This window comes from Lampetra fluviatilis, chromosome 51 (genome assembly GCF_964198595.1).
Source record: "Lampetra fluviatilis chromosome 51, kcLamFluv1.1, whole genome shotgun sequence".
Classification (NCBI taxonomy): Eukaryota; Metazoa; Chordata; class Hyperoartia; order Petromyzontiformes; family Petromyzontidae; genus Lampetra; species Lampetra fluviatilis.
The window spans coordinates 5,432,537-5,504,063 of NC_136325.1; the positions used below are offsets into that span (position 1 = coordinate 5,432,537).

At 48.6% G+C, this 71,527-nt stretch overlaps 3 protein-coding genes across 5 annotated transcripts in view; all 3 read left to right on the plus strand.

The window, feature by feature from the left end:
• Positions 1 to 11,765: 11,765 nt before the first annotated feature.
• Positions 11,766 to 16,782, plus strand: LOC144948813 (E3 ubiquitin-protein ligase Siah2-like). Its single transcript, XM_078878464.1, has 4 exons — positions 11,766 to 11,780; positions 12,272 to 12,523; positions 15,577 to 15,728; positions 16,632 to 16,782. The coding sequence occupies exons 2-4, from the start codon at positions 12,296 to 12,298 to the stop codon at positions 16,780 to 16,782; spliced, it is 531 nt and encodes a 176-aa protein (XP_078734590.1). The 5' UTR covers positions 11,766 to 11,780; positions 12,272 to 12,295.
• A 3,233-nt stretch (positions 16,783 to 20,015) lies between these two features.
• On the plus strand, positions 20,016 to 54,503 carry LOC144948784 (cAMP-dependent protein kinase catalytic subunit PRKX-like). Of its 3 annotated transcripts, XM_078878437.1 has the most exons (8): positions 20,016 to 20,419; positions 25,274 to 25,445; positions 29,052 to 29,315; positions 31,426 to 31,545; positions 41,799 to 41,900; positions 48,956 to 49,013; positions 52,230 to 52,307; positions 53,828 to 54,503. In XM_078878437.1, exons 1-8 carry the CDS (start codon positions 20,266 to 20,268, stop codon positions 53,951 to 53,953), a joined length of 1,074 nt encoding a protein of 357 aa, XP_078734563.1. In that variant the 5' UTR covers positions 20,016 to 20,265; the 3' UTR covers positions 53,954 to 54,503. The 3 variants fall into 3 exon arrangements, with proteins under 3 accessions (XP_078734563.1, XP_078734561.1, XP_078734562.1); XM_078878435.1 differs by lacking the exons at positions 41,799 to 41,900; positions 52,230 to 52,307; positions 53,828 to 54,503 and having other exon boundaries at positions 48,956 to 49,316; XM_078878436.1 differs by lacking the exons at positions 31,426 to 31,545; positions 52,230 to 52,307; positions 53,828 to 54,503 and having other exon boundaries at positions 48,956 to 49,316.
• Positions 54,504 to 67,844: 13,341 nt separating this feature from the next.
• LOC144948814 (immunoglobulin superfamily member 10-like) overlaps positions 67,845 to 71,527 on the plus strand; it is a gene marked incomplete at its 5' end in the record, with an annotated part of 14,809 nt that continues 11,126 nt past the window's right edge. Inside the window, one exon of the mRNA XM_078878466.1 lies at positions 67,845 to 68,005. Coding sequence (XP_078734592.1) covers positions 67,845 to 68,005 — 161 coding nt within the window. The remainder of the gene's footprint in view (positions 68,006 to 71,527) is intronic.

Genomic DNA, 71,527 nt, shown 5'->3' on the forward strand with positions numbered 1-71,527 from the left:
CGATCGAAACGTCGTGGGTTTTTTTCTTTAATTTTTTTCTTTAATTTATTTTAACATTTTAATTTAATTTGTATTTTCTATCTACGTGACTTTACCGAAGGAACCAAGACTATGAACTCGGCATTGATACAATTATTGATCGGTGCTTCTTAATTTTCGACTGCAGCAGGAATCCGATGAGCTGTGACGCTCTTTTTATTGCACAGATGTCCGAGTAGGTTCACAGATGTCCAAGTAGTTTGCGTTTTGTTCGAAGTACGTTGTGCTTTTACTGGACATCCGTGAAAAAGAGCTTTATAGCTCATCGGATTCCTCCAGTATAAATACAGATTCGGATTGACGTTGTCCTTATATACAAAAAAAATGTACATCGTTATCCATGTATAAAAACCCCACTAAAACATAACAATTGCGAAACAAACTTAATTTGGAGCTTTCGTGACTGCAGGAATTACTCTTTGGTTCTTTCGGTAAAGTCACGTATAAAGATAAAATAATAAATTAAATACTAGAATACGACGTTTCGATTGCAACATATGCAATCATCATCAGGTATTAATGAAATAGAAACACAAATCTAGTATACTTAGAAATGTAATGTAATACAACAGAGAGTCGGATAACATAACAGTCAACACCCTACCTGGTTGATTACGTTCTTCCTGAGAATGCTAAATTTGAGAGAGAGATAAAGATATGTTTCTGGTTCTGTGTTTTAGCTCTCAAATTTAGCATTCTCAGGAAGAACGTAATCAACCAGGTAGGGTGTTGACTGTTATGTTATCCGACTCTCTGTTGTATTACATTCCATTTCTAAGTATACTAGATTTGTGTTTCTATTTCATTCATACCTGATGATGATTGCTTGTGTTGCAATCGAAACGTCGTATGCTAGTATTTAATTTATTATTTTATCTTTATACGTCACTTTACCGAAAGAACCAAAGAGTAATTGCGAGACAATTATGAAGACGATAGCGCTTTAACATGAAAGCCATTGCACGCGTCTCACCAGCCCGATCACGCTCCAACACTCATCCCTCTGCTCGATTTCGAGTCATCGCTTTCACAATGTTCAGCAGACGCTTGTTGAGAAAGGAAGTGAGTCCTAATAAAAAAACGTGTCTATAAACGGATCACCCCATCGCAACCTAATCCGGTCGGAGCGGTGGCGCAGTGATTGGCGCGCTGAGCTCTGAACTCGTCGACTTGATTTAAATCTTTGACTCCGGTTAACATCAGTGCCCCCCCCCCCCCCTAGTTCAACTTATAATGACCAGCGTGGTGAAGTATGGTCAACATCTTACACGACTAACACGGCATGGGAAGACCCCCCCCATCCAGCAGTGATTGACAGAAAAATAAATGAACGTTCTTGATACTGACACCATTGGGGAGAGATATGTGAATTCCCAAAGAATGAAACGCTACTAAAGTACATTAAATTAGCAGGTGCTCCGTGTATTATTACATCAATGTGGGGAGCGGTGGTGCTGCGGTTAGCGCCCCGCGCGCCGAATCCGGCCACCCGAGTTCGATTCCCGCTCGTGACCAACACCAAGTGGCGATTATCTGAACCGGTCCTGGGCCTCCCCATAGGTCGACTCAGCCTCAAATGAGCACCTGGTGCGGTGTGCAAACATCGCCGCTGGGGAGACAAAGGCGGCCGGACGTGGTGCTGGCCACCCACCCCTTCGTGTGTCGTTCTGGCCTTCATAGGTATTCGCTAACACCACTTGCCCCAGAGTATGTCAAGGCTATACGGGGACCCTTTGTATTGCAATTACATCAAAGGATTGCGAGATGTCGTGGTCGGATTTGGGAGGCCTTCATCCAGCAGTGGATTGCTCGTGACTCTGCGATGACTAATGCCTGCGTTATCTTATCACGTAAGCCATAGCTGATAACGATCGCAGTGCCCATTGAAGACGTAGTAGCACACGCTGCGTTAACTCACGCACGCGACAATGAGTCAGCTTTCCTCCATCCGTGTTGCTTACTCTGTCGGCACAAGCATGTCATGTGCTCAGACGCGTTAAAACACACATCGCATGCAACTGCACACACGCACGTGTAAGGAATGTGTGTGTGTGTAGGGGAGCGGTGGTGTAGCGCTATGAACCTGGCGACCCGGGTTCGATTCCCGTTCACGGCCAACACCAGTGACGATTATCTGAACCGGTCCCGGGCCTCCCCTAGGTCGACTCAGCCTCAAACGAGTACCTGGTGCGGTGTGTAAACATTGCCACTGGGGAGACAAAGGCGGTCGGGCGTGGTGCTGGCCACCCCACCCCCTCGTGTACCGTTCTGGCCTTCATAGGTGCTCGCTAACAGCACTTGCCCCTACAGTCTGTTAAGGCTATATGGGGGATATTTGTCTTTGTAGTGGCACGTGGAAGATTTTTATATCAGCCTCTTTGTGCCGCTAAAATCCATTAGCGGTGATAGGTAATTGCGGATTCATGAAATAGAAATTAACACTGGACTCTTTGATAGCTGCTGGCTTTTATGAACGTAGTAATTTAAACTTAACCCAGTGGAGTGGCGTGGTGAGTTGGCCCTGTAGATCAGTCGTATGCTGCTGTATACTGGGCCGTAAATGTAATATTGTTTTAAAAAATATATATATTAAGCATAGCATTAAAATGTTGAACCGCCACCTGTAAACATGTTCATGATGTAGATGGGGCCGTCCATAAACTATTTTTTATTTTACCAGGGAAGGCCCCCAAACTGAGCTAAATGACCTTTTTTCAGAAGCGACCTGGGCACACAAATGATAGTTCAACGAAGTGGCTCACGTGGTTATTTTTAGCAGCCGAATATTCTAGATTTGAAGCTTTCGTGACTGCAATGATTCATACTCTTAGGTTTTTTCTGTAAAGTCACGTAGGTAAAAAATAAAAATAATAATTAATGAAAATAACTCAATTAAATCACGACGTTTCGGAGGCAACACAAGCTTCCTTCATCAGGTGTAAAAAAGGCACAGCAAAATAACTCGCTCGCTACAGTTATTTTGCTGTGCCTTTTTTACACCTGATGAAGGAAGCTTGTGTTGCCTCCGAAACGTCGTGATTTAATTGAGTTATTTTCATTTATTATTATTATTTTATCATTATTTTTTCACCTACGTGACTTTACCGAAAAAACCTAAGAGTAGCAACTGAATACTCTAAACGCGTGCTTCGAAATGTGGAGGGAAACACCGGTGGACCCGACAAAAAAAATCCACGCGACCACAGGAAAGGAACACACGCAGATTCCAAATATACAGCAGGCGTCAGGGTCGGGATCGAATCCACACCAGGCGAGGCAGCTAACATCTCGCCACCGTGGCAGCCACCTTTGTCTCCCCTGACGCCTTCAAATTACACGGGAAACATTACATCCGACACGTGACGTCGAGGTGCAGACCCCCCCACCCCCCAAACCGCAGGGCTTCAAATCAAAACTTCACTCTGTGACTGTCATTCTGTTATTAACGCGCCACGGATTGGTTGAAGTGCGTCGCGTGACCGCGAGCAAAGCAGCCGGGTGAATGAGAAATGAGGGAGAGCCGCGCTCTCTCCACTGCTGCCCTGAGGCAGAGCCGTGCTCGGTCCGCTGCTGCCCTAAGGGGGACGGGTGAGTGACAGGCAGAGCCGTGCTCCGCCCACTGCTGCCCTGAGGGACTCCCGTGGTCTCAACTGCTGGCTTGAGGCAGAGCCGTACTCTGTCCATTACATTAGTACTGGGGGTTTTTTGGGGCTTAAATTCACTGCTGGATGAAGGCCCGTCCGCACGCTGTGGGAGTGGATCGTAAGGATTTGCTTGACCAGTCTGTTTGGGGTCGCCGCAGGCATTTAAGGCCACTATTATTAACGAATGTGTTGAGTGGATTTTCTTCTTCTTTGTGCTCTGCCATCGCAGGACCACGTGCGTGTGTGTGTGGCATTGACCGGTTTTTCTTGTTCGACTGGGTTTTATGTCCGCGCGTGTGTATGTGTGTGCAAGTGGGGAGGGGTGGGGGGGATACGCCCATGGGTATGACTTCAGCAGAGTTCGCTGACCATCGCATTCTTTTTCCAAATCTTCGGTCCCAGGAATTCAACTTCTAACGCCGAAACCTGCTCGATCCAGTTTCGGCAAATTCCGATCGGAAAAAGATACGCGCGCCAACCAAGCGAAGCTTGTGGATGTTTCAGCAACACTCGACGTGATGAATAACACTGGTCAACAAAAAAATTCTGGCCTGGACTTTTGCAGCTGTTTTAGACTAATTTCAGGGTGCTGATTCCAAATCTGATCTCAGATTTGCTCTATCACATCTCATTTTATGCTATCGGCATACCCCATGTTCATTGATTTTACCCGAAATTAACTCTGTCACTTATGATTGCAAGTTGTTGCGAGTCAGTGACTGCTTTAGTGTTAACATATGGTGCTGTATTTTTAGGATAGTGTGTTTATAATATCATTTTATATAGATATCCACATTTATTTAATATTTTTCTTCTGCAGTTTTTATTGAAAATGCAATATTTGATATCTCAAAACCTGATGTGATAGACAAAAACTTATGCCAGATTTGGAATCAGCACCCCAAAATCACCTTAAAACCGTTGGAATACCTTATGCCAGAAAAAGTGTGTTGACCAGTGTTATTTATGGAAACAGCGCCTCCTCCCAAACCTCGACCACCTGGAATGCTTAAACCGTGAGGTGTAGCCGGATTATTTACAATTCCACAGAAGCTGGTTTCGTGTGGTGTGAAATGTGCCCCCAGTTAATTGATGAGGTTGGTTCACTGATTGAAAAAGGCCCCCACCCCCACAACTGCCGACCCATGTCTAATGTAAGGGGCCCTCGCTTGTGTCACGTGTATGGCTTCAAGTTCAATCGATCCGATAATAATCGATATTATTTTTTCCCGGTCTTGCTTTGTTCCGTTATGTACTGCTCGGTTTTGTCTCATTTGCAATTTTGTCTCCGCTAGATTCGTGTATCGTGATCAATTAATCTCTGCATCACGCCATGTAATTGTGCTATTGGGTGGTCTAATTTACAAAAACATCCGAAAACACACAGAGACAAAGATCCCCCGTGTTGATTTGAATAGACTGTTGGGGCAGGTGCTCATTCTGGAAAATTGCTCGATGAAGCCGGATGTAATTACCAGCGAAACGTCGAACTACTCAAATTGTAAATGATGTTGATTCACTCTTCAACACACCAGTGGGCTAAGGTAGTGCATTTTTTGTTCTTTGAAAAGTGACGCATTTTTTTACTGTTTGGCCGTGTCGGGTGGTGGAGGGTTACGACACATTTATAAATAACGCGATCTAACCCAAAAACCTTTATTATGAATAATATTGGTCGCGAAAGCCTACGTGTTAAACTGGGGCAAGTGCTGTTAGCGAGCACCTAAGGGGCCGTCCATAAATGACGTCACGCACCTTGGGGGGGGGGGGTCAGACATTTGTGACGATGCGTGACGAGGGGGGGGGTTGAGAAATGTGACGTCACATCAAAATGCGCAACTTTAAATAAATATAGACAACACGTTCTACTTAATTAAATAGACGTTTTAATAAATGTTTTCTCCTACAACATCAGAGTGCAGCGCCACATTAAATACGCACTACAATAGCAATAGTTTAAAGCGATTTAAAGCATGTTTAATCTTTTGGGGGGGGGGCGGGCAGAGCTTTGTGACGTCATATTTGAGGGGGGGGGGTCTGACTTTTTGTGACGCCGTGTGACGAGGGGGGGGGGGTCAAAAATCGTCCAAAATCGCGTGACGTCATTTATGGACGGCCCCTAAGACACGGCACACGAAGGGGTGGTGTATCCAGAAATTCATGCCCGGCCGCCTTTGTCTCCCCAGTGCTGATGTTTACACACCGCACCAGGTACACACCATTCAAGACTGAGTCGACCCAGCGGAGACCCAGGAATAATCCTGATGTCAGTTGCCAACTAATGTACACACAAACACGTACACACACGCAAACACACACACACAATGGCATGAAGGCAGATACTAGAAAAAGCACACACCGACATGCCTATACATACCATGACGGACACAATCATGAACTGAAAAATCATACACATGTAAGCAGCAATAACATCAACCGCCGTTCACCACAAGTGGCGGTGACGTCACGACGGCGCTTGTGCCAGGCTAGGTGCACTTTGACGCCACGTGCAGTATCGAAGGGCCACGAAACAGACCCGGGTAGCCGTGGGTTGACTGAGATGACTGGCAGATGTGCTTCCCACTGTGCTTCCCCACTGTGCCCAGCTGCGTCTTATCCGCCCGGCGCTCTGCTCGTTGTTGTGAGCGTCGCTCCTCTAACCTCCGTTGTTGCTGGAGCTCGTCTGCTGGTCGCCGTTCCTAACTCTTGTCTTGGTTCCCAGCTGGTGCTGGTCGGTGTGTGTGTGGGTTGAACCCACGGCGCTCTCACTGGCGCTGACACACTTGCTCATGGGGGGCTGGTCAGGCTCTTTCCCCAGCCCCGTGCTCTCTCCTTGATCGTGAAGCTGCCAGCTTCACACGGACACCCGCCCTTACTTCAGGGCTGCGTTGGCTCAGGCTCTTTCCACTGCTCCGTTCTCTCTGGCGATGCACGATGGCTCTCGTCGCTCATCCGCTGCTGCTGCTCCTCTGCGATGCTCGCTTGGTCGATGCTTGCCGCTTTCCGCCCTTTCTCCAGGTTGATTGCTTGTCGTCGCTCGTCAATCTTTCTCAGCTGCCAGTTTTGCACTGGCGTTCAGTGTTGCCTCTTCCACCCTTCCATCAGGGCTTCGCCTTGTCGTTGCTCAACTTTCGTGCTCTCCGCCCTTCTTCCAAGAGGGCTCTTGCTGTGAGCCGCTCGTCGCTGGCTGGATCACTCACTCTCAAAACTTGTAAATTGTATTAGCACACCTCTTACACAACTCTGATAGCGTAGTACAATACAACTTATTGCAATTCTCGATTCCGCAAAGTGACTCAAAACATCAAGATAAATGTAGAATAAAACTTTCAGCGATACTCTGTCGGTTCATGCCGAACTCGGCTCTTAACAACACATCGTCCCTTCTCTCTGCGAGACACGACACCCATGGTTGATCTAGAGGCCATGCCCCGGAGCCTACCCCTTTGCAAGACTGAATTGCATGATCTGTGTCCGTGCTTAAATGTGAAATTTTCTCCCCTCTTTGCGCGTCTCTTGCGAAAAAAAAACAGATGCCCTCTGTCTCGTTTTTTCCCGTGGCCGCAGCGGCCCCCCCTCCCCCCCTCCTTTTTGACATTTGACTGGCTAAGTTTTTGTTTGCACCCCCCCCCCCTTCTTCATAGTGTTTGTTATCTTGAGGCCAGACACCCTCCATACGTATTTTATGGCTACCATGTGTTTGTGTCAAATTGTTGGAAGACAAAGGTGGCCGGGGAGGCTCTGATTTCATGGAATACATATTATCTAGTCTTCTGTGTTTTACCTATTTTCTTATATCTCTTATGAGTTACCCCCTGTCAAATATCTCGTGGTTATTATTTGATTTATGTTTAACCAAGATTCGTAATGCCCCTTGTTGTTACCACCATTATTCCGAGGGTTTGCCAAGCTTTGTTGTTAGTCTGTGTCACCAGGGATCGGAGTGTTTTATTCTAGAGTTCTATTTTGATTTCCCGAGATTGGAGATGTAACGAAGTTTCCACTTAAGCTTTCTTGACTGCCGGAATTCATATTCCTTGGTTCTCTTGGTAAAGTCACATAGATAGAAAGATGCAATACAAAATAAAATAAGTAATACTGCAGTCAAAAATCTCGACTTATTCTCATAGCTAAGCTTCAAATTTTACCGTATTTAAAAAAAAATATCAGTTATAATGTCCGTTGGTCCCTGTGTTTTATGGCTCTGAAAATTTGTTTGTCAACTGTCCTAAACGTCCGTTGGGGTCATGTCATATGGTCCTTTGACAATCTGGAGATTTTGCAGGTTGTCGTGAACCTTCCTTTTCCCCGGAGTTTATTATGTAATGGCCTTTTACGACCTCCAGATGCTTGGTGCTTGCGGGAGGTAGCGGGGTTTGAGGGTGTTTTTTTATTGATTATTATTATTATTTAAAAAAATTTACAGAATTATTTTTAATATAAATTTTTGGAAAAAGCCCTATTTATATACAACAACACAGACAGACACACGTACATACATACAGACACACGTACATACAGACACACGTACATACAGACACACATACAGACACACGCATGCTCGTTCTCGTCGCTGATTGGCCACACAGTCGCCTTTATTAAGAGACCTCCCGCATCCCACCGGGCGCGCACCTGTGAGTGACGTCAGCAATGCCAGGTGAGAGGCTGTGGCGGCAGCAGCGGCTGCGGCAGTGGCAGCAGCGGCGGCAGCGACAGCAGGAACAGCAGCAGCAGGAACAGCAGCAGCAGGAGCAGCAGCAGCAGCAGCAGGAGCAGCAGCAGCAGGAGCAGCAGCAGCAGGAGCAGCAGCAACAGCAGGAGCAGCAGGAACAGCAGGAGCAGCAGCAGCAGGAACAGCAGCAGCAGGAACAGCAGCAGCAGGAACAGCAGCAGCAGGAACAGCAGCAGCAGGAACAGCAGCAGCAGGAACAGCAGCAGCAGGAACAGCAGCAGCAGGAACAGCAGCAGCAGGAACAGCAGCAGCAGGAACAGCAGCAGCAGGAACAGCAGCAGCAGGAACAGCAGCAGCAGGAACAGCAGCAGCAGGAACAGCAGCAGCAGGAACAGCAGCAGCAGGAACAGCAGCAGCAGGAACAGCAGCAGCAGGAACAGCAGCAGCAGGAACAGCAGCAGCAGGAACAGCAGCAGCAGGAACAGCAGCAGCAGGAACAGCAGCAGCAGGAACAGCAGCAGCAGGAACAGCAGCAGCAGGAACAGCAGCAGCAGGAACAGCAGCAGCAGGAACAGCAGCAGCAGGAACAGCAGCAGCAGGAACAGCAGCAGCAGGAACAGCGTGGTGGTGGCAGCAGCTTGCTGATGGTGGCAGCAGCAGCGCGGGAAATTCAATCTAAGCATTGCCTTATGATGCGCCACAACCACCACCACAACAGCAACAACCACCACACAGCAGCAGCAACAACAACAACAGCCGCCGCCGTCGTCGCAACCTGCCTCAGCGGACCCAATTTCTCGTGCAAGGTGATGTTTCTTGCTGTTTCGCTGGCTGCCTCGCCCTGCCCCAGTTTGTGTCAATATAATTGTTAAATAAGTGTAGCCCTTTCGCCAGAAGAGGGCAGTACTCTACAATATTTCAATGCATTGGTGATAATGCATTGGCAGTGTTGTACCCAAGCACGTATTGATAAACCGTCAATAACGCCACCTTGAAATGACAACATTAATTTGGCGACGGTTCGGGCAATGGCCCTCCTTTACAGCACATAAGCCATGCAGAGAGGTAGTGGACTTTATCATTTGGATTGGCCAAAATATCTTCGTTCTGGATTATCATGAAAGTCTTGAGGACAAGGCAGGCTTATCTTGAATAAATAAATAAATATTCTTGAAACGGCTCGTGGAAAGGAGTTGAAACTAGGGGTCGGCACGGTTTGAACCGACTCAAACTGGTTTCAAATTGAGCAATCCAAACCAAACCAGCGACGACTGAACCAAACCAAACCAAAACCAAACCAAACTAAGCTAAACCAAACCTCTTAAGTTGGCTTGAACCAAACTAGTTTGAGCCGGTTCCACCCTGTCCGAGCCAAACCGAGTCGGTTTTCGTAGCCCCAAACCAAACCGAACCAGTTCAAACAGAGCCAAACCAAACCGATTTGGTTCGGTTCAAACCGCGGTTTGGTGGTTTGAGCCAAACCGTGCCGACCCCTAGTTGAAACGCCGTCAAACGTATTTTGTACTGACCAGTTTGTTTCCAAGACGATGCATATATTACACTGGTCAACACACTTTTTCTGGCATAAGGTATTCCAACGGTTTTAAGGTAATTTTGGGGTGCTGATTCCAAATCTGGCATCAGTTTTTGTCTATCACATCAGGTTTTTGAGATATCAAATATTGCATTTTCAATAAAAACTGCAGAAGAAAAATATTAAATAAATGTGGATATCTACATAAAATTATATTATAAACACACTATCCTAAAAATACAGCACCATATTTTAACACTAAAGCAGTCTCTGACTCGCAACAACTTGCAATCATAAGTGACAGAGTTAATTTCGGGTAAAATCAATGAAAATGGGGTATGCCGATAGCATAAAAATGAGATGTGATAGAGCAAATCTGAGATCAGATTTGGAATCAGCACCCTGAAATTAGTCTAAAACAGCTGCAAAAGCCCAGGCCAGAAAAACATGTTTTATTTTTTGACCAGTGTTATCAGAGCATGTTTGTATGTTCACCGCAAGTACGTGTGGTTAACGCAAGACTTGATTCCTTGCAAAGGGTTTCTATTTGGTGTTTGAACATATTAACCTGTTTTATTGCCAAAAAGGGTAACGTCTAATCAAACTAGTGTTGGCGGATTTCTCGTACAATGCTCATAACTGCTCATTACCTGCAAAATAAGTATACAATACAGGAACACAATCTTGTATAACCTAATGGTATCCGTATATTTTAGACACCGTGTACTGTTTGAATTGCAAGTTATGCACTAATGATATCCACCATGGCAATAACATCAATAAACTAAACTATATTTTTAGTTTGGCAGGTAAAGCCCAATTGAGCTATTTAGCTCTTTTTCACAAACGACATGTCCATCACAAATGACAGCTCAACGAAAGTGGTTTGTCACGTGGAAATTTACACAGGTAGGAACAACAGGTTCCACACTGCCTACCATGGATTGTTTGTCTGTTGTGCATCGGAATGCAGCCCACCCATGCCCCCCCCCACCGACCGCCGAGCAACGCCGCGATTGGTTGAGGATGTTGGGGGGAAAGGTGTAAACACGCCCACTCATGCATTCACACCCCCCCACCGACCGCCGAGCAACGCCACGATTGGTTGAGGATGTCGGGGAGGGTGGGGGGGAAGGTAAACACGCCCAATCATCCAACTGCCCCACTCCCCAAACGCCGAGCGGGGCCGCCATTGGTAGAGGTGGGTTGTAAACACGCCCACTCATGCAATCCCCTCCCCACCGACCGCCGAGCAACGCCGCGATTGGTTGAGGATGTTGGGGGGAAAGGTGTAAACACGCCCACTCATGCATTCACACCCCCCACCCAACGACCGCCGAGCAACGCCACGATTGGTTGAGGATGTCGGGGAGGGTGGGGGGAAGGTAAACACGCCCAATCATCCAACTGCCCCACTCCCCAAACGCCGAGCGGGGCCGCCATTGGTAGAGGTGGGTTGTAAACACGCCCACTCATGCAATCCCCTCCCCACCGAACACCGAGCAACGCCGCGATTGGTTGACGATGTCGGAGAGGGTGGGGGGGGAAGGGTAAACACGCCCACTCATGCAATCCCCCCCCCACCGACCGCCGAGCAACGCCACGATTGGTTGACGATGTCGGGGAGGGTGGGGGGGAAGGGTAAACACGCCCACTCATTCAACTGCCCCCCCCCCCCCCCCGAACGCCGCGCTGTCCAACCAAGTTCCTACCTGCCCACTCCGCAGGAACGTGTTAGCAGCCAAATACCCTCCACACATGTCGATTCTAAATGTGGCGTGAAAAACCGGAGGACTCGGAGAAAAATACAGAAAAACGGGGAGAACATGCAAACTCCAAATATATACAGCCGTTAGGGTAGGGATCGAACCCAAGACCTCCTGCAAACCAGGTGAGGTAGTTAACATCTGGCCACCTATGTGCCTATGTATTTTAACATTGCAGCATCATGAGATGACCAAGGCTTGAAGAGGACACCAAACAGTGGATTGACCATGGCTGATGATTATGATGATGACGTGCAAATGTGGTGCATTGGTAAACGTGCATGTGTACTCAGGGTTATGTTTTTTGTTTGCATTACGACTGCAGGTATTGTGGTCTATGCAAACATGACTCCTTGTAAAAAACAGGTGTCAGTTTTGTTGCCAGATAAAAGGGTAACAAAACAATTATCACAGCTTACTTTTATTTGTGTTTTTATTTGGAAGTGATTTGTTTACCTTGCCTATACTCTGCACTCGCTTGTATTTGTATGATTTGTTATAACGCTCTGACCCCGTGGCCCTACTTGAAATCTGAAAAAGAGCTTTGAATGCTCATTGGATTCCTCTTCCAGTAGAAATACACATTCTGATCATGACGCTGCTTTTCCCTGGGCAGTTTTCCAGAACGGCTCGCCCTCCGATGTGCGCCATGTGCTACGGGAGGCCCCACGATGATCGGTGCATCTTCAGGCCCTACAAGTGCCCGTGCTATGGCCCCACCGCCTGCACCTGGCAGGGCTCCCTGCGTGGTGTGCTTCCACACCTGGCGCAGGCTCATCCCAGAGTGCCCAAGCTGTGCGGCACAGACGTCCTCTTCCAGGCGACCAACCTCGAGAAACCGCCGCCCACATTCTGGCTCATGGTCCAGGTATTGGCCCGACGGATGGTCCGCGGGTCCGCGGGTGTACGTACGTGTGTATATTCTTGGTTCTTTGGGTAAAGTCACGTAGAAGGGAAATAATAAAAGAATATTAATATAATACAATAAAAATTATCACGACGTTTCGACTGCAACACAAGCAATCATCATCCGGTGTGAAATCCACACATTCTGATTCTGATCTGTGGATTTCGCACCTGATGATGATTGCCTGTGTTGCAGTTACGACCAAAAAATAACAAAAAAATTTAATCTGGTCACGAACGCAAACTCGGGTGACGATCAAACACGGCCGCAGCCGATTTCCCCTTCCGCGCCATTTTTTTTGTAAGCGCCAAATTATATATATAACTTTTGTTATATAAAATTCCTAGTAAGATATTGATTTTGTGAGTGTAGTCATACCCCTCCCCCCTCATTCAAGCCGTAATTTAGAGATCGAAAGCGCCGAGTACATAAATTGCTAGCATAAGAACCCGTTCATCTCTTCTCACATCATTCATACAATGATGCGGTGAAGTAAACGTTGATACGATATTACGGTGAATGCTTCCAAAAACAATACTGTACCCAAATATTACTGTTAACTTACTTTCAATAGAAACATGAATTGCTCATGCGAATATTCTCTCTCTCAGAATCGACCGACTGATGTAGCAGACGAAGCAATCATCTTGTTGAACGATTCTAAACCTTGACGCGGCAATGTTAGTTTTCTCTGTTCAAGGTTTTCTTAGTGTTATTCAATGTTTTTACATTTAGTTTACTATTACACTGTGAATTTTATGGCATAATTAACAATTTTTGTGCTTAAAACCCTTTAAAAAACAATATTTATTTACAGTTCGTAAGTCTGGAATGGATTAATCGTATTTACATACAATCCAATGGGGAAATTAGGTTCGAGTCACGACCAAATCGGGTTGCGACCAAAGTTATGGAACGAATTATGGTCGTGACCAGAGGTTCTACTGTATGTTGAACTTTAATAGTGTAGTTTAGTTAATAGTGTAGTTTTACGAGAAGCAGTCCTGTTGAATATTATATAAATGTTTAACAGGCTGATAATTATCTGAACATCGCAACAGTTCCAACAAGAGTTTGGCATCTTAAGCAAATGCTACTGGGAATTATTAGTCCAGCCACAAGGCCCATATCCCGATTTGCTTCATTTCTTACGTATTTATGTATGTATATTGAACTTCTTTCGCACCGTACATAGCCTACAGTCCTAATCGGAGGTGCGGCGGGAAGGACCACAATATAATCACAAAGCTAAATTTCGATTTAAATAAATATGCTAAATTCCTCTTGATATGCACATTCTTTTGTTAAGGCGCTCTTCTTCCACCTCCAACCCAGCTTATATATAAGCTCCTAGCTTAGCAGTGTCTCATTCTTCACCTGAAGACGGCTGCTTGCGTTGTAGCCGGAACGTCGTGAGAATTATTTTGTTATGTTTTATTTTTATTATTTTATTACTTCCCTTCTACGTGACTTTACCGAAAGAACCAAGAAGATGAATCACAAAGCTGTTGAAGAAATGTATTTTCAATCTGGATTTACAAGTGCACAGCTCCAGTGGTTTCCTAATATCGCTGTGCTTTGGTCATCTAGCCATCTTCGGAACAGACGAATGAAATTTACTTGTTTTCAACATTTTTTTTGTGTTATTATCCTACTTGTACATAAGAAATCAAGTGTTCTCTGTATTGTCGGATGAGCACATTCATGATGCTATAGAAAAACTATTACATTTCCGAAAAACGGTCAAGTTACTCCGAGTTTCACGGACACATTTTGATTCCAGTAAACTGAAATTTTATCCCACTTATTGGACACCCAGCAAGTCTAAAATCCAGCTCCAGTATATTGTGGCTTCGTCCCCATTTTTAGTTTATGTGAGCCACCACATTGTATTCTAGCCAATCGATTATTCTCCAAATGCTACTGTTAAATAATCTACGTGTGTTGGGTTCCATACCCTTATAATTGGAAAGCAACTTTAAATCAATGCATACATTTAGATTTAAAGCTTTCGTGACTGCAGGGATTCATCTTCTTGGTTATTTCGGTAAAGTCACGTAGAAGGGAAATAATAAAATAATAAAATAAAACATTATAAGATAATTCTCACGACGTTTCGGCCACAACGCCAGCAGCCGTCCTCAGGTGAAGAACAGGTCTGTCGGGGTCTTCACCTGAGGACGGCTGCTTGCATTGTGGCCGAAACGTCGTGAGAATTATTTTATTTGTGTTATTTTATTATTTCCCTTCTACGTGACTTTACCGAAATAACCAAGAAAATGCACACATTGTAGCACACGCTGCCATTAGTGGCCGAAACAAAGGCAGACATTTTTTTAGTCAAAATGCGACATTTGTTTTAGATTATATTCGTCTGCTATACATTTCCACGTGATGAGCTACTTTCAGAGGTGGGACAAAGTCATTGTTATGCAAGTCCAAGTCGAGTCGCAAGTCATCAAATTCATGACTCGAGTCTGACTCGAGTCCAAGTCACATGACTCGAGTCCACACCTCTGGCTACTTTGTTGAGCTGACATTTGTGGCCAGGTCGTGGCCGAAAAAGAGCTACGTAGCTCGGTGGGCTTTTCCTGGTAAAATAAAAACAATTACGTTTTATTTTTCAAGTGATTTGATTACCTCTCCTCGACTTTTAACTCCTGTTTTTGTATTGTTTGTTATTTGTCGTTGTAACGTCTGACCCTGTGCCTCTTCTTCTGGACATCTGTGGTGTCCAGAAGGGGCATTGCATTCGTCCAGTATAAATACATATTCTGATTCTGATATTGAAAACCCAGTACTGTAAATGAAATCCAGATGTATTGTGCCTTCTTCCCCACCCAAGCACACATCTTGGTAAGGCTACTTAAAAATCAATGCATAAATTGTAACACACAAAGCCAGACGTTTTTGGGTCAAAGCAAAAAAAAAAATATTCTCCTGCCTCATTGAAAACCCAGTACTGAAACTGAAATACAAGATGCTTTTGTGCCCCCCCCCCCTCTTGGTTCGAGGTGTGCCTGGGCCACCAATTCATCCTGGCCCTCGAGAAACGCACTGTGTCGCAGGAGGTTCGATTTGCGACCTCCCTGCTGCTTGTGGGGCCTGACCACCTGGCTCCATCCTTCACGTACCGTGTGGAGCTTGGCAGCTCGCATCACCGCAGGTGGGCATCGATTTAAGCTGCCGGTTGGCAGTAAACCTACGTTTTTAACTTTTGTAGTGCTTTGCACCTTGGGTTGAGCGCATGAACGCTTTGGTGGCTTTGTCCATCGGTCTGTAAAGGTTGGGGAGCCGGGGAATAGCAAAAACTCTTGTTATTGAGACCTTTTTTTTCCACGAATACTTCCCCCATTATTTAAAAAAAAAACAATCTAATATTATTTTCAAAGCACTTTGCACATTAATGTAAAACGTCACCCCCCCCTAACTTTAAGAGTCCCTAATGTAACCAGAGTGGTTGTGTTGCGAATGAATGGTGAATATATTCGCACTACAGTATAATTTGTGGGTGTTAAACCTTGTCAATGTTGCCGGGTCACTGTTGGTTTAGGATAGATGGGCCAGTACGTTAGGTCATGCCCTTCGTCAAATGCAGGTTAGTCAGCCACGTGATTCGATTTACAGAGCCACGTGGCCACTAGACAATATTCCCTTGGGATCTTGAAGAGAGGGAGGCCTGTATCGGGAACCAATCGTGACGCCAACACATCGATATTACAGGTCCGTTGGCGTATCTATGTGCTTGGGAGCCTTTCGAATAAACCGGACCTCGTCACCCCCGTAGAAGGTTCTTGTGTGCACGTGGCCGTGTTTGGGAGAGAAAGCGAGTCGTGTCGCAGCCAACGAAAGGGAGGATCAGGCAGTGTAACCAAGGAAAACAACGCAGGAGTGCTCCAAAAACTTTGATTTTATCATTTATTGATGACTGACTTCCCTGTGTCCTCGAAACACGATCATGGCCAGCAAACATCGAGGCACAGTGGGCACGGGTCACAACTAACAACGTGGAGTCCCAACCGGTTGACCTCGTGCTCGCTCGCCCGCCCACCGTTTCCCGTCGCCACAGGATGAGCTACGAGGCGACGCCACGGCCTCTGAGGGACGGCATCGCGAGGGTCATCGCCGACAAAGATGGCCTCTTCTTCAGCAAGGAGGTCGCCCGGCTGTTTGCCGAGAATAAGACCCTGGCCATCGCATCCTCCATTGCCCGGTGCTAACGGTTGGGGGGGGGGGGGGGGAGTGCGCGAGGTGCAATGGTGGTGGGTGGTGTTTGTGGTGGGTGCCGAAGTCAACTCTCCTCGATAACTCAACACCGCCCACCTCGTCTTGCGCCTTGCCGGTCTCCTTCATAAGTGCTCGCTTAACAGCGTTTGCCCCCCCCCCAGCACCGCCTCCCAAAAGCCTGAAGAGGTTGCGGTGCGGGTGAGCGTTCTTTTTGTCTTTATTAGTGTGGGCAGACGGGCTGAATTGTATTTGTTTTTGTTGGCTACGTTGGGGGGGGGGGGGCGCAAGGGAGCCGTGCGAAGGAACGGTGAATGTTGGAAGGGGCACGATACAATGCCGTGGTTGCTATTATCCATCACGTTAGTGCTTTTGCAAAAACTTTTCCCGAAGTAAACGACAGCATGATGTGGTTATACGTGTATTTATTTATTTATTGCGTAACTGTTAGAGTGCATTACTGGCGTCTCATAGGTTGTCAACATCCAGCGATTTGGAAATACTTCGCGGCGAGGGTTACGTTGTGCAAACTGCAGCCGAAGGCATAATTTTTAAGCAGATCTCAATTCATACTGGGAGTTGAACGGAGAGCAAACTTGCACTCGTGAATTTGTGAAGCAAAATGTGCGAAGCTAACCGGCAAGTTGTCGTCACGACGAAATTTATATCGTGCGGACCCTAACGTGCAAAAATGTATGTCGTGCAACCCTTGAGTGCCCATTTCACTTATGAACGGTTACAGCTCGCGGAAGCTGATTTCTGTATCGTGCCTGGCCACGGTGAGTAGCACACATTCGGCACATGTGCTACCCACCCCCCCCATCCCCACTCCCATACCACTGTGCTTTTTGGACCTGGCTTGATTGTTGTTTGTTTCCTGCCTGCAGTTGTTTTGCAAACTTAAAGAAAACAGAGAAGGGGGTGGGGGGAAAATGTACTTAAGAATTACCACTTTTCTGTACAATGCCGTCTTGTGGAGATGCCCCCTCCTCTCTGCCACGTATTGTTTCGGCAGCCTCCTGTAACCAAAAGAAAAAGTCCTTGGCAGCAACAAAGAAAAGGTTAAAATGCTCGCACCGAATGCAGAGTGTACCGTGTGTACTGAGTGGTATCGTTCAAATGAAAACTGACAGTAGCCCGAGACGGCTGTGAATTGGGGTAAGAGGAGCAGGGCTGTTATAACCAAACCAGTGCAATATGTTGTGAGCACCATCCTCGTTTAATTTATTTAATGGGTGCATTACTAGACGACGGTGTTCCGTTTTGAGATTTGCTTTTGGTGACGTGACGTATATTTATTGATGGCTAAATGCACTTTTTTGCACGCTTCTGTTTTGGTGTGGAGAGACACAGAAGAGGAAATAGCAGTGTATATTTTCTCAATTTGCTGCACTTTGTTGATGCCAATTTGCGTCTCGCTTGAATGTAATTGTTTGGGTGGAATCAACTTGGGCATCACCTTTATGATACTATCAAAAGTAATGACAGGCTTTTTTTTTTACTAATGGTAGTGACCCAAAGCTAAATTATTATTCTTATTAGCTCACATTTTTGTACTTTTTTACGACTGACTCAACATTTATCTCGTATTTAATTTTAAGAACACGTTATTCCATCGTACAGAATCGTGGACAAAAATGAATTGTCACCAAAATAACAATGATGATGATGTTGGAACGAAGTGGTGCAGTTTATTCCGCGCGTTGTTTTCGGAAGCCTGGTCGAGTTTGACTCTCAGCTAGCAAATGACATCGGTTGGGATTGATCTGAAATATCTCCCCTCTCTACTTCACCAATCCTCAATTACCAGCGTTGTGTAATATTATGGGGGGGGAAAAAAAAGAACTCTCCACGACTTAGGTCTTCGTCGATATGGTTTTTGTTTTGGGGGGTATACCGCGTCGTACACTTCTTCACGATGTCTGACGTTTCGTGGAGGAAAAATTGCAGCGTGCAGAACAACGTGCGCCCCCCCCACCCACCAATACGCAGTAATAACCCTCATGCCTCACACGGCATGGGGAGGCCTTGATCCAGAAGTGGATTAACAAAGGGCTGAATAGAATTGTTGTTATTTGCCCTCCCTGGTGAGGTTGAAAATCTGACAAATGTAACTCTGGAAGAGAGAGCATTTTTGTGATTTTTTTATAAGGCTCTGAGATTTATTTTCTCGAAGGGTAAAGTTGCAATAATCCCACCTCTGCATTATAATTAGATAGTTTCTTTCTAAAGTCTTAAGCACCGTTACGGGTTAATGGGTTTGTTTTGTTTCACGTGAACTGAACACCCATCCTCTTGTCCCACCGTACATTCTTGCGTTGCATTAAAACCTGAGATGTTCCACCGGATGTCGCGATTCAATTCCCTTTGTCTCAATCTGCTGTTTGAAACTCGCACAATATTTATCTCTAGATCGACCAACGGCTCCCGTAAATCACTTGAATTACATTTAAAAGCTGTTTAAACTATTTGTTAACCATTTTTATTTTACCAGGTAACACTATGTGTGCATGCTTTCAATATCGGTAGAAATGTTTTTTTTTTAATACGACTTAAATATTTTTTTTATATTATAAATAATCAATTAATCTGTGAGAGACAGATAATGCGTCGACGCTTTCAAACTTGGCTGGACCGCGCTATTAAAGGACCCCTTTAAAGAATTAATGAATGAAAGCACATGGAGACGTTCATGCCGAGCCTTTTTATATAGGCCGCGTGTGATCTCCCGGTGACCTTTTAAGGGAGGCAGTGGGTGGCCTCCGATTGACGAGGCTTGTTTTTTCGCGGTATTCCATAGAAAGGGGGGCTTCAGGTGGGCCAATAAAAGGCCACAACACAACGTTGCGGTCTATGACCTCAGCCCGCTTTATTTATTTTGCTTCTCTTCCCCGCTCTCTTGCCTTTCCCCCCTTTGCTCTCTCGCTCTCTCACGTTGATCATTAGCAATAAAACCGTTACTAACAACAGTCCTGACGGCGGCGGTGTGTGTGTCTGTGTAGGAGTGACTGACGCCAAGGTTACAGCACACTGACGATGCTCGCGCTTGCTTTAGAGAAGTGTGTCACACAGACTTAGAATGTGTGCATGCCGTTGCAACGACGAAGCAATTCGACTGAGTTGTTGTTTGTTGTGGCGCTTGTAATAATCTCATTGATCGCAATTTTTAGTCACTCTCTCACGTGAGCAATAAGCCTCAACTATGAACATCCAGGCAGGGCAGGTGGATATGCGACCGCAGTAGCGGGCCTCCACTCCGACTGTCGGCGTAAAAGGTCGAGTGGCACACTCGCGGCATAGCCGGGTGCCGTGCAGCTGAATGAATTGGGGAGCGGATTTGCTCCATAATTGTGAAGCTTCGCCATTGAGAGCGACCAGGAGGGCAAAGCGTTTGATCGGGGGCGGGTTCCGTGGGCAACGACGCTGTGGGGGGCGGACTTCACGACTGGTGCGGTTCGAGCCGAAAGGAGACGCGCACGATGGCGGAGACTGTGGTGGACAAGACGGGAGGAGCGGGCGAGACGGACGAGAACGTGGCAGGAGGGACGACATCGGAGCAACGCGCTGACAGCCCCGGGGCGAGCGAAGATGCCGCGTACAGCTTGGAGCAGATCGAGATGCTCACCGTCGTTGGTAAGTGTCCCGTCGTGACGTTGTTTCTTTCGAGGGCGACCCTGGGTTAGGGCACATTGTGTGGCGGTGGTGGTGATGCGCTGGCAGTGGTACACAGGCAAAATGAAAAAAAAGCTCAATTCACTCGTCACCAATAGTGTGTGGCCTTAAAATAAGCACATGTAATTGGGGACGTTTCAGGCAATGGTCCTTCTTCATAGCGCGTTTTTTTACGTTAACGAGGGTGAGTTTGTTGGGTGACAATCACTTTAGGCGTGGCGGTCCATCCATCCAAGCATTATCCAAGCTGAAAGCTGCTTAGCTTCCAAGATTTGATGAGATGAGGCGCATATATTCTTTGTGATCCGGTAATAGAATGGGCTCATATTTGGAAATACGTATTATTATAATAACCTATTTTATAAATCGCCTTTTCATATTGAAGTATCTCAGCACGCTGGACGTAAAAATACAACTACACTCATAATTATAGATACAATCTAAGTCAGGGGTCGGCAACCTACGGCTCCGGAGCCGCATGCGGCTCTTTACGGACTGCTTCTTGACGATATGTACGTGAGTACAGTATGTACTCAGATGCATTGCGGCTCTTGAAATACTGAATTTTGTACCGAATTGGAAAGAAATGGCTCTTCTTGTTATTTTGGTTGCCGACCCCTGATCTAAGTGAAATAGCTGATGCTGGTAGGAACCTCATAGTTACACCAGCCCAGAAGGGATTAGTGTGTCCGTCCATCCATCGTGTATCCAAAAATGGAGGCGTGGGGCTGGGTGGAGAGGGGAGGGTGGGGAGGGGCTGGGTGGAGAGGGGAGGGTGGGGAGGGGCTGGGTGGAGAGGGGAGGGTGGGGCTGGGTGTGGAGGGGCTGGTCACCCCGTGGTGCCCTTATAAAACTCAATGTTTAACCTACTCACGCCGGCTTGTGCCCGCCCTCACAGTCGGGCATACAGTATTTGCGGAATACACCACGCCGCCGTTGACCGAGCAACCCAACGTTCCTACCAGCTCCCTCCGCAGGAATGTGTTAATAACAATATAAATGGCGACTCGAAATTCCATTAACATGAAGAACTATGATAAAAGAGATACTAATAATTGCAGAGTAATTTAATCGGGCAACAGAAGAGTGTTTTTTTTAAAGCTCAGGTTACAGGGAAGTAAGTACAAATTGGTGAGTTTTAAGATAGTCATTTAAAAAGTGACACCGACTCGGAACCCCGAAGGGACCGAGGAAGAACATTCTACAATCGCGGAGCTTGGCTGCAGGAAGATCCGTCTGCCGTAGAACGACATCATCACAGTCTTTGTAATGATGAGGAAGATTTCGCAGTGGTATATAAAACGTGCCGAAGTTGTTATGAACTCTTAATATTTTTTTAGTTTAGGCCACATCTACATATCGTCCACTAGGAGTCCCTGGCATCACATCACTGGACTGGGCATCTTTGCTCTCTGTGTGTTTATGTATATTGAACTTTTTTTGCACCGTACATAGCCAGCCGCCCTAATCCGGGGTGTTTATTGTGGTACATTAATTTGCATTGTCGATCCCCATTGCTCTGAACAGCTTTTTGTAACTTTTTTTAGTGACTGCTATTTTACGCGACTTCCCACCATCAAAACACCAGATTCATTGACGAAACAGATGAATTAAAGACAGTTTTTGAGTGGACGTCGGCCCACATAGCCACAGAGTCAATTTGCCGCTTCTTCTCCCAGCAAGTGCAGGGCATCCTGTCCGCCCGGCACGGCCTGCAAGTTATTTGTTCACGGGATCCGTGGTTGACATCGGGGAGGGGTCGTGCAGCAAAAAAATCTGTTGTCCTCTGCAGTGGCTGCTGGTCGTGAGGCCCCTGTCCCACTCATGAAGCTGAAGAAATAACCCTCAACATATGAATCTGCTCATTGTGTGTGTGCGTATGTGCATGCTGTGTATGTGGGGAGCGGTAGTGTCGCGGTTAGCGCGCTACGCCACGAATCCAACGACCCAAGTTCGATTCCCGCTCACGGACAACACCGGTGACGATTATTTGAGCCGGTCCTGGGCCTCCCCTAGGTCGACTCGGCCTCATGAGGAGCTGGTACTGTGTGTAAACATCGCTACTGGGCAGACAAAGGCGGCCGGGCGTGGTGTTGGCTATCCACCCCCTCGTGTGCCGTGCCGGCCTTCATAGCTGTTCGCTAACAGTCTGGTAAACCTCTAAGGGGGATCTTTGTATGTTGAACTTTTTTCCCACCCCACGTAGACAACCGTGCTGATCGGATATGTGGAGGAAGGAAAGATCAGTAACCACATCCAACCAACATAATTAACCCACTGATTGTACTATACTTCCATACTCCCCCCCCCCCCCATGTCTTTGCTTCGCACTTTAACCAACCGGTTTCTGACCAGCCTGGCGAAGTATGGTCAAATAGTCGATGGTTTTTTTCTGACCTGGCCCTCCCTGGGAATCTGTGAAAACGAGCATAGCTCCTCGGATTTTTCCCAGGATAAATAAAAAAATCCGATTCTGATATTTCAACACGTGCCATCAGTATATTACAAATGTAAGAATATTTTGCTCAAATTAAAGTTATATTTTGATTTAAGGCTTTCGTGACTGCAGGAATTCATATTCTTGGTTCTTTTGGTGAAGTCACGTAGAAGGGAAATAATAAAATAATAAAAATACAACAATAAAATTCTCACGACGTTTCGATTGCAACACAAGCAATCGTCATCAGGTGTGAAAACCACAGCAAGAAATTTTGAAAAAAAGTGCCGGTTTTTTATAGCTGGGATGATTCTTTGGTTAAGTCGATTAATCGACTAAACATTTTAATCGATTATTTAATCGTAGTCTTGGTTGTCACCAACACTGTTAAAATCGGGCATCGTACTCTTTAAAGTTTTCGACCGCAGTGGCATGAACTTAATAGATTATGTCAAGTGAAAAGGGACCATTTGCCTGACACTTTGCCTATTGTATAGTTTTACTTGCAAGGCTTCAGTATTATTGAACTTGTGGAATGCTTTGATGTTGTTTGCCGGCCGACTCGCCCATTAAAAAGCGCTTCTTGGCACAATGGGCTTAACTGGGGAGACAAACTCTGATTCTGATTGACGAATATGTTGACCTTTGCTTCATCATCTGTGCTTGTGCACCGCTCCCAATGCAGCAGCAGCAGCGGCAGCAGCATCACCAAATACTCGCAGAAATGTTTCTGCGAGAAAATTGTAGCAACAATTTTTTGCACGATTTTCTGCAAGGAGAGTGATAGGAACAGCGATCGTAAGACTGCATGATACCAGAGTAGACGAAACGCATGTCCCAGCCTGCCTACCCAGATTCCCTGACCCTCGGCTATGATTCACACATTTCCTTAATGGACAGTTTGTGATTTGAATGCACCCTACGTGTATGCTTTAAGTGTGCATGTTTTTATGGCCTCTGCTGAGCCGGCCTTGTGCTTTCTGGTTGGAGGGCAGACGTCAGCGGTAGGTCGTGTTTGTTCTGTAGCAGCACGTCTGTCACTCGCCAAACCGCTTGGAATGCACGCCCAGATCTCGTCTAATTCTAAAAGCTAAGCAAGTTCGTGCCTGGATAGTATTTTGTGCCCGGATGTCCACGTGTCCCTGTCGACGTCATCATCATCGTCATCACATTATTTATAATGGACCTCCCATGCAGTAATCAAGGCACCCTACGGCATTCTAACCACAGAGGGGCCATTACAGAGGCAGCCAGCTGTCCCTGTGCCTTACAACATGAATGCAACGCCATTCAGCACATGGCTGCTTTCAGTAATTAACTATTTCCTTGCTTATAGCGCGAGGGAAAAGCAACAGCTTTTCGTTGAATTATAGGTTTTTTCGACCAATCCAAAGGGGTAGTTGTAGATGTTGTGCGCATCGCAGCGACAACGCCAGAATGTGCATGGATCGCGCATTCGCCGGTGTTGTGTTGTTTGATGGCTTGGGTTTTACCGCACTCGCAGGGTCAGCGATTCTTTGACGTGTGCATGTTTAACTTGTTTCGCACCACATGTAGCCAACCGTGCTAATCGGATGTGTGGGGAAGGACAACAAACTAAAGACCAAAAGCAGTTCTAGAGAAATGAGTTTTCAATCTAGATTTAAAGGTGCATAGCTCCAGTGGAGGAAGAGCATTCCAGACGGCCGCAGAAGCGAATCTGAAAGCGTGCGATGCGGCGACCCCCTTTGGTTGATGGCCAGCCGAAATCCACCTCGAGCATGACCAGAGTTCGAGTGATGGTTTATGCTCCTTGACGAGATCAGCAAGGCAGTGAAGATTCTCATTTGATCTTCCATTTGTGGAAGGTGGACGGGCGCGCGTCTCCCACACTGTGTTCGAGCGCGGCGTAGAGAGGTCCACGGTTGTCCTGGGGCAAGAAGCAACGGAGCTTCCACAGCGGGTGGCTCAATGACATTCTTGTTTATTGCCACGTCCATAGAAAATGTTTCCTGGATTTCGGCCGATGGCGTGGGGGTTTTCTCGACGTCTTGTTGTAACGTCAGAGTGCTGTTGTCCATAGTCTTGTAGTAGTCCCCGGGTCGTGATGCCATCGCGTCAGATGTTGGCTCGGGCGGTGTTCAACTGCACGGGAAGCCACGGGAGTGGAGTGCCGCTGACAATGCGAAGTGCGGTGTCTATTTCGGACGTTAATTACGAGTAATGTAAGTAATGCTATCGCATTCGCCAAATTTGGACCATGTACGTATGTGCGTTGAACTTCTTTCGCACCGTACCGAGCCGACCGTGCAAATCGGAGGTGCGGACGACGATACCCACGACGCCCCCGGGTGACGCGGTGTCGCCGTGTGTGTGTGTGCACCCGTGTCACCCCGCAGGAACGGGCACGTTTGGCCGCGTGCTGCTCGTGCGCCACAGGCGCAGCGCGGCGTTCTACGCGCTCAAGGTGATGAGCATCGCGGACGTGCTGCGGCTCAAGCAGGAGCGGCACGTGCAGAGCGAGAAGGACATCCTCCGCGACGTGCAGCCCCACCCGTTCATCATCCAGCTGTGAGCCACTCGCAAGCACCGACGCGTCAGCTCTGTCCGTCAGCCTGTCGGCGTACGTCCATCTGTCGTTTGTCATATCCGCCTGTCCCGTCCTTCTGTCTGTCGGTTCGTATGTCATGTGTCCGTGTGTCTCCTGCCCTTCCTTCTGTCCATCCGTCTGTACCGGGAGGGCACGGTAACTCTCGAAAGGAATATCGAACGCGAACTAACCCACAAGCACAAAGATGGGTTGCTATCAGAGGTCGCAACCGGGTACCCGTACCCTACCCAATACCCGGCTACCCGTACCCGGCCAGGTACGGGTACCCGTTTGCGACCCTGGTGCGGCCGGGTACGGGTAGGCCGTGAGTCACTGGTGAGTAACCGTTTGTCACTCATTTCGGGTAGATTATGGGTAGGGAACGGCTATCCTTACCCGGCCGGGTACGGGTACCCATTTGCGACCCTGGTGCGGCCGGGTACGGGTACGGGTAAGGAATCAAAACCCGTTTGCGACCTCTGGTTGCTATCGAGGGCTAAGCTATCAAAACTCTCGTTGAATAGGCGGGCACCTTGGCCCATCGCGACGATATCGCGTGCCGTGCGCACGTCACCCGAGGGGGGGGTGAATCATTTACACCCCAGACCGACGTGCTGGTCGGCTGCTTGGTGATTCGTTGTTCTTTAACACGGGCGTTGGGGCGGTCGCACTGGGACGCTATGGTGTACCCGGTGTTCAGGGTTTTATTCGACGCCGCGGTGGCGAGATGTTAACTGCCTCGTCTGGTATGTCGGAGGTCGTGGACCCGATCCCGATTTTGATGGCCTGCTGTATATTTTGAGTTTGCGTGTTTTCCCCATGGTCACGTGGATCTTTCTCCGGGTCCGTCCGGTTTTTCCCCTCCACGTTTAGAATCGGAACGCGTTTAGAGTGCTGCTAGGCTGCTATACATTTCCACGTGACAAGCTACTTCGTTGAGCTATCATTTGTGGCCCGTGTTGCTTCTGAATAAAAGAGGTACTCTCCACCTGAGGACGGCTGCTTGCGTTGTGGCCGAAACGTCGTAAGAATTATTTTATTATGTTTTATTTTTATAATTTTATTATTTCCATTCTACGTGACTTTACCGAAAGAACCAAGAAGATAAAGTGGGCCTTGCAGAAAAAAAACGCCATTTTTTCAAATTTTCTTGCTGTGGATTTCACACCTGATGATGATTGCTTGTGTTGCAGTCGAAACGTCGTGAGATTTTAATTGTTTTTTATTTTTATTCTTGTATTATTTCCCTTCTACGTGACTTTACCGAAAGAACCAAGAATATGAATCCCTGCAGTCACGAAAGCTTTAAATAAAAAATAAAAACTGCTGTAGTTTAGATTAGATTCCCAGGCATGGCTCACACCAGTGATGAGTGATACCTCTACCGGTCCGGGCAACAATACCTTCTTTATCAACCCGAGTTGAACGACAATGGTGAAGTATGGTCAACAAAAATCCCCACGAGCAGCCCTGCCATATGAGGATGCCTTCATCTGGCAGTAGATTGACAAAAGGGTTGACGTTTTTTTTATGTTCACTTTGAGAAATGCTCTTAAAGTTGCTCCTTTCGGGATAAGCGTATTCAGGCAGTGTGCCTGCCTGAAGAAGCCCCCGATTAGCACGGTTGGCTACGTACGGTGCGAAAGAAGTTCAACACATTCGTAGCACGGTGGGCTACATGCGGTGCGAAATAAGTTCAACATGCATACAGGAGAAAGGAGCAGAGCTCGCCACGGCTATCCCGAAGGAGCAGCTTTCATGAGAATGTCTCATCCATCGAGTTGTGAAAACCCACATCGGCGTACTTGAAATTTAACTTGAAATTTCAAGAAACATTGGTCAACATTCTACCAAAGTCCGAGGTTAATGCTAATGCCAGGGCAATGCTTAGTGGTAAAGCTACCAAACATGCTGGTTTGACCAGGACAACCCTAATAGCTACAGAAACGTCTGCGGTCGTGTCTCAAAGCTTGAGAGAGAGAAAAAAAGAAATGTTTTTTCCCAGATTAACATTTCCCGTACTCGCGCTCAAGGGGTGGGTGGCAGAGGTCGCAAATGGGTTTTGATTCCTTACCCGTACCTGGCCGCACCAGAGTCGCAAACGAGTACCCGTACCCTACCCGATACCCGATACCCGGCTACCCGTACCCGGCCGGGTATCGGGTAGGGTACGGGTAATGGGTACCCGATTGCGACCTCTGGGATGAAGCCATGTTGCAGGCGCAGTTGGGTTGATTCTAGCAACTTGAATTGTGAGAAGAGACAAGACGTTGGGAAATGAGTGACAAACGGTTACTCACCAGTGACTCACGGCCTACCCGTACCCGTACCCGGCCGCACCAGGGGTCACAATCGGGTACCCGTACCCGGCCGGGTATCGGGTAGGGTACGGGTATCGGGTACCCGATTGCGACATCTGGTGGGTGGGGCTGGTGGAGTTTGTGGAGCCTTGAAAAGTGGTCAGGGCCAATGTCAGAACGGAGGCAGGAGGCCACTGTGTGAGCGGGGCTAGTGATTGAGTGGGCGTGGCTATGTACAACTGGGCTTGGCTGATGGGGAACCATGTGTCCCGGTGGAGCCTCCCCCAGAAATGTGGTCGTTTTATATTACGAATAAATCTCTATTGTACGGTATGATGGCAAACATCCCCCCGCTAAGCCTTTACGAGACTGTTGTGGCAAGTGCTGTTAGCAAGCACCTTTGCAGGCTGGCACGGCACGCCAAGAGGTCCTCGGCCTCCTTTGTCTCCCTTTGCACTTCCTCAACAGATGGCACATCAGCCACGGCACTGACAGCCCGCAGCTACTTCCTCCAATAAAGATCAGATGAAGATCACCCGTGTAGCCTGAACAGACTGTAGGGACAAGTGCTGTTAGCGAGCACATATAAAGGCCGGTACGGCACACGAGGGGGTGGGTGGGCAACACCACGCCCGGCCGCCTTTGTCTCCCCAGTGGAAATGTTTACACCGCACCAGGTACTCATTTGAGGCTGAGTCGACCTAGGGGAGGCCCAGGACCGGTTCAGATAATCGTCACTGGGGTTGGTCGTGAGCGGGAATCGAACTCGGGACGCCGGGTTCATAGCGCAGCGTAGCGCTAACCGCTACACTACCGCTCCCCACTAATACACACACACACACAGACAAAGATCCCCTGTATAGAATTGGAATCAGAATCTTTATTTAGACTGGAGGAATCCGTTGAGCTATGAAACTCTTTTTCACAGATGTCCAGTCAGGGGCAGGTCAGACAAAAAAGTAATCTAACAAAGTGCACTATCAATCCACTGTTCGTAGAGGGCCTTCGCACACTACACGTGGTCCATGAGGACCATTTGACCATAATTCGCCAGGCTGATCAGACAACCGATTGGTTAAAGTGCTTTTTGTGTTTTAAATCTCGATTGAAAACGAATTTCTTCAGAACTCATTTTTGGCGTGTGCTTAGTGTCCGTCGTCCTTCTCCCGCACCTCCGACGATTAGCGCAGCCGGCTACGTACGGTGCCAAAGAAGTCCAACGTACCGCTGGTGCGAGAGCACCGTTAACCGAGCGGTTTTCCGCGTCGGCTCCCCCGGCGGCCGCAGGTTCTGGACGCACCACGACGAGCGTTTCCTCTACATGCTCATGGAGTTCGTGTCGGGCGGGGAGCTCTTCTCCTACCTGCGCACGGACGGGCGCTTCGCGGCGTCGCGCGCCGTTTTCTTCGCCGCCGAGATCACGTGCGCGCTCGCCTACCTGCACTCGCGCGCCGTCGTCTACCGCGACCTCAAGCCCGAGAACGTGCTGCTCGACCGCGACGGGCACGTCAAGCTCACCGACTTCGGCTTTGCCAAGATCCTCCAGGACAGGCGGGTGGCGTGGCGTGGCGTGGCGGCGACGGGTTCGCGTGCGCGCGTGGACCGGGGGTTGGGGGGTGGGTGGGCAAAGCTGATTCATTGAATACTCCTTCATTTTACGTGGCTCGTAAATGCATTTCACGTAACTTCATTTTCACGCAACTTTGTTCCATAGGGCCCGCGACTTTGTTTCATGCAACTTCGTTTCAGTCGGCCTATGAATTAATTTCATACTCCTTCATTTTATACGGATCGTGAATTAATTTCATACGACTTAATTTTCATGCAACTTCGTTCCATATGGATCATTAATTAATTGCATGCAACTCCATTTCATACAACCCACGACTTCATCTCGTGCAACTTCGTTTCATACAACCAACGACTTCGTATCATGCAACTTCATGTCATGCTTCTGTTGCCCCGTGGATAAGCCAGATCCTCAAGCGTAGCGAGTGGATAGCCGCAACCCGGTCACCAACGACTGCACAAAAAATAAAGGTCACGTGCAAAAATGTGGCTTTGTCGCACAATTTTGCTTAAAGCGAGCTCTGAGAATCAAAAACCATTGGTTTGCCCAGCGTTGGCAAAGCATGGTCAAATAATCCCCATGCACCGCACGTTAATGACAAGGGCTACATCCTACCAGGGTTGTACGTGTACGCAGGCCGATAGAATGTCAGCGTATCTCAATTAACTTTCTAGTTGACAGTGATAGCATAATAGGGCCTTTGTAAAGTTGACAGAATTAGAGAATGTTGACACTTCCAGTTGACATCTACACTTAGACATCATTATTGTTTGCAGTGCGCTTGTCACGAACACACAGAATGCTAGTAGGTCAAACTTATCAGGCGTGTGCATGTCAATCCGCTGCTGGATGAGGGCAACCCTACGCCATTATGAGGTTATCTGACATTGGTGAGTAAGGTTTCTTGAAGCCAGCCGTGGCGAGGGGGGGGCATAGATATTGTATCGTAGTACTGTACAACAGCGTACTGCCCGCTTCTGACCACAGCATGAATCGTAATCAGAATGTCTATTGATACTAGAAGAATCCGATGAGCTATAAAGCTCTTTTCAAGAGCACCTGTTTCTATTTATGGAAGTCACCCATCCTGGTACTAACCAGGATCAACTCTACTTGGCTTGCAAGATCTCAGAAATATTTTGTTGCTCTTCTTCGATTGCACATTCCGGCCTTGCGATGCCCTGTAACTGCCACCACTGCTGATGGCCTTGGGCTGTTGTCATCCTTTCAACGTAGACTAATTAGCTCAATGGCGCCTTACATTGAAATAAAGTCTTAAGTCGTAGATTGGGTATTTTACAGGTTAAATATAGGCTGAAACATTGTACATGTTCACAAGTCTGCGACTGGATTCTCAGAATTATGCAGTGAACCCTCGGTTTATTTTGTATTACCGACTGGCATTTTTCAAAGGAAATGCAACTTAATACACTAATTTGACAATATGCATTTGCTATCAATTTGGCAGTTTGTTGAATGCCATGGTTACACAAGCGGTGAATGTCTGTTTATTTTGCCGATGGGAAATGTCGCATGATGATGAAGGCTGTGTCAGCCAAAAGGTTACGTTAAAAAAAATAAAATGTTAACCCTTCTGTACGGAATTTGTTTGATCCATTGAAGCAGCAACGCATGCAGGGCCGGCCACTTCCGATTTGCACGGTTGGCTACGAAAGAAGTTCAACATACTCACGGAAAAAAAAATCGTAGATATTCTAGGTATGTTCAGGCCAGACCTACCAGACCTGAATGCCTAAATGACACAATGCGTAGATTCACGAATAAGAAATTGGTTATAATTTGCTCAGGAGACAGGCATGGTATCGTGTGCGAGACAACTCATTGCGCCTAATTTAGGCGAGTTGAGTTCAACGTTACTTTTAGGTTAACGGAGCAAAAGTAAACTGTTGGAATGAGACATCAAATAAACGAGGCACGCTACAAACAATATTAAAACAATGATAACAGTAAGGCTGGGAACATGTGTGCAAACTCATGGATTTATGTAACGATTTCCAACGTGCCCATTCAATTTAGCAGCATCTCATCTCCCTTCATCTGCCACCCCCCGCCACCCTGCGTGCCATACAGGACCTGGACGATGTGTGGTACCCCGGAGTACCTGGCGCCCGAGATCATTCAGAGCAAGGGCTACGGGAAGGGTGTGGACTGGTGGGCGCTGGGAGTGCTCATCTTCGAGATGCTGTGCGGGTGAGGGACCACCCCCCCTCCCCTCCCGACGGTGACATCCGTGCCCTGTTAATCGATTGTATAGAACAAGTCTCCGTGCTCTCAACTGGCTACCCATCGCCAGTAGGGTCACATACAAGACCGCCTGCCTCTGCCACAATGCCTTCATATCCGCCTGCCCCGCCGTACCTCTCTTCATTATTGACAACTTGCAGCTCAGCACATGGCAGATGCCTGCGCAGCGCGACTCACGACCTCCTCTTGATACCAAGATCCAGGATGGTCATCGTGTCTATGCGCCGCTTCTCGGTGGCAGCCCCAACAGTCTGGAACGCCATCACCCCTCTGCACATTCGCAGCATCACCTCAATCGCCTCCTTCAAGAGAGACCTAAAAACTCACCTCTACAATCATGCTTTTGAGCGACTCTGAGCTTGGCTCCGTGCCTCCTGAGTTGCGGCCACTACGTCTGCAAATTTGCGCGCATTACAAATTGAACTATTATTATTATTACTATGATAGTGATAATAAAAATGATCAGTTTAACACGGAGGCTTTCGCGACCAATATTGTTCATAATAAAGGTTTTTGGGTGAGAAAGCGTTATTTATAAATGTGTCGCAACCCTCCACCACCCGACCTGGAGAAAAATTCACAGAGACGCATAGAGTCACGTAGAGTTGCATTAAGATACATGGAGTACACTGAGTTACATAAGGCCCACTGAGCTAAGGAGGTATTTTTTATAAATAAACAGCCCAAGACTGTCGGCAGTGGCTGCCATGCGCTATATTGGAGCTCGGACTGACTTCAGGTCCTGAATAAGCTCCCTGCACGTGGAGCGAAACGTCGAGCAACACGCCACGTGGAACGACTCCCAGACCACGCATGGGAGAGCGGTCACACACGGGGTCGTCTCGGGTCAGGTGCACGGCATCCGTTACTCATCGCGCTAATGGCACTGTCGTAAATGGACACGCGCGCATCTGTGTTCGTTGCGGCGTGCATTTAAGAGGTCACTTTCTGCTGTGGCTTGGTCCAATCGAGAGCTACGAAGAGCCCCGCATCCCGCAGAGTGACCGCAGTCAGCTATCATATCATGTTTCGTATACCCTAATCTTGATTCGAAGCTTTCGTGACTGCAGGAATCCATACTCTTTGGTTCTTTCGGTAAAGTCACGTGGGTATAAAATAAAATCAATCGCGACGTTTCGGGCGCAACACAAGCGTCCGTCATCAGGTGGGAAAGCATGGTCTGCTGCTGAGGCAGGCTGTTTTAAAAGGTTTGAAATGGGTGTAACCCAAGGGTCGTAAAGAAGTGGCCGGGGCTAGTGATGTTAATGTGAGAAATTAGCATGTAACTGTAAGATAGTATACCCTACTTTAATGTATTATCTTTGTTGTGATTCTGCTGGTTTACCCAAGAAATCCTAATTGGGTCTCAAGACTCCTTTGCAGGAGGGTCCTGCGAAGCTGTCGCAGTCGGACGATGATCGCTATGTTTCCCAATCAAGTGGGGGACCCACGGTGGCGAGATGTTAACTACCTCGCCTGGTATACGGGAGGTCGTGGGTTCGATCCCGACCATGACGCCTGCTGTATATTTGGACGTGTGCGTGTCTGTCTCTCTCTCACCGTAAGTCGCGTAGATTTTTCTCCGGTGGCCTCTAGTCTGTCCCCCCACAATTGGAATCAACATCACGCGTTCAGAGTTTCGCCGCTGTAACATTTCCACGTGATGATAAGCCACTTCATTGAGCGATAATTTGTGATCGCCAGGTCGCTTCTGAAAAAGAGCCACATATCTCAGTGGGCCCTTGCCTGGTAAGAAAAAATAGTTTAGTTTAGACGTAAACTTTCGTGACTGCAGAAATTCATATTCTTGGTCCTTTCGGTAAAGTCACGTCGATAGAAAACAAAACTCTAAACTAAAAGCAAAAAACCCACGTCGTTTCCATCGCAACACAAGCGGTCGTCTTCAGACGATCGAAACGTCGTGGGTTTTTTGCTTTTAATTTTGATTTTTGTTTTCGATCTACGTGACTTGACCGGAAGAACCAAGAATATAAAAATTGTTTAGTGTTTTCGTTTCAGAGTGCAGCCCTTGGTGACCGGGTTGGGGCCACAGTTTCACGACATTTGAAAAACCTCGTTTCAGCACAGGTTGAAAGGTTACATTGTTTTGAGGTTTAAATATTTGCTCGCGGCACTTTCAAATAGTCGCGCGTGTGCTTTAGCCAAGGCCCATGTCCCCTGCGCGTGGCTGCACCGGTGGGTGCCGTGTGACTCACCGCCAGAATGCAAGCGACAGTCGTAAGAAAACAGTTGACCTCCTAATGTTGACTCGGCGGTACACCGGTGCAGCATAACACAGCGGTCCTCGTAAAACAGTCTGAAATACAAATTTGAATCGGCAAATATGTTTATTATTCTTCGATTGACTCTATCACTAAGTTTGACGTGATTGGAGGGTTTAATCAGTCGAGGGTGGCTTGCTAAAAAAGGTCGATATTGAACGTTGATTTGGGTCCAAGTCAAAGGGCACGAGTCAAATCTGCTTTTGGAACATGGAGCCAGCCAATCGCCATCCGGCTGGCTGCTATACAGCAACGGACGGTGAAGCTTCGTGTTTAGCTGCTCATAACATTCCGACTGCTTAGACATCACGAGAACTGACTGACGCACCGCCACCATGCTGCGAGATTTTCTGACCGGGTTTGCGAATAGCGGGAAAATAAATAATGATTGCGATATCTTTTTTTTTATACCGCGTACAGGTTGTACCGCCAATACGTTCACGCGTATAAAAAAAAAAATCTGCCTGCGCTGAAGCACGAGATAATTAAATGTTTATTTGATGGCACCGTTTAATCGCCGCAAAAGGCTTGTAAACTGTGGGCGATGTCCACAAAGATCCCCCGTGTAATAGACTTCTTGGGGCAAGTTCCAATTTGCGAGCACCGATGAAGGCTCATGAGTGGGGGCGGTTTGGTCAGCAGCACGGCCCGGCCAAATTTTGTCTCCCCAGTCAGAGGAGGCAGCTGCAGCTCCCACGTCATTCTCTGTCGCGGCTAAGTGTCCTTATATCAGGAGGAGCCGGGTAGTTTCTCGGTTGAACAAGTCGGTGCTTGACTTCCATCTAGATTTGAAGCTTTCGTGACTGCAGGAATCCATACTCTTTGGTTCTTTCGGTAAAGTCACGTAGGTAGAAAATAAAATAAATCACGACGTTTCGGGTGCATCACAAGCGCCACTTCCGCTTTGGATTGCACCACTCTTCGATTTCACATTAACATGCTAATCCCTCACATTAACATAGCCACTTCCGTGCCCTTGTCGACGAGGCCGCTCTCCTCCTATCTTACAGTTGCATGCTAATTTCTCACATTAACATCACGAGCCCAGGCCACTTCTTTATGACCCTTGGGCTACACCCATTTCAAACCTTTTTAAAACAGTCTGCCTCATCAGCAGACCATGCTTTCCCACCTGATGACGGACGCTTGTGTTGCGCCCGAAACGTCGTGATTTATTTTATTTTATACTTTACTTCCATCACGGACATTGCAGGATGACCACGTATCCCTCCGTCCATTGGCTCCCCGTGTCTTTCTTGGCTGAAAAAAGTGTTGGAGGCATGCGCCTGGAAAGGATTCCGAGACTTTAGGCGGCTGGGATAATGTGATAAAAGTGAATGCAGACTCCGAGATTTCATTCTCCCACGTGTTTTTTAACCCCAAACGACCGCTGTGCTTTTCAGCATTGATTATTCCGGGCGCGTGAGCAGAGATGATTTTTATAATTGCCTCTCGGACCACGGCCAAGTAATATTAATAATAATAAATAAATACATTTTTACCGTCATCTGTAACGCGCTGCGTAGTTTTCATTCGCTCACAGTGACGGAGAGCGAATGATTCAGAGATGTGGGAAACCGCACACAGGCGGAAACGGTGCTAACAATTGCCCAAGCTCTGTGATCCTCTATTAGGATGTTTGGCCAACTCCATTGATTAATTTTATACATGTGGGTGCATGCCAGGGTACCCGGATGAAAACACACGTGTGAGGGTGAGGAGGGGGGAGGGGAGATTAACACTCGATCCCTGCACAGATGGAAATTAATTGACTGCAGTGTGCGTCAAAGTAATTGTACAAATGAGGCTGTGCCACCGAATCGGCGGCCGTGGAGTGTTGTACAAGATTTTCTCCGGCACGTGTCGTTGACGAGGTTACCGCAAGAAGCGACCGTGTCCGTCCAGTTGCTCCGTCGAGCTGGATTGGCTTCGGGTTGCCGAACGAATGCGTTGCGAGGTCGCAACTCAATTGCACACAAAGCGGCTGCCACAAATTAACCCGAATACTTCGCCGATCCCGTCAAGGAGCGAACCACCACTTGGCGAACTCCGGTCATCCTCGCAGTGGCTTTTCGCTAACCGTCGAATAAAGACGGTCACCACATCGCGTGCTCTCAGATGCGCTTCTGCGGCCGTCTGGAACGCTCGTCCTTCCGATATTAGGAACTCGCTGAAAGCTGCGCACTTTTTTAAACAAATTTTTATTTCGAATTCCTTTTTAGTGTTTAGTTTGTGGTCCTTCCTCCGCACCTCCGATTCACGTGGTTGGCTACGTACGGTGCAAAAGAGGTTCGACATCATACACACATACACGAGGTTCCAGCCCAACCGCCGTAAACGTCCGCAGCTCTCGGGAAGCTCGTCGCTGAGAGGCGAGCGTTGTTCGGGAGAGCGGTTTTTCACTTTCTTGGCACGCGTTCGAGGGGACGGGTCGACAAATTCCCTCGCTGCGTGTGAGCGAGGGCGCCCCGCGATGTTTGGGCACCTTGTGACGATGGGAGCTGGGGGGGGGGGGGGCACGTTGGAGGGTTCTGGCCCCATTTGGTAGAACTCGGCAGTGAACTTTTTGGGGGGCGGAGGAGGGCGACCACCCCCTTCCGACAAAGGAAATTTTCGTCGGGATGACAGCGGCAGAGATACAGAGCAACAACTGCAATTTCACGTTCGGGTGGTCAATCCAGGCAACCGCGCTGAGAGTAGCGGAGGACATCGGGGTGTAAAGATCGAGATGTAACGCGGTGAAAAGAGACCCAGACGAGGTGGAGGATGAGAGAGTCTGATTGGCTGTTGTGCGTTACGTTTCTCGTTGTGTTGATTAGATTCGAGTCCCAGCCGATATTCGATGCACCCGTCGATTATTTATTTATTTTGTCGTGAAACCCCAGGAGCCCTTGGCTCTGCTTGGGACCCAATGCATTCGCTCAGTTTTCTCAGTTCGCTCGGTTTTTTTTATCCCTGGGTCCGCGGCCGTTGCTGGGTGAGTGCGCGTGAATATTCCGCGGCGATTAAGTGGCACTACGCTGCCAGATTTCGCAATGTTTGCCGCCCTCGCTAGGAAGGCAAAAAAAATATCTCGCGCAGGGAGATGAAGAGGTTCAAGTTCATTTATTAGGTATAGCCCTGTGAGCCATTCGGCTCTTGAATCGGGTGCAACCGCAACAAACAGAAAACACAAACATGAACAAGAAAACATCTTAAAGTGACTATGTGCAAACAGAAAATCCAAGAAAAGGCAGCAAAATATTGCAGAAAAAGCACCGTACACCAACACTGTGTGCAAAAATCCCAGTGGGATGCAAGTCAAACAACAACAAGCGCAAGACAACTTAGATTAAGGCCATCAGTCTAACTCTGTACTACAACAAACAAACATGGCCAAACCAAAAAACTTTTTGCGTCCGTGTGAGCACCATCCATCGCCAGTTCGACGCGACATTGTACACGGCAACGCACTCACTTTCAGATGCGCTTCTGCGGCCGTCTGGAACGCTCTTCCTTCCGATATTAGGAAGCCGCTGGAGCTATGCGCTTTCAAATCTAGATTAAAAACGCATCTTTTTTTTTTTAGAACTGCTTTCGTGTTTAGTTTGTTACCCTTCCCCCGCACCTCCGATTAGCGTGCTTGGCTTCCTGCGGTGCGAAAAAATCTCAACATACATGCATACATACGTGACTTTGAGCGTCGTGAAATACATAAATTGCGTGGACGGTTTGGCACTGCCTGAGCGAAACTAGACACCAGGCGCAGCACTTTCTTCCGTGTGCGATGAGAAAGTCGCCACCAGACTGGTGCGGGCGGGTCATCGCAGAGAGACTGGAAAACGAGCAGCGAGGGTAATACCAAAGAGCCCGTGCACAATCGCGCGACTGTGCACGGCCTCTCGGAACGTGCCCATGTATACAGGGTGTGGACCAAACAGCGCCCGACCAAATAAACACAGCGCAGGGTCAACATCCCGCACCTGCGAACGCATCGGGACCCACTGCCCGCTTAACCCACATGCCCCGCGGCCTGTCTGTCTGTCTGGGGAGCTGGTTCGTGCAGCGGTTAGGCGAGCGGCACTGCCCACCGTCCTCCGTTCGACCGCCGCTCACGGCCAATGATCGTTGGCCAATGATCGTTTTGGCGAATATCTGAACCGCTATTGGGCCATCCCTATGTCAGCTCAGCCTGACGTGAGTGTTTCCTGGTGCCGTGTGCAAACATCTCCGCACTGGAGGGGAAAACAAAGGTGGCCGGGCACGGTCCTGACGACGCTGCACCCTCACGTTCAGTGTCGGCCTTCACAGGTGCTCCCTAGCAGTTGTGGTGGCTGATGCGTGGGTCTTTGTCTTTGGGGAGCGGTAGCGAACGCCGGTGGCCCGAGATTGATTCCCGCTCACGGCCAACACCAGTGACGATTATCTGAACCGGTCATGGGCCTCACCTAGGTCGACTCGGCCTCAAATGAGTACCTGGTGCGGTGTGTAAACATCGCCACTGGGGAGACAAAGGCGGCCGGGCGTGGTGCTGGCCACCCACCCCCAATCTTCATAGGCGTTACTCGCGAACAGCACTTGCCCCAACACTCTGTTACAGGCTATACGGGGAATATTTGTCTTTGTGTGGGGGCGATGGGCACCACAGGTTGTTAGAATCAATCGGAATCTGTATTTAGACTGGATTCCATGAATCCGATGAGCTATGAAGCACTTTTTTTCAGACGTCCGGTGACGCAGGCAACCCCAAAGCGTCGCGACCTGACCGGCTCCTCCGCCTGCTATCCCCCAAATCCCCAATGGCTAGACAACCTCCCCCCCCCACCCCCCCCCCCCCGATCCCCCCCCCCCCCCCCGCTGCTCGAAAGCTTTTCATGCCATCGTTTGAAGTCTCGCCCAGCCGTCACCTGACAACCAGCTGGCCGCCCGTGCGTTCCTACAAAAAATCTATATTCCCGGGGTCAGAGCGGGCGGTTTTTGCTCATCCCGAAAAAAAATTCGAATCCAACAACAAAGTTAGTCGCTTAATACCGCCGCTTGTGCGTCGACCCAAACGACTGGCCTGAAGGTAATTAAAAAACATACGTGTGGTTATATGACATTTTGAGCTTAATGGGGTCTTCTTCATCGCAGCGATGGCCTTTGCAGTTGCGGGGTTGAATGAAGCGCTTTTTAAATGTAATGTTTCGCACCTCCGATCAGCACGGTTTGGCTACGTACGGTGCAAAAAAGAGTTCAACATACATATGTTGCACACTCGAAATGAAGAACGTGGGCAGGTGCTCCAAATCGAGGGCAAGCACATTTATTTATTGTGGTTCATATTAATCTTGTGAAGAACAGCACCGTCACTCTGTAAAATGCAACAACACGTGTGTTACACGCAGCGATTCTTCCGAGACGCCATTAACCATGTGGCTGGTTTGATCCATTCCTAATGTGCCACACATGCACGCAAACAATGAACCAGAGTGACAGGTTGACCAATTGGTAACCGTTGAGAGCCCGTGTGTCTTTCCACTGCTGGATGAAGGCCCCTCCCCATGCCGTGTGAAGCCGTGCGAAGAGTTTGTTTGAGATTACTTTGAGCCATGCTCGCCACTGCGGGTTGGTGATCAGAGTTCCAGGATCGGTTCCAGTGGCGCAGTAACGACATCATCAGCTCAGGGGGTGCGGCAATTGGTCAGGTGGGGTCCCAACACCAGTGGGGGGGGGGGGGGTGGCACGTGCCCCCCCCCCCCCCCCAATGATCCGATCGAAATCCCTAATTTCGGTCGGATCATTGGGGTTTATATTAGTCATAAATCGGCATTTTGCGACCCCCACTGCCACTGTAGAATATAATGACTTGCCCGGGACTCTATGAGATGATAGGACAATAGTCTGAGTCCATAATTGGCAATAAGTAATGGCAAAGCAGTTCTAAGTGACTCACAGTATTGTGCGCAGTTGCGTAAACAGGACACGACTTCCCTGAAGGCATCAACACCTTCAGCGAGCGCGATGGCGATCACACAACGTGGTTCGAATTCGACCCTCGATCGATGGCTGCGCCATCGCCGCACACGTGTCGAACAAAAACCAAGGGACAAGTCCTTACTTACTAACAACTCCTCTATCATTTCTCATTGCTGGAGGGGTTGCCCCCCCCCCCCGCTTACCTGAAAATTCTGGCTCCGCCATTGGGTCCCAATGTTTGATTTGTCTCCCACGGTCGCACCTCGGCTGTTATACATTGTGGCTTCGCTTGCCTAATCACATCATTAGGGGCCGTCCATAAATGACGTCACGCACCTCGGGGGGGGGGGGGTCAGACATTTGTGACGATGTGTAACGAGGGGGGGGGGGGTTGAGAAATGTGACGTCACATCAAAATGCGCAACTTTAAATAAATAATTGTTATAACAACACTAATTGTTATAACAACACTCCTACAACATCACAGTTAAGCGCCACATTAAATACGCACTACAATAACAATAGTTTAAAGCGATTTGAAGCATGTTTATTTTCAAAATGGAAATATGGTTTTGGGGGGGGGGGGGCAGAGCTTTTTGACGTCATATTTGAGGGGGGTCTGACTTTTTGTGACGCCGTGTGAGGAGGGGTTGGGGGTAAAAAATCGTCCAAAATCGCGTGACGTCATTTATGGACGGCCCCTTACATATATTTTTTGTTCTTTTACACTTTTTCTTCTTGGTTCTTTCGGTAAGTCACGTAGAAGGGAAATAATAAAATAATAAAAATAAAACATAATAAAATACAATCTTTTTATTATTTTATTATATCCCTTCTACGTGACATTACCGAAAGAACCAAGAAGATGAATCCCTGCAGTCACGAAAGCTTTAAATCGAAATTATTTTACACTGTTGTTGAAAAAATATCTCGGGGTGGTTGTCAAGGGCGGGGAGCCAACTCGTAGCTTTGGCCACTGGAGGGGGGGGGGCAAGGCAAGCGCGGGGGGGGGGGCAAGGCACCCCCTGCCCCCACGCAAGTTACGCAACCGGTCAGTTCCGATATCATCACCATTGCATACAGCTGTGGCCGGGAGTCGAACTCGGAGGGCCAGGTTCATGGCGCGGCGCGCTTACCGCTGCACCGCTAATCCCACCGCTAATTGGTCTCTCGGCAGGTTTGAATATTAATGTTGTTATTCGCAAGTCTTGTTGAACACGGGGCGACTGGGCATTGATCTCTTACTTTCGCATCGATGGGATAAGGCTGGTGAATTCATGTGACCTGTGTGTGTGTGTGTGTCTGTAAGTGTATATGTATATGCGTTCCTGCATGTGTCCATTTGTGCCTTGCCGTCCTTCATAGGTGCCTGCTAACAGCACTTGCCCCAACAGTCTGTTAAGGCTATAGGGGGAATCTTTGTCTCTTTATTGTTTATTGGGGAGCGGTGAGGTAGCAGTTAGTGGCGGAGCGCTACGAACCCGGTGACTCCAGTTCGATTCCTGCTCACAACCAAATACATTCCTGCGGAGGGAGCTGGTAGGAACGTTGGGTTGCTCGGTCAATTGCCAGGGTCAACGGTGGCGTGGTGTATTCCGCAAATATGGCCGACTGTGAGGGCGGGCACAAGCCAGTGTGAGTAGGTTAAACGTTGAGTTTTATAAGGGCACCACGGGGTGACCAGCCCCTCCCCACCCCCCCCACCCAGCCCCTCTCCACCCAGCCCCTCCCTGCACGACGGACACAATAATCCCCTGTGGGCTGGTGTAACCAGGAGGTTCCTACCAGTATAACTGGTCTCCCCTAGGCTTACTCGGCCTCAAATTAATTGGGGATAGAAAGACGGCCGGGCGTGGTGTTAGCCACCCACCCCCTCGGTGTGTGTGTCCAGTGCCGGCCTTCGTAGCACTTTACAGCGGCACTTGCAGCCTGTGTAGGCTAACGAGGAGGAATGTTTGTCCTCATTGGCGTGCTTGGCAGGTACCCCCCGTTTTACGACGAGGTGCCCATCAACATCTACAAGAAGATCTTGGACGGCAAAGTGGAGTTCCCAAGACAGCCCCAGCTGGACCTCTTCTCGAAGTCAGTGCCTCCGCTCACTGCCACTCTCGGCCCCTCCTCTCCCCGAGTGCCACGTCCCTCTGGGGGCAACGGCGGCGACATCGGGGCGACTGCCCTGGGCCCCGCGCTTTGGTGGGGGGGGGGGCACGGGTCAATATCACGGTGTTAGATGTCCTACTTCTGGTTCAGTTTGAAGGCATCGGGCGAGGGTGGCCCACACGGTGTGATCTGCTCCAGTCCCCAGATAATGGCTCAGTGAGCCTTACCTGGTAAGATAAAGAAAAAATGTGTTTAGTTGTATTTGTATATACAGTATTTTTTAAACGATTTATTTACCTTTTCTATACTTTGCACTCCTATCGTGTATTTTTTTACATATTGTGAGTTGTTGTAACGTTCTGACCCCGTGCCCCTACTGGACATCTGTGAAAGAAGAGCTTTATAGCTGATCGGATTCCTTCTGCAGTATAAATAAACATTATGATTCTAAACCTTTCCCTGCCCCCATGGACGGGGGGCCCTGGCTGTGTGTGCCGATGGTGGTAGTTGGGGCTGTCCCAATAGTGATCAGATCCCTGTGGTCATTGGCTAGAATGCAAACAAGATCCGTCAAGTTCGCCCACCCCCCCCAACCACCCTTCCAACTTCCTTGCAGATAAAGACGAGTTCTCTTGCACGATGTAAATATAACATCTACCCAACCACTGGCTATCGACTCACTGCTGAGCTTCACTGTTAGCGACGCTGCTGCTGTGTACAGTATTCAAAAGGTCCGTCTTCGGCGTAACCGGCATCCGCGTCTCCGTGTTGAAGAGAGGCAAGACGCACAATCCCAAAAAAAAAAAATATCCACGTTTCGTTGTGGGTGTCTCTTGGCCTGAACGTCGCTGGTTGTGCCGGGACACCCACGGCACCCGCAGGGGGGGGGCCTCCTTCCCTGGCCGATGGACGCAGCCTCGTGCGTCGCGCCTGCCTGCCGTTCGCTTGGCAGGCCCCAAGTGTACGGCCCATTTCCTTAGGGCCCCATCCTTTCCCTCGTTATTCGCGTCTCTTCCCAGAATCATCGCTTTAGAAGCGGCCTCCCGTGGTGAATTATCTGCAACTCTGCCGGCAAAGGATGGAAGCGAGCAGTGGTGTTCCTGGGGGGGTGGTGAGGTGTTAACTCCCTCCCCTGATATGCAGGAGGTCGTGGGTTCGATCCCGTACCCTGACACCTTAATATTTGGAGTTTACATCTCTCTCTCTTTCTCCCCGTGGTCGCGTGGATTTTTCTCTGGTTCCACCGGTTTTTTATTCCACATTTAGAATGAGCGTGGGTGTCGAGTATTTTTGCTGCTGTAAATTTCCACGTGATGACAAGCCACTTCGATGAGCTATCATTTGTGGCCAGGTCGCTTCCTGAAACAGAGCTATATAGCTGAATGGACCTTAACTGATAAAATAAAAAATAAAAGTTTAGTTTAATCGTTTAGTTTTAAACTAAAAAGGCACACGTTTAGGCCACTGAAGAATACAGTTTTTCTAGATTTGAAGCTTTCGTGACTGCAAGGATTCATACTCTTAGGTTTTTTCGGTAAAGTCACGTAGGTAAAAATTGATAATAAATAGTAAAAATAATATAAATAAAATTATTATTTCTATTATTATTTATTTTTACCGTCGTGAATTTACCGTTAAAACCTAAGAGAACAAAGTTGTGTTTTAAATTAATATGAAGGAGGTGCATTTACACCATTGGAACCTCATTTGCCAGTAAAAAATATGATAATTGTTTTTTTACCACAATACCTGCAGCCATAATGCATTATGGCTGCAGGTATTGTGGTCTATGCAATCATGACTCCTTGTAAAAAAAAGGTGTCAGTGTTGTTGCCAGATAGAAGGGTAAAACAAACAATTGTAAAAAAAGGTGTCAGTTTTGTTGCCAGATAGAAGGGTAAAAAAAAACAATTGTAAAAAAAGGTGTCAGTTTTGTTGCCAGGTAGAAGGGCTAAAAACCAATTATCATGAGGGAGGTGTTCATTCAGTCCTTCTGGCTTAATATATTAAATTTAAATTAAACAAATAGTTGTAGCTTGAAAGTGGCGCTTTGAGAGCCAATCAACGGGCTGAGGTGGGAAGTGGGAGGCGAATCTCTGGAGGAGCAGTGAGGGCAGTCTTTCTTTACCTTTGTCTCCCCGTGTGTTGAGCACGGGAGGCTGTGCGTGTAGGGCCGCCGCTTGCCGAGACAGCCCACCGTACACTCTGGCACAGTGATACTCCGCCGTCGTCGTCCGCAAAGCCCGAGACTTTAAAAAAGAAAAATAGCACTGAAAAACCGCGCCGTAATAATGATATAATGTGCCATGGCAATTAATACGTTCTTGTACATCAGGCGGCGATCACCGCGATTCACCCCCAGAGGGCTCTTGGCAATGCGCCAGCCATAGCAAGAAACATAATACTAACTTAAGTGGATGTTTGGACAGGGCGGTTTAAAAAAAAAAATCATGAAAATGACTATAATAAATAATGCACGCGCGGGACGGTATGTTCCGCGGGTGGGGGGGGGAAGGTGCTGACCTTCGCTACAAACTAAACGCGGGGTGGAACCGCGCCCTCGTTTTCACACGGCGGATCGTTGACCAATGCTGGTTCGCTCTCTTGCGCCCTGTGACCCCAGCGCTCTTCGTTGCAAGGCCACCGTGGGCCACGGGCAGCCGTTGTTGGCCTTCAGTGCGGCCCCTGATGTACGCCACCCACCCCCCACCCATCATCATCGTGCTGTCAAACCCCCGCTGGTTTCAAATGCGTAGCGGCCCTCTCACTGATGATGTCTTATCGGTGAAAGTGACACCCCCTCCCCTCTGAAAATGAGTGCTGAACAACTGCATTAGCCGATTTCCGTTCCATTGCACCAGGGGTCCATTGCACCAGGGGTCCATTGCACCAGGGGTCCATTGCACCAGGGGTCCATTGCACCAGGGGTCCTATACACCAGGGGTCCTATACACCAGGGGTCCATTGCACCAGGGGTCCATTGCACCAGGGGGTCCATTGCACCAGGGGGTCCCAGCCACGGGTAGAAGGTCTCGCATGACGACGCGGCGTCTATTCGCCCACCAAATAATTCAAGGGCGATGCGTCGATTCAAATCCGTTCTTTCACTCCTGATGACATCCTTCCTACGTAAAGGTCCAGGCCCAGGGCCGGTGCAGATATCCGCACATCTACTTAGCACACGGTTGGTTACGTAGGGTGCGAAAGAAATTCAACATTCCTCTATCCTCTTGTCTTGGCCAGGGATTTAGGGTTTCTGGGTTCATGGCGCAGTGCACTGACCACCACGTAGGACTGCTGCACCTCCATCGTGCGTTTAATAATACATTTTATGAATGGTAATCGTATGCACATTAGACGCGAAGAGCATATGGCATATGGATGGGCAGTACGAACAGGGCCGACAGCACAACACAAAGTGAGGCAGACAACACAAACGAGACAATGTTAGTGACGAAATATGAAATGAGAACGATACAGACGGGATTGACATTGCAAACGATTTGCACAACACAAACGAGACGATACAAACTCGACAAACATTACAAACGAGATAAACAATACAAACGAGACAATACAAACAAGGCAGACAATAGTGCGTAGACGGACAATACAAACGAGATAGAGAATACAAACTAGATAAACAATACAAACGAAACAGACAATACAGACAATAGAGCAATAAGGACGGAACAAACAAGACGAGCATTAGAAACGAGCCACGTGCTACTGCACAAGTCAAACAGAAGGAATTCGTGAAGAATATCGCCCCCCCGCCCCCCGCCCCGCCAGCATTATGACGTCACTGCGAGGGTGCACAGCTCGTGAGAAAACTGCCAAACACAAGTCCCGCCTCCTCCCCGCATGTGCCCGACAGATGTGCCCAACTCTCAAGAGAGATAGAGAGAGGCTCTGTGTATCGGTCTGAACTATGGGGGGCGGGGTTGGGGGGCAGGTCTGGGTAGCGGCGAGTACGATTCCCGCTCATGACCCCCAGTGACGAATATCTGAACCGGTCGTGGGCCTCCCCGAGGTCGACTCGGACTTAAATGAGTATACCCAGCGAGGCGTGTAAAGATCGGCACTGGGGGGGGGGGCGGGCGGGCAGGGCGTCTTGCGGTCGACCCCGAGTTCGCGTGCCAAAGTGCCGGGCTCTATCGGTGCTACTCGCTAACCGAACTTGCGCCCAGCAGGGCCGAGCGTACGCACCTGACGAAGGCGGCCGGGCGTGGGTGACGCTGGCCTACCCGCCCGACGACCACCTGTGCCACAGTGCCATCACCCGGGCTCCGAGTCGTTGAGACGCGCGCAGACATTGATGCCGTCGCACTCTCCGACGGCCAACTGCCCGTCCATCACCGACGCAATGAGGCCACGGAACGTTGGCACGGTCGCAACAGCGCCGGCTCTGCGTACGTGTCACGCTGACTTTGTTTGGTTTAATTCGATTGCCGTGGCGGCGTGGGTGGGTGGGTGGGTGCGGTGTGGTGGTGGTGGTGGCGGGGGGGGGAGAGAAATGATATTCTAAACGATACAAGTTGGATGTAGTCCATTAAAAAGTCTGAGTGATTTATTGGGGAGATATTCATCTCCTGCATACAGCACTCCGCCCCCCCTCCCCCTTGCTGAGCCGATGGTGGAAATTCCACATTGCAGTCGTGGCGAGCGAGTCTATCCATAGGGCAACTACTGTCAACTTCCCCGCAAACTGGTTCTCAATTTATTGACCCCCGGAGGGATGTTGGGCTGAGTCAGACAAAACCCAAACAGGATTTGAACTCTCAACCCGTCCCATTGCTAGCCGCCAAATCTCCCACGGAGACACGTGACTGGTTTGGATGTAAGCACAACTTGTATTTGCACAATTCTGACAGAAGCAGCATATGCTTACATTCCACTGGATTAATGATGAATTGACAATGGTGATGAGGATGATAGTTATGAGGATGATGATGGTGATGGATTGATGATAACGATGTTGATATGCCATAGATAGAAATTATTATCATGAATAAGTATGGTGAATAGCATCATCCGGTAGTGCCGTGCAATTGCACCGTGATCATATTGAGACTCTGAAACGGTAAAAAAAAATCTGAATTGCATTTCTGCTCTTGAGCGCGGGCACACGGTGACAAATTGTAAACGTTTTCAAGACGAAACGAAATGAAACAGTACTGGTAGCTGCGTAATTCCCAGACGGGCGATAAAATATCTGTTTGTATTGCACGTGAACCACGGTGGCGCTCAACGTTACCAGCTGGCAACAGATTTACCGCATGATAAACCCCAGAGAAAGACCATGAAATGGATTTACTTATTTTCCACCTGAGGATAATATTAAGCAGTCGCAGGCTGCAGCAGGTCAGGTATCCAGTTGAAAGCCATAAACTATCTTCTTGGTTCTTTCGGTAAAGTCACGTAGAAGGGAAATAATAAAAATAAAACATAATAAAATTATATTATGTTTCATTTTTATTATTTTATTATTTCCCTTCTACGTGACTTTACCGAAAGAACCAAGAAGATGAATCCCTGCAGTCACGAAAGCTTTAAATCGAAAAGCCATAAACTCAACAACGTTTTAGTATTTTACCATGTCAGGCTCACCGAGCTGTGTAGCTCTTTCTCAGAAGCGACTTAGCTATCACAAATGATAGTCCAACGAAGTAGCTTATCATGTGGACATTTACAGCAGTCAATTGTGCGCATGCGTCTACGTATGCTGAACTTATTTCGCACCGTAGGTCGCCGCCGGCCGTGCCAATCGGATGTGCGAGTGTTGAATGTAAATGTGGAGAGAAAAACCGGAGGACCCGGAGAAAAATCCAGGCAGCTATGAGGAGAGAGAGAACACGCAAACTCCAAATGTGCAGGTGTCAGGATCGGGATCGAACCTACGAGCTCCTGCATACTAGCCGAGGGAGGGAGTTGACGTCTCCCCATCGTTGCGAGATGTTAATGTTATAAAAGACACAAGGCTACCACCACCACCACCACTGCTTCAGAAATGTTCATCACCCTCACATGGAATTCATCACCTTCACATGGAATCATGCACAACCAATCCACCGCTGGATCAAGCACTTCCGAAGCAGTCAAAAACATTGATGGCCATCATCCCCTAAAAAGCCACCCCCTCCCCCCCCCCCCCAAGCTCAACGTTAATTCAGAGTGATATTTGTAACCAGTCCTGAGAACCCTCCGTCCCTTCACCGAACCCACACTGACCGTCGTGGTGCAGTATGGTCGAACATTTAAACGCGGAATCTCTCGCGACCACCAGCTCGATTCGCGAGTGATTTCTGGGTCGGATCGAGCGACTAAAAAAGTGTGGAGGAGGAGGGGGGGGGTGCACGACACACATTTTTTGCTAGCACAAAATCGGACTCGGAAATCAACGGAAATGATCACGGCCAGTAGGGGAGGGTGCGAAAGTTACAACAACAAATACAAAAACACGATTGGAGTGCAAACTAAAAGATATAAAAAATTACTTTTTTTTTATTTTACCGCGTAAAGCCCACTGGGCTAAACGCTTCTTTTTCAAAAGCCACCTGGCCACAAATGATAGCTCCACGCGGCCGCGGGGTGAACACACAAACTCCAGGTATACAGCAGCAGGCGTCGGGGTTGGGATCGAACCCCTGACCTTTTGCATACCAGGCGAGGTAGAAAAAATCACGCCACCATGGCGCCCCTTAAATAAAAAGTATAAAAGTAAAAATTGCACAAGTACATTAATTCCCAAGCTTGTTTTATAGGGGGAGGAGGAGGAGAAGGGGGCTCAGCCCTCATCCAGGGGTCGCACCGTGTGTGCGTGTACACACGTACAGCGAGCGGGCTGCCGTGAGGCACTCTCCCTTTGCAGCCGGAGCTGATCCGAGGCTACCCCGGACAAACACGCGGAGGAATGCGCGGCAGGGAGCGAGACCGCCCGTGCACTGACCTGGCACGCACCGCCGTTTTGACTTTTACACCTCTTTCCTCCCCCCCCCCCTTCCACGTACACTCCCAACTCCCCGCGAAAATCACAGGGACCTGATTAAGAAGCTCCTGGCTTCGGACCGCACCAGACGGCTGGGCAACATGAAGGTACGGTATGCGGCCGCATCGCAAAGTCAGCACAGGTGTGTGTGTGTGTGTCCGTGCACACGCGGCATCCGTGTGGAGTGGAGCGGTCGTGTAGTAGCGCTCAATGCCCTGTGCTACCAACCCCCGGCCGCACGAGTTCAATTCCCGCTCGCGGCCAACGCCAACCGCCAACCGCCGGTGATGATTATCTGAACTGGTCCTGGTCCTCCCCTAGGTCGGCTCGGCCTCAAATGAGTACCTGGTGTAGCGTGTAAGATCATCGCCGGTGGGGAGACGGCCACCCACCGCCTCGTGTGCCACAGTGCCGGCCTTCACAGGTGCTGCTATTCGCTAACAGCACTTGCCCCAAGTTAAGTTTAACGCGAAGGCTTTCGCAACCAATATCATCCATAATACAGGTGTTATTTTTGGGGTTAGATCGCGTGAAAAGATTCTGTTAAGGCTACACGAGGGGGGATCTTTGTCTCTGTGGCGGATCTCGACCGCCGCCTCCGTTTCGGTTTCCGACCGCTCGGCTACTGTTGCAACCTCCGAGGTGTCAAAAAATCCAGGTGCCGGTTGGCTGAGCCTTGGTGCTGCTCGTCATCCTCCAGCGCCGTGGAGGAAGCGGCGAGGGCCGTGGTGAATCGTGGGCGCTCGTTCGTGAAACGCCCTCCCTCTATATCCACGGGAGATTTAAATTTTTTACCAGCATAAAAATTATATTAAAAAAAAATAAGAATAGGCTTGAACCTTGATGACAATAAAACAGGAGGTGTTCAGGTGTTCAAACGCCAAATGGATACCTATTGCAAGTCCGTAAAATGTGCATCAACCACACGTACTTGTGGTAAAACATGCAAGCAAACATGCTCTGATATGATAATTGTTTTTTTTTACCCTTTTATCTGGCAACAAAACTGACACCTTTTTTACAAGGAGTCATGTTTGCATAGACCACAATACCTGCCTGCAGTCAGAATGCAAACAAAAAACATAACTCTGATAATGTATGCACTGTCAGAGTTATATTTTTTTGTTTGCATTCCGACTGCAGGTATTGTGGTCTATGCAAACATGACTCTTTGTAAAAAAAAGGTGTCAGTTTTGTTGCCAGATAAAAGGGTAAAAAAAAACAATTATCATATTTTTCTACTTGCAAATGAGGTTCCAATGATGTTCTGATATTATATGCGCCTTTGAAACTGATTGGCCTATACCAGAGACAGCCTTACCCTAAGCCACCCCCTGGCTTATGGCGAGGTCACGGTGGCAGTGTAGCAAGTGGGTTGGTTTCCGTCTGTAAGGGGATCGAGTGTTCCTACCCTGCCTTGGCACGTGTGGGGGTTTTTTTCTGCCAGGCACTCCTCCCACATGAACAAAGATCAGTTGGTGAAAGAAATACAAATGTAGGACCACGGATCTCGGGCAATTATTGGCGCAGGGTCTGGCTGTCGTTCCTGCTTGTCTGTGATTTCCCAAACCTCTGATTCAATTCTGTCTCTCTCTCTCTCTCTGCTGTGAGAGCGAATGAAAAACTGTGCATATAACATTTTTTATTTATTTGTTATTCTACTTTAGTTGTTTAAAAAGGAGAGAACACCTCACAATACCGAAAGAGGGGAGATCTGCATCGAATTTTATTGTATTGTATTGAGAAGCGTATTGTTACACAGCAGACGAAAACCAGGACTGTTAATGTCCCAGGAATACTTTAAACTAAACTATTATAAAACTAAATGTTATTCTTCCAGGTAAAGCCCACTGAGCTGTTTAGCTCTTTTTCATACAGTGAGGGAAAAAAGTATTTGATCCCCTGCTGATTTTGTACGTTTGCCCACTGACAAAGAAATGATCAGTCTATAATTTTAATGGTAGGTTTATTTGAACAGTGAGAGACAGAATAACAACAACAAAATCCAGAAAAACGCATGTCAAAAATGTTATAAATTGTTTTGCATTTTAATGAGGGAGATAAGTATTTGACCCCTCTGCAAAACATGACTTAGTACTTGGTGGCAAAACCCTTGTTGGCAATCACAGAGGTCAGACGTTTCTTGTAGTTGACCACCAGGTTTGCACACATCTCAGGAGGGATTTTGTCCCACTCCTCTTTACAGATCTTAAGTGACCTGGCCACAAATGATAGCTCGGCCAAGTGGCTTGTCATCGTGTGGACATTCATAGCAGCCAAATACTCCAAACGCGTGATGTTGATTCTAAATATGAGGATAAAAACCGGAAGACCTGGAGGAAAATCCACGGGACCATGCGGGGAGACAGACAAGCAAACTCCAAATATATAGGCATCGGCGTCGGGATCGAACCCACGACCTCCTGTATTCCAGGCGAGGCAGTTAACATCTCGCCACCGTGACTTACACGTTTCTGAGGACAGCTACATGAACAATGTATCCTGGTATAAGCAGGACAGGTGGCAACCCGACCCTGGGCAAAGGTGTAGACATCACCGGATCCTCAAAGCACCAAAGGCTACCAAATGTCAGGGAGGCTCAACTGAGACATGGTCAGCTGGCATCACCCCGATCAACTGACCCCATCATCTCTTTCTCCAATTTTATATGAAGTGTAAAAACTATAGTTCTTATCCGCTTTGGTATCATTTGTGTTCTTAAGCGATAGCGTTGCACACAGATACTGTTATGTTTCGATTTAAAGCTTTCGTGACTGCAGGGATTCATCTTCTTGGTTCTTTCGGTAAAGTCACGTAGAATGGCCGTCCTCAGGTGAAGAATAGACCTGTTCTTCACCTGAGGACGGCTGCTTGCGTTGTGGCCGAAACGTCGTGAGAATTATTTTATTATGTTGTATTTTTATTATTTTATTATTTCCATTCTACGTGACTTTACCGAAAGAACCAAGAAGACTGTTATGTTTGTTTTTTAGAAAATATATTTTTGAAAGAGATTTAATGGCACTCATGCCCATAGACGACACCGCTCTGGGCATTGACAATGGGAAGTTGGGTGGCAAGTTTGACTGCGATTGGTTGTCGATATCTTGTAGCGTGTTTGTTTCTTCGCGAAAAACTTGTAAGGTGTCCTTCGAAATTAATATTTTGCAGACGTAGCAACCGTGTAACCTATCGGCTCCCATAAAAAAATAAAACAACTTGAACGATTTTCTTCATTGGAGCGGTCATTTATTGCTCCGTGGCAAAAAATTGATTTGCGATTGATATGGAGGAGCCATGTGCGGTGTGGTTTGGTTATTCAGGATGGGGCAGAAGATGTTAAGAGGCACCGGTGGTTTAAACACATCGACTGGGCGCTGGTTCCACAGCGCAAGCTCAAGGTGAGACAGTCTCTTAACGTGATCTCCCAGCCTAATCTCCAATCACAATCTCCATTGCAATCTCCAATCACAATCTCCCATCGTGATCTCCCATCACAATCTCATCGTTATCTCCCATCGCGATTTCCCATCGCGATATCCCATCACAATCTCCCATCACAATCTCACAAATAATCCAACAAATACCAATAGTTTTGGTGAACGTCAGGAATAACGTTCTCAAGGTCCCTTCTTCCTCTGGCAGTCTGCACTGCCCATTTGTCAAGGGCGGAGGAAAGAAAAGAGCCAGGAGTGGAGCGTGAAGAAGTCACGCCACGAATATCTTTCAGCAACGCCCGTCTCCGCTGGTGGCCCCAGGGCCGCAGCCAGTGAAGGAAATTCCCCGTTACCTACAGCGTGGACATGCGCGGTCTCTCTGCGCGCGGACACACCGCTAGACACAGACAAGCACCCAAACTGTGTGGCATAATGAACACGCAGTTGGAATGCTCGCACGATGTGTTTTTTTTGTACCCGCTTGACTTGCTCCCGTTTCCTCTCGCGCGCCTCGTGCCACGTGTGTGTGTGTGAGTGTGTTTGCGCATCTGTGCGAGGAGGCTTACGCGCTCGGAGGTTCGGAGAGCCGTAAGGCGCTGCAAGGATGGGTGGTGGTCGTGGGTTGCTGAGGAGATGGAGTCTGCCTCAGTGGCCCGCGATCACAAATCACTATTTAACTCCATCACAAAAGTAACCTGCAGCGCCACACCTATTACCATTATTAGGGGAAAAAACGGTGATCCGATCTCCGACCCCCAGGAACAGGTTTGCAGATTTGCTGAGCATTTCTGTGAGGTCCTGGGGAAGGGGAAATCCCTCAGCCAGGAAAACATCATGACACAAAGTGGGGATGACCCTGCTGAGGCTGCGGTGCCTCAAATATTGGAAGAAGTCACCCCCTGTGAGTGGCTGGCTGAGGTGCCATCTGTTGAGGAAGTATTGAAGGTGATCCAGAGTCTGAGACCAGGAAAGGCACCGGGAAGAGATGATCTCCCAAGCGAAATGCTGAGGGAGGGTGGCGTTTGTGCACAGACTACCCTATATGACATCATAACAACAGTCTGGACCACTGGACGGATTCTGCAGGATTGGAAGGATGCCCTGGTGGTCCCCTTCTCAAATGAGTACCTGGTGTGATGTGTAAACATCAGTCAAGCCTTCGTTCAGTGCGAAGTCCCTCATTCCTCTATGCTGCCCTGAAACTCCCTTCTCCAAACCCCTCGGCACTGTCAACTCTTAAGTCCTGGATCTTTGTTCCTCCACCCACATCTCCGATCAGCACGGTTGGCTACGTACGGTGAAAAAGATAAGTTCAACATACATACAACGGCGGCCGGGCGTAGTGCTGGCCACCCCACCCCCCTCGTGTGCCGTGCCGGCCTTCGTAGGTGCTGCTCTCTGCACGGCACTTTCCCCAATGGAGGAATCTTCGTTTGATTTTTATTTATTGTTGCATTGTGTGTGCCTGTTGTCGTCTGTCGAAGCCTCCCATAATCCCCAAGGTGTCGCACGCCGGGGACATTTCCAACTTTGAGTCTTACCCCGAGGAGGACTGGAAGGACGCCGCCGTCATCCCGGCGAAGGACAGAGAGCCGTTCCGTGACTTCTGACAACACTCGCCGCCGTCTCTTTTCGGGTTTTTTTCGCCCGACGCGGTTTTCGAACGGCGGTCGAAATCAACGTGCGGCGAAACGTTGCGTGTATATGATGTCCGACTGGCAGCGTGACTGCGGTACAGCAGGATGTGTGAACATCCACGGATAATGACGGTTACCGTCAAGCGGGGGGGTGCCACGGTGGCGAGATGTTAACTACCTCGCCTGGTATACTGGAGGTCGTGTGTTGAATCCTGACCACCGACACCTGTATATTTGAAGTTTGCATGTTCTCCCTCCTTGTGGTCACGTGGATTTTTCTCCGGGTCCTCCGGTTTTTCAACGTGCGTTTTAGAGTATTTGGCTGCTATATATTTCCATGTGATAAGCCACTTCGTTGGGTTATAATTTGTGGCCACGGTGCTTCTGAAAAAGAGCTACATAGCTCAGTGGGCCTTACTTAGTAAAACAATAATACCAGCTTGAGCTAAGGTCCTAATCAACAGGAACAGCTCATGAATCTAAAACAGCACCACCAAATGTCACTTGAACGATCAATTTGCCTACCAACTTAATTATTTTACACAGCCATGAAATACAACACCATTTACATCTGTCTATATAGCGTCTAAATGCAACCGTATATCTCCAGAAGCTTCAACGCACGTGCAAACAAATGGGTTGGGAAATCTTAAGTCTTGACTCGAACAATGGCAGCAGCAGCTGAGTCTCGCGAAGGCGATTTCAAGACACGGAGAGCATTCCAGACGGCCGCCAGAGGCGGTGCAGCCGAGAACGGAGGCGACCTCCTCCCCCACGTGGCAACGACGAAGGTCGATGGCGCGTGGGAGGCGTTGTCGGATGGAGGAGGCCCTCCTCGTGCGCAGAGTGAAGTGAGACGTCAATAGGTGCCGTCGATTGTGTGGCATTACAACATTGGGGTTGTCAGTGTGGATGCCACCCACAGCTGTGTTGCGGTCAGGCGGCCCTCCACCCGAATGGACTGGCACTACATGACGCACTACTTTTATCGCTTTTGTCGTGAGTTAAATTCAGGCGCACACTGGACTTTGGGGGCAACACTATTTATTAGCTAACACAACAGGTCACACTTAACATAACGACTTAAGGTGGTAGCCACCGTTCCTAACTTAGCTAACCCACGGGGGGTACTACATCACTGGACCAGGACAGCCCAACACGCTGCCTGGTCCACTAGCGGAGAGCGGAGAGCTTCATCCCAGAGATGACCCAGCAGAACAGCCCAGCACAGCCCAGCACAGCCCAGAACAGCCCAGCACAGCCCAGAACAGCCCCGTTCTACGTCCACGCCCCGCTCATAACCACTCCGCGTGTGGCCGGCTCCGCCCCAGGCCACGCCCCCCTTCCCGATCCTTCGATCGGGAAGGCCCGAACCCAAACCACGTGACCCCCCTGGGCAACTGGCCCCCCTTTATCCGGTCACGTGTCCTGTTGGGTTCAGTAAAGTGTCACGGCCCGACACGACCCCCGTGACACCTGCCTACAGCCCCCATATCGAGCCAATACAGTAGTGTCGTTCTACTACACTACACTTATAGTAATAGGTTTTTACCTATATTACTATATTTTGCCACTGGTAAAGGAGGTGTCTCATAGTGTAAATGCTTACCCCGAGCTCTCAATACTCAGATAGTGCACTGTTTTTGAGTTGTACGCCTTTTGGCGTCATCTGGTCCAACACCAAAGGAGACTAGGCTCTAAGAAAAGCTGTCTCGGGTGTGGACCAATCAACTTCAAGGACAGTGCATATCATTATCATTATCAGAGTTGTTTCTTTTTGTTTGCATTTTGACTGCTTGTATTGTGGTTATTGCAAACATGATGCCTTGTATAAAGGTCTCAGTTTTTGTAGCAGTTGAAAGGGTAAAAACCTATTACTATATTTTGGCACTGGTAAAGGAGATGTCTCATAGTACACTACACTTTCTTCCGAAATGTATGTATATGTATGTTGTACTTCTTGGGCTTGGCACCGTACGTAGCCAACTGTGCTAATCGGGGCCAGGACAACAAACTAGACGCACGAAAAGCAGCGCTAAAGAAATGAGCTGACGTATGTTGAACTTCTTTCGTACAGCACGCAGCCAACTGTGCACATCGGAAAGTGCGGGGGGAAGGACGGCAAACGAAACGCACGCGACAAAAAAAGCAGTTGTACAGAAATGAGTTGATGCACGTATGTTGAACTTCTTTGGCACCGTACTCGTTCCGAGGTGCGGGGGAAAGACGGCAAAACCAAACACACGCACGCACTAAGAATGTTCCATCAACGACAGCTGGCAAGGACTCGCAACACAGTGGGTGCAGTGTGCGCCGCTGTACTTTGACTTGGTCGACTACCAAGGGTACATTACAGAGAGGGGGGGGAGGGGGGGGGGGGTTTAGGTTATACGGCGTAAATATAAAAGCGTCGTTAAACCCGCCACTAGCCGACACGGCGAGTTAGTAAAGGTTTGTCACGTAAACAGAACGTGACAATTCTTGTTACTAATACAATACATGGTTAAATTTCGATTTAAAGCTTTCGTGACTACAGGGATTCATCTTCATGGTTCTTTCGGTAAAGTCACGTAGAAGGGAAATAATAAAATAATAAAAATAAAACATAATAAAATCATTCTCACGACGTTTCGGCCACAACGCAAGCAGCCGTCCTCAGACTCTTGTCTTCCCGACAGACCTGTTCTTCACCTGAGGACGGCTGCTTGCGTTGTGGCCGAAACGTCGTGAGAATTATTTTATGTTTTATTTTTATTATTTTATTATTTCCCTTCTACGTGACTTTACCGAAAGAACCAAGAAGAACAATACATGGTTGTTGTGGATTTGACAAACCTCACTAGTTGGCTGTGTCGGGTGGTGGCGGGTTTAACGACACATTTATATTTACGCGATCTAACCCCCCCAAAACAACTGTTATGGGTGACATTGGTCGCTACAGCCTACGTGTTAAACGTACCAGGGATACATTATCCACCTACGTTTTGACACATTGTTAATATTTTAACAAATAGGTGCTCCTATGTAATCGTTTTCCCCTCCTTCTTGTCAAGATCTGTGGGTATTTAATTTTTCTGTATTATTATTTTCCATGATGTAACTCTCAACGTGGAAACGTTTCAAGTGCTGTTTGCAGTGCGCGGCGCTTGGAGTGTACTGCTGCGTCGAAGGCCCTCCCCATGCTGTCTCAGTCGTGGGGGGAGTATTTGACCATACTTCACCATGCTGACCCGTGTGTGATGGTGTCGTGGCGGAGGCGGGGAGGGCGGTGGCTTGCGGGAATCAAACTCTCAGGCCGCCGAGTTCACACCGCCAGGCGCGAATCACCAACTCGCCAAATAGAAAAATCATACTGGGCGTCATTCACAAACTCGGTGTTATTAATGTAGCAGGCCTTAGAATCATTATTCCAGTCTCAAAGTAGGCTTGACCTCCCATGCAATGTTGCTGTCATGTACTTCAGTCCCAATACCGCTGATTTATAACAGTATTTGAACGTAATGTGTGCATTGACCTCCATATTATTAATCGCGTGCTCGTATTTTCCACGTTTCTTTTATTTATTTATTTTGTAAGGCTAATAAATCTTCGCGCGGCACGGCGAATATTTCTCGCACATTTCAAGAAACGCGCGCGCGCGAGAGAGAGAGGCTTCGAGCAAAGATGCCTTTGTGTTTGCGGCTGCTTATTTAATTCCCTGTGGCCTGGAGACGTGTTTAACGTCAACGTCCAGCACAAACTGAGACTTTTCTCTGGTTTTTTTTTCTTTAACAGGGTCCTGAATAATGATGGTTCTAGACCGCACAGCCTCTTGAGTTTTCAACTCTCGCAGAGCTCCTTCGTTCGTCCGCCCCCCCTTACAGCGCAAAATTGGTCAACGGCGCATGCATTGTGACGTTTTGGCACGGAGGGTTTTGTCGCGATATTTCTCCTCGATCGACCCGGGACAGCCCCCCGCCACTGAGTCTAGGTCACTGATGTTCAGGAGTTGTCCTGCAAAGTTGTTTTTTTTAGTTTTTTGACAGAAGGAGACGACGATCGAGATTTTTTGTTTGTTTTCTAAACTTTGATTATACGTGGTGCTTCAAAAACATGGTAACACTTACATGAGACTGTCGTTTTTAATGGAAAATGAACGGATAATAAAACGCTGTAACACGATAACAAAAGTATGTTAATAGCTTCAAAAAGTCCAAGAGTCTCCATTTATTCGCCATCGTTGTCAACGCGTGCCTGGAATCTTCTCCAGGTGGTCTCCAGAGCCCGGAGGCACACTTCTTTTGTGGGTTTTGTTGAAAATTCTCGGAAGCGTTAACATTTTTTTGAAGCACCCCGTATTTTGGCGGTGGCCCTACTCTTGCGTGTCATGTCCCTGGATCTTTAACGTCCGGGAGGCAAGCGACGCGTGGCGTTTTAGGGTTGACTGAATCACCGCAGCATTGACCAGGGCGGCCGCTCGGGTTGATCCGCGACGGGCGGCGAACGCGCGACCGCAGGCGATGTTTCGCGACAAGAGCGTTCGATATTCTACCGGCGGTCATCGCATCGAAGTGGTAAATAAGTTGCTGTCATTCAATTCGGCATTGGGCTGCTATCATTGCCCACGTGATAAGCCACTTTGTTGAGCTATCATTTGTGATGGCCAGGTAGCTTCTGAAAAGCAAAGCTCAGTGGGCCTTATTTGATCAAATAAAATGAAAAATACGTTCTAAATTGGTGCTCTGTTGAAAAAAAATCCCCATGTAATTAATGGCGTGGAAATTATGATATCGTATTTATCGTCCATTCGATTAGTTCCTGTGTGATTTGACATCGTGTGCATTTACATCCATTATACATTGTAAAGTCACAACGATTATGAAGACTTGGGGCAGGCTTGTGCCGAGCAAACTGCAGTTGAAAGAACCCCATTGGAACCTCCTTTGCCAGTAGCAAAATATGATAATTGTTTTTTTTACCCTGTTATCTGGCAACAAAACTGACACCTTTTTTTACAAGGAGTCATGTTTGCATTGACCACAATACCTACGGTCGGAATGCAAACAAAAAACACAACTCTGATAATGTAGGCACTGTCCTTGAAATGGATTGGTCCACACCCGAGACAGCTTTTCTTAGAGCCTAGTCCTCACATCGTATTGGACCAGATGACGCCAAAAGGCGCCTTTTGGCAAAAAGCTGTCTCGAGTGTGGACCAATCAATTTAAAGGACAGTGCATACATTATCAAAGTTGTGTTTTTTGTTTGCATTCCGACCGCAGGTATTGTGGTCAATGCAAACATGACTCCTTGTAAAAAAAAGGTGCAGTTTTGTTGCCAGATAAAAGGGTAAAAAACCAACTATCATGCAGTTGAAGAACTTTATTTGTACTTGAAGTACATCGAAGCACAAAAGCAATACAACAATAATAACAATTCCGAAAACAATAATGCAGAGTTATGGGGAAATTATATCGCGATAATCGCTGTATCATTATATCGTAAAATGTTATTTCGCGGATACCCTTCGTGCCATATCGATTGAGCCCACACACACAAATTAAATTAATTTTACGTTGTAAATTAATTATGCGCATGTGTCATTGTACAGCATCGCAATGCAAAGGTCTGTGGGTGTGTGCTCATGAGACAATGCCTGTCGCGTTGATAACGGGGGAATATGTTTACAGACATCACCATTGTCGCCTGGGTTATGCCGCGTACTTACATGCCTTGCTCTAAATGAACAATAAAATACTTTTGATAAATTCCACCCCAGTTATCATTTTATTTAGAAAAGGAGTGTGGCGAGCTCCGGGCAGAACGCGTTGCTCGAAGGGACAATGAGCCGCTTGTGTCGAGACTAGCGACGGAGTGGCAGCCGAAGGAGGGAGCATTGCTCGAGAGGGCATCCAGTGCGGAGATGGAGCGATGGACGCAGCGTGTGCAGGACCGTGTGAGATGGTGACGGCTTGGCTAAGCCTTCGTCCAGCAGTGGATTGATCAATGGCTTACGATGACGTTGAAGGTGGTGAAGATCCAGTGAGTGGGGGGGGGTAGTGGGGGTATGGGTGGGTTTGTGAGTGGGGGGGGGTAGTGGGGGTATGGGTGGGTTTATGAGTGGGGGGGGTAGTGGGGGTATGGGTGGGTTTGTGAGGTGGGGGGGGGTAGTGGGGGTATGGGTGGGTTTGTGAGTGGGGGGGGGGTAGTGGGGGATGGGTGGGTTTGTGAGTGGGGGGGGTAGTGGGGGTATGGGTGGGTTTGTGAGTGGGGGGGGTAGTGGGGGATGGGTGGGTTTGTGAGTGAGGCGGGTAGTGGGGGTATGGGTGGGTTTGTGAGTGGGGGGGGGGTAGTGGGGATATGGGTGGGTTTGTGAGTGGGGGGGGTAGTGGGGGTATGGGTGGGTTTGTGAGTGGGGGGGGTAGTGGGGGTATGGGTGGGTTTGTGAGTGGGGGGGGGGGTAGTGGGGGTATGGGTGGGTTTGTGAGTGGGGGGGGGTAGTGGGGGTATCGGTGGGTTTGTAAGTGGGGGGGGGGGGGGTAGTGGGGGGTGTCGGTGGGTTTGTGAGTGGGGGGGGGGGGTAGTAGGGGTATGGGTGGGTTTGTGAGTGGGGGGAGTAGTGGGGGTATGGGTGGGTTTGTGAGTGGGGGGGGTAGTGGGGGTATGGGTGGGTTTGTGAGTGGGGGGGGTAGTGGGGGTATGGGTGGGTTTGTGAGTGGGGGGGGTAGTGGGGGTATGGGTGGGTTTGTGAGTGGGGGGGGGGTAGTGGGGGATGGGTGGGTTTGTGAGTGGGGGGGGTAGTGGGGGTATGGGTGGGTTTGTGAGTGGGGGGGGTAGTGGGGGATGGGTGGGTTTGTGAGTGAGGCGGGTAGTGGGGGTATGGGTGGGTTTGTGAGTGGGGGGGGGTAGTGGGGATATGGGTGGGTTTGTGAGTGGGGGGGGGTAGTGGGGGTATGGGTGGGTTTGTGAGTGGGGGGGGTAGTGGGGGTATGGGTGGGTTTGTGAGTGGGGGGGGTAGTGGGGGTATGGGTGGGTTTGTGAGTGGGGGGGGGTAGTGGGGGTATCGGTGGTTTTGTAAGTGGGGGGGGGGGGGGGTAGTGGGGGGTGTCGGTGGGTTTGTGAGTGGGGGGGGGGGGTAGTAGGGGTATGGGTGGGTTTGTGAGTGGGGGGAGTAGTGGGGGTATGGGTGGGTTTGTGAGTGGGGGGGGGGTAGTGGGGGTATGGGTGGGTTTGTGAGTGGGGGGGGTAGTGGGGGTATGGGTGGGTTTGTGAGTGGGGGGGGTAGTGGGAGTATCGGTGGGTTTGTAAGTGGGGGGGGGGGGGGTAGTGGGGGGTGTCGGTGGGTTTGTGAGTGGGGGGGGGGTAGTGGGGGTATGGGTGGGTTTGTGAGTGGGGGGGGGGGGGTTTGTGAGTGGGGGGGGTAGTGGGGGGTGTCGGTGGGTTTGTGAGTGGGGGGTATCGGTAAATGAGAATAACTTTGATTTTAAAATGGGTCACCGCATACAGAAAGCTAGAACCAAATCGCCACATGTGCCTGATCTCGTCACATCTCAGAATCTAAGCAAAGTTGAGCCTGGTGAGTGCTTGGATGAGTGACCACCGCCAGGGCTTGCCAGGTGTTGTAGGTGTTGAATAGGAAGGTATTCCCAGGCGGCGGCAGTTACTCAGTGTCATCCTGTAAGTTGGCAAGGTGAAGTTTTCTCCGGGTTCTACGACTTGAACGACTTTTTATTTTACCAGGTAAGGCCAACGGCTATGCAGCTCTTTTTCAGAAGCGACCTGGCGACGAATGATAGCTCAATGAAGTGGCTTGTGACATTGTTAGAGCAGCCAAATACGCTGAACGCGTGTTTCTAAATGTGGAGGGGAAAAATCGGAGGACCTGCAGAAAAAATCCACGCCACCACGGGGAGAACGAACATACAAACTCCAAATATGCGGGCGTCGGGGTCAGGATCGAACCCACGATCCTCCTGCATACTAGGCGAGGCAGTTAACATCTGCTAGCCATCGTGGATCATAATCCACGTGGGAAATTTATCGCGAGGCCTGAGACAATTTCACCGCCGTGCCCAAACTGCGGCAACGCATCCCCCGAAGATGCCCTGGACCGATCGAAATGGAGAAGACAATGCCAAAAAGCGGACCCTGTGCCACAGCGGGAACAACGCTAGGAAGAAGAAGCCCAAACAGCGGCAACAGCCACGTCGCTTCCGTGCGGACGCTATTTATACATTTAGAACGATTTGTCGAACGCGCTGCCAGAGAGAGGAGTGAGTGAGAGAGAGTGGATGAGCCGAGACGTTTGCCAACCGCCCACTTTTGACGGCTGCGAAGTGCGCGCGTCGAGGTGGGCCAAGACATTCCATCCGGTTATTTGGCACGACGAGGTGGTGGTGGTTGTGGGGGGGGGCACCACGTGTGATCCCGACAGGCGCGTGTAAACATTCGACATCTCACTCCTTTTACGAGGATTACGAGTCCGTTTCACTTTGGGCGGCCGTAACGTTCTGCGGCTTCCGTCTGTGGTGTACAACGACCCCGTTGCAGCGGACCGCGAAGAGACGTTATATAAGCGGGAGTGAACAGTCGGATTAGCTGTGAGAGGGAGGGGGAGGGGAGAGGAGGGGGAGAGGAGGGGGAGGGGAGGGGGAGGCGGAGGGGGGCCCAGCGCTATTATTGTTTTTTTGGTGAGCCCTCAATTCTCTTTGGTTTTTTCGGTAAAGTCACGTATGTAAAAAATAAAATAAAAATGAATTAAATCACGACGTTTCTTGATACAGTAATTTTGCTGTGATGGCTCCACCTGAAGACGGAAGCTTGTGTTGCCTCCGTCACTCATGGAGTGACAGAGTGGGTGAGTGGGTGAGTGGGCGAGGGAGTTTGGTGAGTGGGTAGCTAGGTAGGTGGGTGAGTGAGGGAGTGGTTTGGTGATTGGGTGCGTGGGTGGGAGAGAGAGTAGGTGATTGAGAGGTGGGTGGGTGGGTGAGTAAAAAAGTCTGTGAGGAAGTTGGGGAGTGAGTTGTTGGGTGAGTAGGTGGGTGAGTGATTCATTGATTTAAAGAGTGGGTGAGAGAGCAAGTGAGTGGTTCGGGGGCTAGTGAGTTAAAGAGTGGATGAGGAAGGAGGTGATTGAGTGGGTGGGTGGGTTATTGAGTGGGTGAGTGGTGTTATAGTGGGGAGCGGTAGTGTAGCGGTTAGCACACTGCGCTACGAATCCGGCGTTCCTAGTTAATTTACTGCTCACGGCCAACGCCAGTGACGATTATTTGAACTGGTCCTGGGCTTCCCCTAGGTCGACTCAGCATCAAGTGAGTACCTGGTGCGGTGTGTAAACATCGCCACTGGGGAGACAAAGGCGGCCGGGCGTAGTGCTGGTTCACCCACCCCCTCGTGTGCTGTGCCGGCCTTCATCGATGCTACCCGCTAAACAGCACTTGCCCCAAGGCCGTAGCCATGGAATCAACATTGGGGGGGACCAAATCTTACAGGTGGTCTGGGGTCCCCCCCCCAGAAAAAAAACTAAATTTGAAAACTCATTCCCTGCCTAAAATATAAAAAAAATGCACTAACACATAAGATGGACTTTTTATTTTTTTTAAAATACAATGTCTAATAGTGTATTGTATTACATTGCTTTGTTTTTTCTTTTTACCTTTTCTTGTTTCATTGTATGTAACGGCAGAGATTAGGGATTAATAAAGTACAACTATAACCACAATCATATAAACAGAAATCTATTTATAGCAATATATTGGGGGGGGGGCATTTTGAGCATATTTGAATATTGGGGGGGATGTGTCCCCCCCAATTTATATTATAATTACGGCCTTGACTTGCCCCAAACAGCGCGTTGAGGCTATACGGGGGATCTTTGTCTTTGTACGTCCCTGAAGGAAATGAATTCAACGCTTCCACTGAATCTCTGTTGCCCTCTTGGCGAGGTCACACCGCAGTGCTCCACCACGAACCCGGGCAAGGGCCCAGTTACATTCCTGTTCACGACCAACAACGGTGGCAGCGATTATTGGAACCGGTTGCTGGGCCTCCCCTAGGTTTACTCGGACTTAAATGAGTACCCGGCGAGGTGTGTGAACATCGCCACTGGGGAGACAAAGGTGGCCGGGCGTGGCGATGGCCATCCACTCCCTTCGCGTGCCGTGCCGCCCTTCCGAGGTGCTGCTCACTTGCCCCCAACACGCCCCCCAAGAGGTCGCAATCGGGTACCCGTACCCTACCCGATACCCGGCCGGGTACGGGTAGGGTACGGGTATCGGGTAGGGTACGGGTACCCGATTGCGACCCTGGTGTGGCCTGGTACGGGTAAGGAATGAAAACCCGTTTGCGACCTCTGCCCCCCCTCCACTCACAAACCCACCCGATACCCCCACTACTCCCCCCACTCACAAATCCACCCGATACCCCCCCCCCCTCCACTATCCCCCCCTCCCCCACCAAATAGACCCCCCCTCCAACCCCCCTACTCCTCCATACCCCAGACCCCCCCACTCACACACACACAAGCTCACCCTGTGAGCTCACCACCCCCCACCCACCCCCACCAGCTTCTCTCTCGCTCTGCCCTCTGCACGCCGCTCACGCCGACTTCACGGATCGGCTGGGAGGGTTCCGAGCGAGCAACTTTGCTGACGTGTGTTTGGGAATAGCGCACACACTTACATACACACACGCGCGTACACACACACACACGCGCGCGCGCACATACACACACACACACGTGCACATACACACATACGCACGTGCGCACAGACACAAACGCACACGCAGACACACACACACGTGCACAGAGACACACACACGCACACACAGACACACACACGCGCGCACAGAATAAACACACATGCGAACACACACGTGCGCACAGACACACATACACACGCACGCACACACACACACGCTCACGGAGACACGCGCGCGCGCACACGCAGGCGCACACACACACACATCTACTTGCACACACACACACATCTACTTGCGCACAGACACACACGCGCGCGCGCAGGCATAACCACGCGAAATCTCGACAACATTCCCGTGGATACTCTGCAAAGCGACGACCCACGGGGCTTGCGTCGTTCTCTCGTTTAAAAGAGGCGAGTGGACAAACAAACAAGAAAAGAAGCGAGTTGGACATCGGCCGTCATGAAAAGGTAAATTAAGAGAGCTCGACAAGGCATTTCAAATATCTTGTGAATGAGCAGAAGTCGGGATGCGTTCACGCGAGCTGATGAGAAAGGTGCTCTGTGAGTCTCGGTCGACAGGATGCTGGTGTCGCGTTCAACTAAGTCTTCTCTGTGAGTCTATGGGTCTCGGTGTGAGCCTATGGGTCTCTGTGTGAGCCTATGGGTCTCTGTGTGAGCCTATGAGTATATGTGTGAGTCTATGGGTCTCTGTGTGAGTCTGTGGGTCTCTGTGTGAGCCTATGGGTCTCTGTGTAAGTCTATGGGTCTCTGTGTGAGTCTATGCGTCTCTGTGTGAGTCTATGGGTCTCTGTGTGAGTCTGTGGGTCTCTGTGTGAGTCTGTGGGTCTCTGTGTGAACCTATGGGTCTCTGTGTAAGTCTATGGGTCTCTGTGTGAGTCTATGCGTCTCTGTGTGAGTCTATGGGTCTTTGTGTGAGTCTGTGGGTCTCTGTGTGAGCCTATGGGTCTCTGTGTAAGTCTATGGGTCTCTGTGTGAGTCTATGCGTCTCTGTGTGAGTCTATGGGTATCCCTGTGAGTTTATGGGTCTGTGTAAGTCTATGGGTCTCTGTATGAGTCTATGGGTCTCTATGTGAGTCTATGGGTCTGTGTAAGTGTATGGGTCTCTGTGTGAGTCTATGGGTCTCTGTGTGAGTCTATAGGTCTCTGTGTGAGTCTATGGGTCTCTGTGTGAGTCTTTGGGTCTCTGTGTGAGTCTACGGGTCTCTGTGTGAGTCAATGGGTCTCTGTGTGAGTCTATGGGTCTCTGTGTGAGTCTGTGGGTCTCTGTGTGAGTCTGTGGGTCTCTGTGTGAGTCTATGGGTTTTTGTGTGAGCCTATGGGTATCTCTGTGAGTTTATGGGTCTGTGTAAGTGTATGGGTCTCTGTGTAAGTCTATGGGTCTCTGTGTGAGTCTATGGGTCTCTGTGTGAATCTATGTATTGTATGTATAACTTATTTCGCACCTTACGTCGCCAACCGTGCTAACCGGAGATGGGGGAAGGGAACAAGACAACAAACTAAACACAAAGAGCAGTTCTAAAGAAATTCGTTTTCAATCTAAAAGATTTAAAAGTGCATATAGCTCCCAGTGGCTTCCGAATATCGGAAGGAGGAGCGTTCCAGACGGCCACAGAAGCGCGTCTGTGATCGTCTTCGTTTGATGGCCAGCCATCAAACGACAGCCGCGGTGAGTACACATCGCATTGAGTATCGAAGATCAGACGGTATCGTCTAATAATGAATCGAAGTGTTGTATTTGAACCGTGCGAGATCCCAGCGAGAAATGCATTGTGCGAGTTGGCAGTGAGTCCATTGTACAGAGCGGTGTGTCATTGTCAGTGTAACAAAGACAAAGGGGCCGTCCATAAATGACGTCACGCACCTGGGGGGGTTGGTCAGACATTTGTGACGATGTGTGACGAGGGGGGGGGGGTTTGAGAAATGTGACGTGACATCAAAATGCGCAACTTTAAATAAATATAGACAACGCGTTCTACTTAATTAAATAGACTTTTGAATACATGTTTTCCTCTACAACATCAGAGTGCAGCGCCACATTAAATACGCACTACAATGACAATAGTTTAAAGCGATTTGAAGCATGTTTTTTTTTTGGGGGGGGGCAGAGTTTTGTGACGTCATATTTGAGGGGGGGGTCTGACTTTTTGTGACGCCGTGTGACGAGGGGGGGGGAGTCAAAAATCGTCCAAAATCGCGTGACGTCATTTATGGATGGCCCCAAAGATCCCCCATGTAGCCTTAACAGTGCTGTTAGCGAGTAGGACCAATGAAGGCCGGCACGGTACACGAGGGGGTGGGTGGCCAGAACCACGCCCGACCGCCTTTGTCTCCCTAGTGGCGATGTTTTTACACACCGCACTGAGTCGACCTAGGGGAGGCCCAGGACCGGTTCAGATCGCCACTGGTGTTGGCCGTGAGCGGGAATCGAACCCGGGTCGCTGGGTTCAGAGGGCGGCGCGCTAACCGCTATCCCACCTCTCCCCATGGAAGTGTAACACACAAACACACAATCAGTGTCACAGGAACGCACTCGCATAGTGGTGTCAGTGCAGAGACAACCTCGCACAAGCATGTCAATGTCATGGCACGGGTACACACAAGTGTGCCAATGCTTGTGTGTGCCACCACAAAGACAAAGATCCCCCGTGTAGCCTTAGAAGACTGTAGGGGCAAGTGCTGTTAGCGAGCACCTATGAAGGCCGACACGGCACACGAAGGGGTGGGTGGCCAGCACCACGCCCGACCGCCTTTGTCTCCCCAGTGGCGATGTTTTTACACACCGCACCAGGTACTCATTTGAGGCTGAGTCGACCTAGGCGAGGCCCAGAACCGGTTCAGACAATCGCCGCCGGTGTTTGCCGTGAGCGGCAATCGAACTCGGCTCTCCAGGTTTCGTAGCGCGGCGCGCTAACCGCTACGCCACCGCTCCCCACATGCACCTAACATGTGCCACACACGCACGCACACGCACACACGCACGCACACGCTACCACAGGAGCTCGCCAGCACGGGCCGCTGTGTAAGAGGGCCGGCCTCCTCTCCTCGCGATGGCTGGACTCACGCACCGTGTCTCCCTCTCTGGAGCAACGATACTCCACCTCCACCACCTTGTCCACCACCACCACCTCCTCCTCCTGCTGCTGCTGCTCCTGCTGCCGTTCTCGCTGCCCGGTGACGGCGGCGTCGCCTCTGCGCAGCGAGCGGGGAGGGACTGCCCGCGGGCGTGCACCTGCTACCACCGCGAAGAGGTGCACTGCACGTTCCGCTACCTGAGCGCCGTGCCGGCCGGGCTGCCGCGAGACGCGCTGCGAATCAACATGGGGTGGGTGCGTGCCGTGAGATGCGTGAGTTGCGTGGGTTGAATCTTGATTTGAAGTTTGCGTGGGTTGCGTTGCGTGCGCGCGCGCCAGCTCCGAGGGCACGGCAGCTCCTCGCTGCTTTCATGATGATCGTCGAGATGATTATGATGATGATTATTGATGATGATTATTGATTATTGATGATGATTATTGTTGATGATGATGATTATTGATGATGATTATTGTTGATGATAATTGTTGATGATGATGATTATTGATGATGATTATTGTTGATGATGATGATTATTGATGATGATGATTATTGATGATGATTATTGTTGATGATGATGATTATTGATGATTATTGATGATGATTATTGTTGATGATGATTATTGTTGATGATGATGATTATTGATGATGATTGTTGTTGATGATTATTGTTGATGATGATGATTATTGATGATGATTATTGTTGATGATGATGATGATTATTGATGATGATTGTTGATGATTATTGTTGATGATGATGATTATTGATGATGATTATTGTTGATGATTTTTGTTGATGATGATGATTATTGATGATGATTATTGTTGATGATGATGATTATTGATGATGATGATTATTGATGATGATTATTGTTGATGATTATTGTTGATGATGATGATTATTGATGATGATTATTGTTGATGATTATTGATGATGATTATTGTTGATGATGATGATTATTGATGATGATGATTATTGTTGATGATTATTGTTGATGATTATTGTTGATGATGATGATTATTGATGATGATTATTGTTGATGATGATGATTATTGATGATTATTGTTGATGATTATTGTTGATGATGATGATTATTGATGATTATTGTTGATGATGATGATTATTGATGATGATTATTGATGATGATGATTATTGATGATGATTATTGATGATGATGATTATTGTTGATGATCAGTAACGTAACGAGCGTGAGCTATTCGGCAGGATTGTCCGACGTTTCGTTCCACGCGTGCTGGAAGCTTCTTCAGGAACAAAATTGTGTTTGCATTCAGTTCCTTGGGGGCCGTCCGTAAATGACGTCACGCACCTAGAGGGGGAGGGGGTCAGACATTTGTGACGATGTGTGACGAGGGGGGGGGGGTGTTTAAAAAATGTGACGTCACATAAAAATGCGAAACTTTAAATAAATATAGATGAAATTTTGATTTAAAGCTTTCGTGACTGCAGGGATTCATATTATTGGTTCTTTCGGTAAAGTCACGTAGAAGGGAAATAATAAAATAAAATAATATAAATATTAAACAATACATATTCTCACGACGTTTCAACTGCAACACAAGCAATCGTCATCAGGTGTGACATCCACAGCAAGAACATTTTCTTGTTGTGGATTTCACATATTTGTACTATTTTATTATTTCCCTTCTACGTGACCTTAGCGAAAGAACCAAGAATATAAATATAGAATTGTTATAACACTAATTGCTATAACAACACTCCTACAACATCAGAGTGCAGCGCCACATTAAATACGCACTACAATGACAATACTTTAAAGCGATTTGAAGCATGTTTTTTTTCAAAATGTAAATGTTTTTTTGGTGGGGGGGGGGGTCAGAGCTTCGTGACGTCATATTTGAGGGGAGGTCTGATTTTTTGTGACGCCGTGTGACGAGGGGGGGGAGGTGTCAAAAATCGTCCAAAATCGCGTGACGTCATTTATGTATAGCCCCTTGAGAGCTCAGTTCCTGGGAGTTTCTTCATGAACCAAATTCATCATTGGAACCTCATTTGCCAGTAAAAAATATGATAATTGTTTTTTTACCCTTCTATCTGGCAACAAAACTGACACCTTTTTTTTACAAGGAGTCATGTTTGCATAGACCACAATACCTGCAGCCATAATGCAAACAAATACTAGGCTCTAAGGAAAGCTGTCTCGGGTGTGGACCAATCAATTTCAAGGACAGTGCATATATTATCAGAGTTATGTTTTTTTTGCATTATGGCTGCAGGTATTGTGGTCTATGCAAAAATGACTCCTTGTAAAAAAGGTGTCAGTTTTGTTACCAGATAGAAGGGTAAAAAAAACAATTATCGAACCAAATTCAGTTTGCATTCAGTTCCTGCAGAGTTCAGTTCCCGAAGAAGCTCTCAGAACGTGGACACACGGGACGGGACGTTGGGCATCACGACGCTTCACGCGCTGGGCGCTTCTGCAGCGCAGCCGTCCGCTGCTGTCTTGTTCGACACGATGTTGCGACGTTTCGCTCCACGTGCCCGGGTGACAGCTGTCTTCAAAAGCGAATTCTCTCTCGGCACCAGAACCCACGCCACTCTGGATTTAGTTTAACCGAAGAAGTCCCCCCTCCCCCCACCCCTCCCGCCCGCACGCGAGGCTAAATATCGGACATTGCGAGGAACGACACGGGGCACGAACCGCGAAAACACGTGCTCTCAGAAACCGCGTTCGTCTGAGAGTCAGCCCAGCCACAGCACTCGCTCGGGTGATGATCATCGTACGGTGATCATCGTCTAAAAGTCAGCCCAGCCACAGCACTCGTTTGGGTGATGATCATCGTACGGTGATCATCGTCTGAGAGTCAGCCCAGCCACAGCCCTCGCTCGCTTGGGTGATAATCATCGTACGGTGTTGAGTCCTTCAATTCGGCTGTCCAACGCAAACTATGATGGTTGCGAAGAACAGCGAGCAGCAGCAGCAGCATTTTCCTGAACGCCGGTGGGATGAGAGGCACCAGCCCCTTGAGCGAAAGCATCGTCCGCACTGTGGGCAAAAGTTGTTGGTCGTCTGCTGGATGGGATTCGTGTTTTTGTACCGCTGCTGCTGTTGATGCTGATTAAAAATTAACCCGTAAAAACAAAGTTTTTCACTATAAATCCTTTATATGCGTGGCGGCTAGAGTCCTCTCGTCCTCTGGCTTGAGATGGCTGCCACCTATGGGTCAGATGATTGTCTGCCACCATTAAGCAATTGGTAATTAAATATAAAAAAAAATCCCTAAACAGCGTAAAATTTTGGAGAAAAAAATTTCACGAAAATTAATTGTCACGCACAACGAGTCTGTGTGCAAAATGTCAGCTCGATTGGATCACGGGAAGTGGGATAAAAAACGACCGAAAGATTTGCACAGTCGTAAGCAAGCAAACAAGCACGCAAGCACGCAAGCAAGCAATGGAACTTAATATAAAGGATTTTAAAAAAAAAGGAATTTTTTCTACAAGCCTCTTGACCGAGTCGGCTGCAGCAGCCACTCCTCCACCGCTTTACGGATGACCTTGACATCTTCCTCCCGCGTGTTCCACATTGACATTGGCCGTCGAGAGGGGTCTCTCAAGGGCGTCTTGATGATGATCTGGTGGCATTGCGTGGTTGGCAATGAGCCCTGACGCAAGTAATGAAAAGCCTTCCAACCCTCCACCCCCCCCCCTCAGCGCCTTCGCACCCCCCTCTCCGCATGAACCCACCCAAGACAGTGGACCAATCAACTTCAAGGACAGTGCATATCATTATCA

Excerpts from the sequence above, each read along its gene's own strand:
- LOC144948813 (XM_078878464.1), top strand. The coding sequence starts at position 12,296 with ATGTGCGCCATGTGCTACGGGAGGCCCCACGATGATCGGTGCATCTTC. Across the intron at positions 12,524-15,576 it reads CATTCTGGCTCATGGTCCAG|GTGTGCCTGGGCCACCAATT; the intron begins GTATTGGCCCGA and ends TCTTGGTTCGAG. Across the intron at positions 15,729-16,631 it reads GGCAGCTCGCATCACCGCAG|GATGAGCTACGAGGCGACGC; the intron begins GTGGGCATCGAT and ends CCGTCGCCACAG.
- LOC144948784 (XM_078878437.1), top strand. The coding sequence starts at position 20,266 with ATGGCGGAGACTGTGGTGGACAAGACGGGAGGAGCGGGCGAGACGGAC. Across the intron at positions 20,420-25,273 it reads CGAGATGCTCACCGTCGTTG|GAACGGGCACGTTTGGCCGC; the intron begins GTAAGTGTCCCG and ends GTCACCCCGCAG. Across the intron at positions 52,308-53,827 it reads TTCCACAGCGCAAGCTCAAG|CCTCCCATAATCCCCAAGGT; the intron begins GTGAGACAGTCT and ends CGTCTGTCGAAG.